The sequence below is a fragment of the Panthera tigris genome, chromosome C2 (assembly GCF_018350195.1).
Source record: "Panthera tigris isolate Pti1 chromosome C2, P.tigris_Pti1_mat1.1, whole genome shotgun sequence".
In the NCBI taxonomy this organism is placed as follows: domain Eukaryota; kingdom Metazoa; phylum Chordata; class Mammalia; order Carnivora; family Felidae; genus Panthera; species Panthera tigris.
This window is the reverse complement of record NC_056668.1, coordinates 71,117,907-71,189,799: the sequence shown is the minus strand read 5'-3', so window position 1 is coordinate 71,189,799 and position 71,893 is coordinate 71,117,907. Positions and strand designations below refer to the sequence as shown.

General features: G+C 41.4%; 1 protein-coding gene across 3 annotated transcripts; it reads left to right on the top strand.

Annotated features, from left to right (window-relative positions):
- The first annotated feature begins 16,616 nt into the window (after nucleotides 1-16,616).
- Nucleotides 16,617-69,223, top strand: TFRC (transferrin receptor). Of its 3 annotated transcripts, XM_042956881.1 has the most exons (20): nucleotides 16,617-16,657; nucleotides 35,438-35,457; nucleotides 46,264-46,322; nucleotides 46,893-47,103; nucleotides 48,311-48,524; nucleotides 49,675-49,824; nucleotides 50,000-50,102; nucleotides 51,882-51,995; nucleotides 52,926-53,024; nucleotides 53,421-53,560; nucleotides 56,156-56,313; nucleotides 57,228-57,347; nucleotides 58,443-58,528; nucleotides 59,112-59,175; nucleotides 60,797-60,864; nucleotides 62,241-62,299; nucleotides 62,512-62,593; nucleotides 64,091-64,312; nucleotides 65,428-65,568; nucleotides 66,193-69,223. In XM_042956881.1, exons 3-20 carry the CDS (start codon nucleotides 46,287-46,289, stop codon nucleotides 66,433-66,435), a joined length of 2,310 nt encoding a protein of 769 aa, XP_042812815.1. In that variant the 5' UTR covers nucleotides 16,617-16,657; nucleotides 35,438-35,457; nucleotides 46,264-46,286; the 3' UTR covers nucleotides 66,436-69,223. The 3 variants fall into 3 exon arrangements, with proteins under 3 accessions (XP_042812815.1, XP_007091004.1, XP_042812814.1); XM_007090942.3 differs by lacking the exons at nucleotides 16,617-16,657; nucleotides 35,438-35,457 and adding an exon at nucleotides 39,427-39,469; XM_042956880.1 differs by lacking the exons at nucleotides 16,617-16,657; nucleotides 35,438-35,457 and adding an exon at nucleotides 41,458-41,534.
- Nucleotides 69,224-71,893: the final 2,670 nt, after the last annotated feature.

The following is a 71,893-nucleotide window of genomic DNA, read 5'->3' as shown; positions in this document are numbered from 1 at the left end:
CGGCCTACAAGTTAAAAATTGTTCTAAAAATGCAGTGCAGCTGCCTAAACACACAGTCCTAGAGGAGGAGGCCAGGGGGCAGAGGCCACAGTCATCAGAAGGATGTGTTTTCCATGGTGACATTGGGACCAAGCGCTTTGACCTGAAGGGAAACATCACACTCAGGGACCAGTGGCACACGCCTGTTCCCCAGAAACAGGTTCTGTGGCCTCATATCCTCCGAGCTCTTTTCTCTAGACCTACTCTGTCTCCCTCTGATTCCCCCCAACTTCCAGCCCCCCTGTCCTCCACTCACCCCCCCATGAGAAAGTGGCTCTGGCCCCACCTCTTCATAATCCTGTCTGGTCTCCATCTGTCCCTGCATCAGAGTCTTGCTTTTCTGTTTTTTGTTTTGTTTTGTTATGTTTTTGATGTCTTGTTCCATTTCTATATCTTCAGGGCTCCTCTAACCTTCCCCTGCTGCTTCTTTGCTGGTCCCTTCTCTTCTTTTTTTTCCTCTTTTCCCCCCTTGCCTCTGCTCCCCGGGATCAGACTTCCTTTCTCCTCTCCCTAAAATGTGCTCCTCACCCTAAGTCTCTGGTCCCTCCATCTGTGACCTTGGGGAAGTCCCTTCACCTCTCAGTCTCTGAGAAACAGGGACAATCCACTGTGTTGCCTGCCTCACAAAGTGGTTGTGAAAATCCAAACAGGTGGCGCTGACTTCTGTGCACATGTACAAAGACTTTAAAACACTTGTTCTTCAGTGCCTTTGTTATGTATTTATTAAGCACGTACAATTTGCCAGGCAACGTGGTACGTTCTGGGTATGTAATGAGGAATGAAAGACACCAATGGGGTGGTCCCTAAACCTGCTCATTAGAATTATGTGGAGGGCTTTGGTTCGTGGGTTCTAGCCCCATGTCAGGCTCTGCACTAACAGTGTGGAGTCTGTTTGGGATTCTCTCTCTCTCCCTCTCTCTCTCCATTTCTCTCTGGTCCTCCTGTGTACACGATCTCTCTTTCCCTCTTTCTTTCCCTTTTCTGTCTGCTCCTCTCGCATGTGCTCTCTCTCTCTCTCTCTCTCAAAAATAAATAAATGAACTAAGTGATGACATTTATTTTAATACTGTTTCTCAGATTTTCTACCATGAGCGTGTATTGCTTTTATAATTTTATTAAAAACGTAATTTTAAAAGAGAAAAGATTACAGACTGGAGAAAAAGTTTGCAGCAAATAAGAAAAAGATTAGGTTCATAAATAGCTAATCAAGACTGATTATGAGCAAAAAATATGAATTAATTTCATTCAAGGGGAACTCCAATAGTAAATAAATACCACGCCATACCAGATTAAGCTAACAAGATTCAGTCGTATTAACCCAACCACAAAAGCTCTCTGCAGAGTTGGTGAGAACATGCTTACATACTGCTAACAAAGTGTAAATTGTTTCACTGGGGAGCAATATAGCCATAAAGCATTAAAAGGCTATAAACACGGGCGCCTGAGTGGCTCAGTTGGTTGAGCTTCTGACTTTTGAATTCAGCTTGGGTCATGATCTCAGGGTGGTGGAATCGAGCCCCACGTCGGGCTCTGTGCTGACCATGAAGCCTGCTTAAGATTCTCTCTCTCCCTGTCCTGCTGCCCCTCTCCCCCACTAGCTCTCTCTCTAAAAAAAAAAAAAAAAAAAAAAAAAAAAAAAAAAAAAAAATCTATAAACAAATATCTATTTATTTTTAACAGCAAAAAGAAGCAAACTAAGGGCACCTGGGTGGCTCAGTCAGTTAAGCTTCCAACTTCGGCTTAGGTCATGATCTCACAGTTTGTGGGTTCAAGCCCTGCATCAAGCTCTGTGCTGACAGCTGAGAGTCTGGAGTTGCTTCAGATTCTGTGTCTCCCTCTCTCTTTGCCACTCCCCCACTCACACTCTGTCTCTCTCTCTTAAAAAAAAAAAAAAAAAAATTTTTAAATTAAAAAAAAAAAAAAGAAGAAGCAAACTAAAGATCCAGCCTTAAGAAAATGAATAACAAGGGCCACCTGGCTGGCTCGGTCAGTGGCACTTATGACTCTTGATCTCAGGGGAGATCTCAGGGTTGTGAGTCCGAGCCCCACTCTGGGTGTAGAGATTACTTAAAAATAAAGTTAAACAAAAAGAAAGAAAAGAAAATGAAAAACTAAATATAGCTCCATCAACCTGATGGAAGATCGGGCTGCCATTAAAAATTCTGTGTATGAAGACTACAGTAGGATAATGAAGGAGCATTTATTTTAAAAATGTTAAGTGACTTGCAAAATATGACATAGATCACCAGAAGTGAGGCGATATCAGGTATGTGTGCATTTAGCCAAACAGGAAGAACTAGGCAGAAAGAAAATAACAATTTTAGGCTTAGAATGCTGAGATCATAGGTGTTTACTTTTCCTTTAAAATTTCCTTTAATGTCTCTATATTGTTTGTACAACAGTTCTTTTTAAAGAGAAGTCAGGATGTGGGTAAGAATGTGGAAAATATAGCCACATGCCATCTTCTCCCTCTCCTGCAGTCTTGCCCAAACCTCCACCTCCTGCCTGGCCCTCTGGCCCCACACTCTGGGAAAATCCTGATGGCGGGTGTAAATTCTGTTTCACCCAGTCATTGGTGCCTGGGGCTCCACAGGAACAGCCAGGCTGGCTGCTCCCCTTTGCTGAGCCTGCCTTCCTGTCAAGCTCTTATACGCTTTATCTCAACATAATCCTCATAAGTCAGTGAGGCCGGTGATATTATCTCCATTTTCTAGACTTAAAAACTGACTCATAGGGGCACCTGGATGGCTCATTCAGTTAAGTGTCTGACTCTTGATTTTGGCTCAGGTCACGATCTCATGGTTCATGAGTCTGAGACCCGCATCCGGCTCCATACTGACGGTGGGGAGCCTGCTTGGGATTCTCTCTCTCTCTCAATTTGCTCCTCCCCACCCCTCAAAATAAATAAATAAACTTAAAACAAACAAACAAACAAACCTGACTCATAGAGATTTGGATAACTTGCTCAAGGTTGCGGAGTGGGTAAATGCCAACTGCAAGCCTCTGTTCTTAACCTGTGTGCTGGGCTGCTGGGTGACACTGTTCTGTCCTGTGATAACAACACATGGTCTCCGGGGAGTGGCTGGGGTGTGGGGGTTCAAAAACAATACATGTTCTCCATTTAACAGAGGGAGGAAGACATATCAAGAGAGAAGTGTAGTGAACTATGCTCTTCATTCAAATGTCACCTCCTAAGCGAGGATGCACTGGGCCATGTTATCCAAAGCATCTCTCCACAGCCAGTCACTCTCTTATTACCCTGTTGTTTCTTCAGATAATTTAATCACTGTCTGATAGTCTTTAAGTATTTGTAAGTTCCATGAGGACAGACTTTCCTCATTCACCTCTGTATTTCCCAGGACTTAGCACAGAGTAAGTGCTTCATGAAGGTTTACTGTTTGCTGAATCACCTGGATGAATGAAAGTGTTGTAGGCACTGTGGGAGCAGACACTTACACAGCCGAGCAGAGCAGGGAGCCAAGGGAATTATTTCAAAAGGAGGAGAAGGGGGCAGAGAAATCGCATCTGGGACAGTTTGAGAAAGGGAGTGGAATGCACTTGTTTGGTAAAAGATCACAAACACTTTTAAGACCCTTCAAACCCAGAAGAGATGTGTCTAGGGCAATGGGACAACAGTCACAGGGTTTAGAGGCAGAGATCCTGGGCGCGGCCCTGACTGTGCAGAGAAACCAGACTCAGGGTCCCGGCTGGAGGGATCCTCTGAGCCAATGCTTAGGTTCTACCGGTTTTAAAGAGGCATACTTAAAGCGACTGCATTTCCTTCTGACTAGCAGTTTATCTTCTCTAATTTGGCCTAAGCTAATCATGACAAGTGAGAGCAAAGGTGAGTACAAGCATTGTTGTTAAGGACAAAAGCTAAGAAAGCCTGTCCATGCACAGGGGAATGGTTCATAACGACTGTGTACTCATTAAAATGCACGTGTAGATGTACATATTTATAGATTTGAAAAGATACTCAAGATATATATTTCATGAAAAAAACACATTTCCAAGCAGTACGTCTGGTATTATTACATTTTGATTATTTTTTTTAAGATTTTAAAAATAAAGTTTATTTATTCATTTTGAGAGTGGGAGAGAAAGAGAGAGAGAGAGAGAGAGAGAGAGAGAGAGAGAGAATGAGAACGAGAACTCCAGCAGTGGAGGGGCAGAGAGAAATGGAGAGAGAGAATCCCAACCAGGCTCTGCTCAGCACAGAGCCCCATGTGGGGCTCGGACCCACGAACCACAAGATCATGACCTGAGCTGAAATCAAGAGTCAGACGCTCAACCAACCGACTGAGCCATCCAGGCACCCCTCATTTTGACTATACTGGTTATCTCTGATCAGTGGGCCTGCAGATGATTTGTGTCCTTTTATTGCTTATTTTTGAAAAACATTCTACATTAAGTATAACTTTCTTGGATAATAAAAATGAGAAGAAAATGAGAATAAATAAGATCTGGACTGTCCTCCAGAGATGGGGGTTGGCAGTGTGACCAGACGGGTGTGAGTTGACTAAAGGGAAAAGCACATGGGATTCCCAGGGAACAATATCCCCAGGGAAGGAACCTCAGTCCCTGTGTGTCCACAGAGGAAATAGAATCTTCCCCAAACAGAGCAGGTATTGAAACCCAGTCAACTAACTCTAATCAGCTTAGCATTCGTTCAGTACACTCAAGGCATAGCCTGCCAGGTGTATGGATAATGGGATTAGAAATGCAAAATTGATTTCAGGACCACGGGGATGTCCGAGGGTGGCAGCGTGGAGTGGAGGTCAACAGCTCTGCCCCAGGCCTCCCAGCAAGTGGGAGGCACTTGGGGGGGGGGGGGGGTCTGACCCTCCCTGGGACAAAGGGGTGGCAGAGCCTCTTCCCTGACGACCCCATTCCTGTCAGTCCCCTTCCAGGGAATTCTTCCTTATATAGGTTAGGTTTTCTGCCACTATAATTACAAATCCAATATTTTCATTGTTTTTCTCTGATTATAAAATACTTGAAAGATACAAAAATGATTGGGGCGCCTGGCTGGCGCATGCGACTGTTGATCTTAAGAGTCATGAGTTCAAGCCTCATGTCGGGTGTAGAGATTATAAATAAATAAATAAATAAATAAATAAATAAATAAATGTAAAAAAGATAATAAAAGTTTTTCTTCCCTTAAAAAATAAATAAGTAAAAATAAAAATGTACATATGAGGAAGAAAAATATGACTGATAAACCTGCACCCCCGAAATATTTTTGTAGTTCATTTTTCTTCTATACTTCAGTTTGCATACATAGGCATAGGTGGCGTCATCCCATGTCCCGCCCCCGGGATCCTGATCTCTTCAGTTACCATCAAGAGTGTAGTGTCCCCAGAGACCCTAGAGGAAGTCTTCCCAGCCTCATTCCTTAGGCCCAGCTCCCCGGGCAGGGCTTGGCCCACACTGATGATGGCTGACTGGATTATCTGCCCAGGAGAGATGGAGACATCTCTTCCCCACGGTGCACTCTGTCCTGAGAACCCTCAAGGAGCAAGACTCTCTCAACAGTGGACTGGATTCTCTTGGGGACCAACATGTGGAGGGGCACAGAGTTGGGCTTAAGACCATAAAATCCCCCATGACCATGTTTTCTTGTGTCTTAACACAACCAAGACGGCACCCTGCACAAAGGAGCACCACTAACACCGCCATATCCTTCATTTCATATAACAGGCACCTCACCATTCCTACTGTCCGGGTCTGGTTCTGTGGGATCCCCCTCACGGTTTCAACAAGACAATTGTGATTTTAGCTTGGCTTTCTGGCTGGTAACCCACATGGGAAAAGCTAGAGGGCCCCCCCTCACACGGCTTGGCCGGTTGCTGATTCTCTGACTTCCCGGCCTGGATACTGGGCCATTTATGTGGCTCGCTCAGATTGTGAGACCCTGGAGAGTCTCCATCTCTGCCCTCTCCGTCCAGGCTGCTTGAGGTAATTGGGTACTGCCAGAACATGCAAGCTGACACAGGGCCCTAGGTGGGTCCCGCCAGCCAAGTCTACACAGACCCGGCAACCTATCCTCTTAGACCACTGAGCTAGCCTGAGGCCAGGGCTCACCTTCCTCCTCTTCCCTTTTCCCGAGGCTACACTATGCAAAGCATAAAACCTCTACTCTGGTCCAGCCATCTGTCTCCGGTTTATCATCACAGTCCCCACACGTTTACTCTCTCAATTTTTTTATTTAATGTGTATTTATTTTTGAAGAGAGAGAGCTAGCACAAGCAGGGGAGGGGCAGAGAGAGAGGGAGACAGAGGATCCGAAGCGGGTTCTGTGCTGACAGCAGAGAGTCCAATGCGGGACTCGAGCTCGTGAACTGAGATCATGACCTGAACCGAAACCAAATGCTTAACCGACTGAGCCACCCAAGCGCCCCCACAAACCTTTACTTTCTAACTGACTCCCTGCATCAGCACTCCATGAAAATGCAAACTCTTTTTACAAGACGTTCCATTGATCAGAAACCTCACAGTAGTTTCCTTCTTTACTCAAAGTTAAATCCATTCCTTACAAAGCCATCTTCCGGGGCTCCGCTGGGCTCTTTACTGTTCCTCCGATACATTTGGCATGCTTCTCCCTCAGGGCCTTTGCACATCGGTCCCCTCTACTTGGAATGCCCTCACCTCAGGTATCCATTTGGCCACCTCTCTCACCTAAAGTCTTTGTTCAAACCTCCCCTCATCGGTGAGGCCCACATTGTGCCTGTGTTTAATACTGCGGTCTGCATTCCCACCCATACCCGTCATTCTGCTCTATGCTCTTTTTCCAATAGCTCTATCACCTTCTAGCAGTCTAAATAATAGCTTATTTATTTTTTTAGTGTCCAGCCTCCACCACCCAGAGTGTAGGTTCCAGGAGAGCAGGGATCTCTGTCCGTTTTGTTCACCGGTATATCTTGTGTGTGTATAATGGTGCCTCGCACAAAGCAGGTACACAAGTATAGGCATTGAATGAATGAACAAAAGGTATTTAGAATTCTGTTTCTAGGAGGAAATTACTGATGGGGAAAAATAAATGTACTTTTACCTGGAGCCAGAGGCAGAAGTAGGGTGGAAAATGTTCACCACAGTCTGAGTTCCAGTTTGTTTTGGAATCTCCAGCTCACTCTCTCACTCTGCCCAGTCTGTAGTGGGGAGGAAGTGTCTTACGCGTGCACACTGCATGTCTATATGCGAGCCCGTCCAGGAGACTTCAAAGTAAATGGGCAGAGATGCCCTCGGCTTCTTCAGCCTCCATCTTGGACCAATTAGGTTTGATCTCAAGAACTTCCTGGACCATCCCAGGAAGGAGGGAGCTGGCAGAGTCCAGCAGGTGGAGGGCCCACAGAATCATTCTGTCTGGTGATACTTTCCTTTGTGGGCCCAGTTGGGTGTGAATTACCTGAAAGAAATGGGATGAATTAAATGATGCTCTAAAAGACCCTGAGGGGCGCTTGAATGACTCAGTTGATTGAGGGTTGAGCGGTTCAGGGTCCCACTTCGGTGCAGATAGTGATCTTTTGGTTCGTGAGTTCCAGCCCTGCATCGGGACTCTGTGCCTGCTTTCAATCTTCTGTCTTCCCCGCCACCCCCACCCCCGCACCTCCCCCGCTTGTGCTCTCTCTCAAAATAAATAAACATTTAAAAGTTCTTGAGACAGCTCAGATGTGGTGGGAAAAGTACATGTTTTGTAGATACAAGTTGTGAGTTCGGGTTCCACCTCTGCCAATGACTAGCTGAGTGATAGCTTTGGAAACTCCTGTAGTAGGAAGAGTAATGATCCCCAAGGACACCCATGCCCTAATCCCCAGAATTGTGAATGCATAACGTTACTTGGCAAGGTGATTTTGCTGATGTGATTAAGGTTGTAGGCCTTGAGATGGAGACATTGTCCTGGATCATCCTGGTGGGCCCAGTCTAATCAATGAGCCCTCAAAAGCAGGACACTTTCTCTGGCTGAAGAAAGAAGAAAAATGAGGTCCAAGGGAGGTCTGAGAGATTTGAAATGTGAAAAGAACCCAACCACCATTGCTGGCTTTGAAGATGGAGGAAGGGAGCCACAGACCAAGGGATGTAGGCAGCCTCCAGAAGCTGAGAATGACCCCCAGCTGACAGCCGGCAGGGACACTGGTACCTCATCCTACACTGCATTGAACTCAGTTCTGCCAACTACTGGCATGGGCTTGGATGCAGATTCATCTTCAAAGCCTCCAGAAAGGAACACGGCCCTGCGGGCAGCTGATTTCAGCATTGTGAAACCTGAAGCAGAGAACCACTGAGCCACGCTGTGCCCTGACATCTGACCTACAGAAAGTTGAGATAATGCATTTATGTGGTTTTGAGCTGCTAAATTTGTGCAACAACAGAAAATGAATATTCTCTTTGAGCCTTGATTTCCTCAGCTATAAAATGGAGACAGTGATGATAGTATCCATCTTACTGACTTGCTCAGGCACCTGAGAGATGTCCACTGTCCCCAGAATTTGCACGTGGTGCTCTTTCCCACCCTCCCTGCCTGCCCTGTCTTGGTTGAGGCTGGAAGGGGCGATCCCTAAGTTGAGAGCACAGAGCAGGAGTAGCAGGGATCTGTTGTTGAGCCTTCTGTTGAGAAGAGAACAGCCTCAAGACTAAGAACCCCATCCTTCTAAGACAGGCAGGGGGGCAGTGAACCCTCTTCCCAGCTCTTGGGGGAAGCCAAGGCCACGGTGGTTGACAGGAGAAGTGGTCAGGGACCCCATTGCCTGTTCCTACTACCCCCTAATGCATAGTTCCACCCCTCCAGGAAGTACTTCACATACATATAGATCAGCCAAGTTAGAAGGGCTTTTTGAGACCATCTGGCCCAAACTGCTGTCACACACTTGGGAAACTGAGGCTCAGAGAGAAGGATCCTTATATCACACACGCAGTTACTGTGAAGTCAGTGATGAGGCCTCAGACTTCATCTCTCCCCCAAATTCACATCATGCATCCAACAGGCTGCACCAAAAAGCAAGCTCAAGTCCCAAACAGCCCCCACCTCCACTCACCACTGGCCCTATCCCCTACATCAGCTGGCAGCTTTTAGCTTCTAGACAGGGGCCAAGCCATCCTGTTTACTCTTAGCTAGAGGGACTTATCGCAGAGATAACCACATTCTCCCAAGACTAAATAAAAACAGCCACACTTCCAGATATTCATTCATGTATTTATTATTTATACCACACCTACTTCCAAAACCTATTTGAGGTGGCTCACAGTAAAAGCCACACGTACAACAGAGCTATTCAAAAGGGAATAAATGTCCAGTCAAAACCTTTCATGATTTTCAGACTGTGGGAGTGATTTTTTTTTTTTTTAATGACAAAAGAGGTCTTTGAGCTGAGGTACTTGAAGGGGTCAGGTCTTGGTATAGATATTTAAGTGTGCCTGGTCAGGTTGAGTAGTTAAAACTGGAGCATCTGATGGAGTGCAAGAAGCAGGGGTAGGAAAGAACAACCATCGGGAGGCCAAGAGCAAGTGGAGGAGTAAAAGGCACATTTTATCCTACCCTCCCCCCCCCATTCTTCCTTCTTGGATGCTGAGGTGCGATGATGTGATGCCTGGAGCTACAGCCACTGTTTTGTGGCCATGAGGCAAGACATACCCAACATGCTGAAGACGACAGAATGGAAGGAGCCTAGATCCTGGAGGACAGAGTTGAGCTACTGAACCAATCCTGAAGAGTCCACCATCAGTTGTGTGAAATGATGAAATGTTTCTATTGTTGAAGTCACTATTAGTCAGATGTTCTGTTACTTGCAGCCAAATGCATACAAATAGATGAATTGAAAGCTCATTGTGGTCAGCATGAGATGCAGTGGAAACGGACTTGTTTTTCCCAAAGGATCATAAAAAGCTTCTTAGAAAACATCATTGAGGAGGATCTTCAAGGATAGGTAGGAGGGGCCCCTGGGTGGTTCAACTGGTTAAGTGTCTAATTCTTGATTTCAGCTCAGGTCATGATCTCACAGTTCTCTCTCTCTCTCCCTCAAAAAAAGAAAAGAAAAGAAAAAAAAAGAAAAGAAAAGAAAAAAGAAAAGGATGAGTAGGAGTTTGCTAGGCAGGCAGGGGAAGGCAGGGCATGCCATGCACGTGAAAAAGGCTTGGAGGTAAGAAGGAAGATGCAGGGTAAAGCGGTCACTCACAGAGGGCTGAGAGGTGAGAACACATCTGGAAGAACGTAAGCAGAACACAAGGGGCCCTAGACCCAGGATAAATGTGGATTTGGTTGAGCAGGCAATAGGGAGTCAGTGTGGGGCTTAGGCCAGGGCTAGAAGTGGGAACTGGAGGAAGTCAACAGGTTACCAAATATCCACAAGGAAGGATGAGTTTTGGGAATGAGTCAAAGGGACCCAGAATACAGAGAGGGAGCCAGGATCAGTACTGAGACTTAAAAAAAAAATTTTTTTTTTAACATTTATTTATTTTTTTTTGAGAGAGAGTGAGTATGCAGGGAAGGGGCAGAGAGAAGGAGAGAGAGAGAATCCCAAGCAGACCATCACCAGCATGGAGCCCGATGTGGAGCTCAAATTCAGAAACTGTGAGATCATGACCTGAGCCAAGGTCAGATGCTTAACCGACGGAGCCAGCCAGGTGCCCCTCAGTATTGAGACTTTTTTACCAAAGAATTTCTCACCTTTGTTTTGGGCCTTATCTAGGGACTGCTTGTTTTGTAGGAACTAGTCACCCTGATGGTAAGAACAGTTAGTCACACAGAAAATCTGTGTGATTCACAGCAGCTGCTGGGAAAGTCCTTACAAAGATTGGGAACCCTCAAAAAGAATATGCTGTGTGCTATAGCACTTCAGAGCCTGGCCAGTCCCCTTCACAGCACAAATGAGGAAACTGAGCCGAAGAAGGGGTGGGAGCCAATAGGCCACACAGCCACCTGGAGGCACAGCAGGACTGGAACCCAGTTAGCCTGGTCCTTGGACTAGCGCTCAGCCCCACCATCCTCACCTCCAGTCACAACTATAAATGGCCATGGATCAAACAAAGAACAAACGAGAAAACTGGGCCCAACAGGATGACACGGCCCAGCCTCCCCTCAAACAAAGAGAAGACAGATCCACGTTTGAAGCATATTAATAGGGCCTGTCTCCCAGAGTGAGGAAGTTAAAGATAAAATTCCTTAAGCCCATACTGATTACTTTTAGTACTCCTTCAGAATTCCTAAGAAACTAAACTTTTCTTTAAAAAACAAAACAAAACAACAAACAAGCTTTGAAGTTGTTTGAAGATAAAAAGTATTTTGTGGGCCAAGGCTGGTGAGGGGATGGCCTCCATGTATTTTGAAAGAAACTTGGGAGAGTTCCTCACTGTTTGAGAGGCTTCTGCTATGAGACCACAGACATATTTGGCACCCCTTTGCTGCCCACTTACAGCGGTCTCAGAGTCTTTTAAGCCTGCCGAGTTACATGGCCCTGATGTGCCGGGGCTGACCAGGCCGGCTGCCCTCAGATCCGTTTCATCACCTACCAGCTGCAGGCCTGTCCTCTGCTCTCTCTGTGCTTTGGTTTCCTCACCCATACATGAGGAATATAATAAGAGTCACCAGCTCAGAACGCTGTTGTGAGGGTTAAATGAGTCGGCGTAAGGGCCGAGGGCAGCGGTTGCACCTTGTTCCATAAATCTCGGAAGGGAGAAGGGGGCCAGCTGTATCCAGCCTGACTGGGCCGCCTGCAGGTAGGTGCGGTAGGCCTTTGCTGTTAAGTGTGGTCCCTGAACCAACAGTAACTGTCACCTGGGAGATGGTTAGGAAGGCTGGATTCAAGGCCCGACCCTTAGCCTACTGAGGCAGAATCTTCATTTTAGCAAAAGATCCTCAGGGGATTCAGGTGAGCATTGAAGTTTGAGGAGCCCCGAGACAGGCCCCTTGGAACGAGCACTGAAGGCATCTCTAAGTGGAGGGGTTTGGCCCCATTGCAACCAGAATCTTCTGGCCCTCCTGATCTTGAGACCAGATGCTCCTGGAGCTGCTGTTTTATGTCTCCCGCCTGCCTGCTAGGGAGGCCTGGCCCCAGAGCCTGTCCAGCCCGACTACTGCTTTCTGCAAGTCTGTCTGGATGTGACTTTTGTTTCCCTTTCTCTGGTTTGAGTCCAACAGGTGGGGGCACATGGGAGACCCTGGCCATGCCTTGAATTTGCCTGGAACAGGGAAGTGTGGTGCATCTTCTGTAGAACCTCTGGCTGTGACCAGGAATAACCTTCCAGAAATCCCTAGGTCCCGCAGAGCTCAAGGTACTTTCTCCTAACGGCCATCTAAAGGCCAGCCCACCCTGGCACTGAGACAGTCATGGGACTGGCTGTGGGGGTGACTAATTCTGAGAAGTTGGGGTCAACTAAAACCCTCAGCAAAGCAGAGAGGGGCCCATTCATTCATTAATTCTATCCAGTAGCATTTTTAAATAAATGACTGTATTTAATTGGTTCAGGTAGTTCCACTTACTCCAGGAGTCAGGAAATTTTTGGTGTTGCCACCAAATATTTGTGTGACCTCAAGCAGGTCAGTTTCCATGTCTGGGCTGAAAAGGGATTAGTTGTAAAAGGAGGGAAGTTCTCTAAGATGCCTTTTCTCTGTTCAGAAGTAACATAAATACACCTGATTCAGTAAGTGGGGATCCAGTTAGAAAGGGCCTAGGAGGCTAAGCTGTAAAATTCAGATTTGATGTTTTAAACTTGTACTGCCCAATACAGTTACCACTAGCCACCTGAGGCTGTGAACACTTGAGACATGGCTGCTCTGAATGAGATATGCTCCAGGTGTAAAATATATACAAGATTTTGAAACTTTGTATGACAAGAAGAATGTAAGATATCTCATTAATATTATGTGGATACGTGTTGAAATTATAATGTTTTGGATATGTTGGGTGAAATGGTAGACTTTATTACAATCAATTTAGCCTGTTTCTTGTTTTTTATTTTATATGTGGCTACTAGATGATTTAAAATTACACATTGAAGGGCGCTTGGGTGGCTCGCTCAGTCAGTTAAGTGTCGGACTCTTCTGCTCAGGTCGTGATCTCACAGTTCATGGGATCCATCTCTGTGTCTGGCTCTGCCCTGGTGGTGCGGACCTCCTTGGGATTCTCTCTCCCTCTCTCTCTGCCTCTGATGAAAGTTCAGGTTTTGCTTATACCTCCCCAAAATGTCCATTTGAATGTATAACCTATTGTTCTGTCTTTGGGGCATGACTTGGTGCTCAGTTGGTTATAAACCAGGAACAGGTCTCTGGAGTGTGAAGATAATTCTTCAGGTCATACTTTCATGACCTGGCAGGGAGATAAGTAAAGATCTAAAATAAAAAGACATGTTCACGCTGGGAATGGTATTGCAATGTAGTCTCCTGGTACAGTGAATTCTTCCTGGGCATAGAAGGCAATGCTTTGTGGTTTGGATAAAGACTGGAAGAGTAGCAAAACGTTAGCCGCGGCTTACAGGAAATAAGTTACCAAACCATGCCTCTGTGGATCAACTTCCTCTCGTGAAATCCCCTCAAAGCGGCCCTGTAAGTCATTTGCCATGTGGATTTTGAGAAACTGGCCCTCTCCTTTCTTCACCTTCTGGCCTCCTGAGCTTGCTGACTAGCTGCCATTCTGGGAGGCCTGGTCTGGAGGCCTCTTCTTCCTTGCACATGCTTGACCATGCTCTGTCCAGGGGTGCCTAGTTGGGGTCAATGTGGCAGTCAGAGTGAGGTTTGCAAGGGCACAAGAGAGGAAGAGCATTCACTTAAGTGTCAGCTCTGAGCCTCCCTTCGTTCCAGACAAAGCCTCCTGCCTAGCTACAGCCCAGCAGATCCAGAGTGGCTCCCACTCCCGGGTTCTGCTTACTCTACCCAATTCTCTGTGCCCTTGACTGTGGAGCATGGGACAGTGTGGATGGGGCCACTGTCCCCCCTAAGGACCGTGTCTTCTGGGGCACTAGGACTGCATGGCCTGTACCCTCTGGGCCAGTTGCTTGGGCTATTTACAATAAGCACATTTTTCTCTCAGTGATTTGGAGAGGAACCAAATTCCCTTGACCTAAGCTCTCATTGTACAAACAAATGATCCCTCAAAAAGCCCTAGAATGAAAGGGTCATAGTATCCTTTGGAATAAAAAATACACAGGATCAGATAAGAACGGGCTTGTTTATGGTGTGAACGGAGCTGGCCGCTCATTTCGTGGTCGTCACTTGCTCCAGCCTCCCCAGGGTACCCTCTCCATCCAATCCAGCCACCGAACACCCAGCTTTCTATTACAAGGGCCCAGAGGAGGGGACTCCTGGCTCCGCAGTCCCAGCAGGGAGGGGCATTTCTGATTCTGGAGCCCCGGGCTTTCTTGGCTGACCTGGCCCTGATTGTCTGTGGCATCAGGATTGAAACAAGCATCACTCACGCCATTCCTTCTTTCTTTCTTTTTTCCCTCGTTTTAGTCCTTTGTTTTTTTATGTTTGCATTATCTTACTTGACAGTTTGAAGTGTATAAACAAAACAGACAATTTAAGAATGGGCCGAGAGTTTGGGGGAATTTCCCTCAGAAGCTAAACCTGTTTAGAGTAAGAGTTCCTGGTTCCAGCGCAGCTGAGTCAGGGCCTTGTGAGCTTTATGTCGGATTCTTCTATTTTTTTTTTTTTTAATTTTTTTTTCAACGTTTTTTATTTATTTTTGGGACAGAGAGAGACAGAGCATGAACGGGGGAGGGGCAGAGAGAGAGGGAGACACAGAATCGGAAACAGGCTCCAGGCTCCGAGCCATCAGCCCAGAGCCTGACGCGGGGCTCGAACTCACGGACCGCGAGATCGTGACCTGGCTGAAGTCGGACGCTTAACCGACTGCGCCACCCAGGCGCCCGGATTCTTCTATTTAAAAATGTAAGGTGACCATCTACTCCAAGTATTCTTGCTGGTGCCCACCCTCAGAATCCAGCCCCCCCCCCCCCCCCCCCCCCCCCCCCCCCCCATCCAGGCCTGGCCCAGCTGACAGTTCTCTCCAGAGACTCATTGTGGGGAATGTCATCTGGACCACATGGCTCTGGCCTCAGAGTCAGTCAGCGGGAAGAACAGGAGATACAACTCGGGAGCGGACGTCATTGGCTACCTAAGAGGCAGCCTAGTGGACACGTTCCATCTGTCAGTACCTGCTTCCCCCTGCCCTCCACAGTCAAGGCCACTTAACCCCAGCCATGTGTTCTGGGGCCAATCCTGTTTTAGATCAGGAGCTGAATTTGATTCTGATCCTGCTCTGACTCTATTATTTATTTATAGTTGTAATCATTAACCATTTGTTGCACTCTTGCTGTGTGTCAGCTGCTGTATACATAGTGCCATTTAAAGCTCTAGGAAAATAAATAAATAAAACTGGGAGCCCTACAAGGAAGGGACTATTAAGGTCATGTAGAACATGACAAAACTGAGGTTGAGGAGATTCAGGAACTTAGTCCCAGAGTCAGGTTCACTCCAGCTCCAAGTCTGCATTATGTCTTTTGTGATTTTTTTTTTACTGTAAAATATGTTCTAAAAATAGTATCTATGACACATATAAATGATCTAATGCATTACAAATTATGACAGATCTTATATACAAATAAGTTCTTGGTTATGTATTTTAGCGATATGTTTACAGCTTGTTTTTTGCTTTATTTACGGAATCTTTTCATAAAAACAAATTCTTAATTTTAATGGAATAGGATTTATCATTATTTTCCTGTATGATTTTCCCTTTCCATAGAGTATTTAAAAAAATCATTTCCTATTCCAAAGTCATAAAGATGGTTTTCTATATTGTTTTATAGTTTGGCCTTTCATGTTTGTACCCTAAAGGTTTTTTTTTCAAAGTTTATTTATTTTTGAGACAGAGTGAGAGAGCATGAGCAGGGGAGGGGCAGAGAGAGAAGAAGACACAGAATCAGAAGCAGGCTCCAGGCTCTGAGCTGTCAGCACAAAGCCCGATGTGGAGCTTGAACTCATGAACTGAGATCATGACCTGAGTCAAAGTCAGAGAATCAACTGACTCAGCCACCCAGGCGCCCCTCATGCTTATGTCTTTAAACAAACTAGAGGTCTTTTGTGTGTGTGTGTGTGTGTGTGTGTGTGTGTGTGTGTTTTGTTTTGTTTTGTTTTTTGAGCGTAATGTAGCATATACGAAGTTACAGACATTGTGTGTGTGCTCTCTAAACTCACATAGGAACTACACAAACCGGGCTTACTTCTTTCAGTTGAATTTTTGCAAGATTTTATTGAATATTTACTGTGGGCCTATCTAGAAGTAGGTCTTGTATAGTAAAAAAAAAAAAATAATAAAGAAAGAAAGAAAGAAATTACAGATTGCTAAAGTCTTGAATCATTAATTAGGAATTTACTGTTAAGGAGAATACTGCATATTTGTTAGCTTCCTGATTGATTGTTTTCACATGAGTATATATATGTTTATATGGGTTCTGTGGGCCACTGGGGATTCCCAAACTCACTTCCTTTGAAATGAATCTGGTGTGGTGTGGTAAGCCTTGGGTTCTTGTTCACATTCTATTTTGTTACTTATCTTTCTCCACAGGGATATGCTATGGTCCAGAGATTTTCCTTAAGATCCTGCAATGATCCTCTACTTTTTCACGAGTAAGTGTTTGTGAACAACTAAATCCTTTATGTGGCTGTATGCTTCAAAGATTAGGTATAAGCATGGTTAAGATCAAATGGGCCACGATTGGGTCATTAGTTCCAAACAACTGGCTTACCATAAGCCTACCATTGCCACTCTAGATAAACTCAAAGCTGATAGTCCATTATATATGAATTTGTAGAACAGAGGTGGTTATGGGAGTTCTTTCTCATCCAATATGAAAAATTCCTTTTATTATAAAGTCACCTATTATAAAGGTTTCATCATGAAAAAAATAAAAAAGGCACTTGCATAGGGGAAGAAAATATCTCAAATACTACAGAAAGCTATAAAATGAAAAACTTCTCTTTCTCTCTTTCTTACCTTGGTCCACTCCCTAAAAGTTAATCATTATTGATAATATCCTATGTGTTCCATCCCCCAGGTTTCCTCATGCCCCTTTCCAGTCAGTTCCCACTGTCCCTACTTCCTGCCCTTCCAAAGGCAGCCACGTTGCAGCTTGCTTGTTTGACTGACTCTATCTTGGATGTGATTTGGTCTCAGTGCTTACAGCTCTACCTTGTTCTTTTAAATAGTTGTATAATAAATAGCTGTATAGTATGCATGAGATGGGTGCATCAGAATTCCTTATAGATAGACATTAAGAATGTTATCATACATGAAAAGATGCTCAACGTCACTCCTCATTAGGGAAATAAAAATCAAAACCACACTCAGATATCACCTCACGCCAGTCAGAGTGGCTAAAATGAACAGATCAGGAGACTATAGATGCTGGAGAGGATGTGGAGAAACGGGAACCCTCTTGGGGCGCCTGGGTGGCTCAGTCGGTTGGGCGTCCGACTTCAGCTCAGGTCACAATCTCGTGGTCCGTGAGTTCGAGCCCCGCGTCAGGCTCTGGGCTGATGGCTTAGAGCCTGGAGCCTGCTTCTGACTCTGTGTCTCCCTCTCCCTCTGCCCCTCCCCCGTTCATGCTCTTTCTCTGTCTCAAAAATAAATAAACGTTAAAAAAAAAAAAAAAGAAATGGGAACCCTCTTGCACTTTTGGTGGGGATGCAAACTGGTGCAGCCACTCTGGAAAACAGTGTGGAGGTTCCTCAAAAAATTAAAAATAGACCTACCCTATGACTCAGCAGTAGCACTGCTAGGAATTTACCCAGGGGATACAGGAGTGATGATGCATAGAGGCACTTGTACCCCAATGTTTATAGCAGCACTCTCAGCAATAGCCAAATTATGGAAAGAGCCTAAATGTCCATCAACTGACGAATGGATAAAGAAATTGTGGTTTATATACACAATGGAATACTACGTGGCAATGAGAAAGAATGAAATATGGCCTTTTGTAGCAACGTGGATGGAACTGGAGAGTGTTATGCTAAGTGAAATAAGTCATACAGGGAAAGACAGATACCATATGTTTTCACTTTTATATGGATCTTGAGAAACTTAACAGAAGTCTATGGGGGAGGGGAAGAAAAAAAGAGGTTAGAGAGGGAGAGAGCTAAAGTATAAGAAACTCTTAAAAACTGAGAACAAACTGAGGGGTTGATGGGGGGTGGGAGGGAGGGGAGGGTGGGTGATGGGTATTGAGGAGGGCACCTTTTGGGATGAGCACTGGGTGTTGTATGGAAACCAATTTGACAATAAATTTCATATTAAGAAAGAAAGAAAGAAAGAAAGAAAGAAAGAAAGAAAGAAAGAAAGAAAGTTACCATAGGGGTGCCTGGGTGGTTCAGTCGGTGGAGCATGTGACCCTTGGTCTTGGGGTTGTGAGTTCAAGCCCCACATTGGGTGTAGAGATTACTTAAAATTTTTGAAAAAAAAGGCTTTAAAAAGTTTTTAAGTTTTGATTAGTCTTGAAGATTTTTGTACTTTTTCTTACTTACTGCCAACAGTGGGTTCTTCCTTTTTGCTAAACTTGAGGCTTTAAGGGAAAAACAAAAACTCAGTTTTTACTATGGAGCCTTACAGACTGAAGCAACTTTAATACCACATACTTCTGAGAAGTATGATTTGGATTGTTCCTCTTCAGTGGTTTGTGGGACTTTGTTAAAATTTTTCTTTTTCATTTGGGTAGGAGTGGAGGAAACATTAGGACTTTTGTGTTTTTTTTTGCCAGTCTCCAACTCTGATCATTTTCTACAGATTACCAAGTCTGGAGGGGACAGTCCCCTGTCAGGGGAACTAGGACGGTACATGCCCATTGTGGAGACAGACGTACTAGACTGTCAGAGATGGGGCCCCTTAATAATCAAACCGTGTAACTGTCCCTGGTGGGGTGTCTGGGAAGAAGGCCAAGAGCAAGATTTGTACACAGGAGGTTATTAAAGATGACTTCCCATCTAACTCTTGGAGAGGAGGGAGGGCAGCAGGATTGGCAGAGGTTGGCCTGGGCTGCAGGTGGAGTGAAGGCCTCAGCTGATCCTACAGCAAGAAGCTTTGGAGCTGGGTGACCCTTTCCATGGGGAAGACATGAGGCAGGTCTCTCCAGCTTTGGGTAATTTCCAGAGAGAGACTTCTCTTGTCCTAAACCCATTCTACCAAGCACCCTTATGATTCCATTTCCATTTCCTCTGTGTTTTATCGATAGGAAAACAATGTTCCACGTAGCTGCATGGGAAAAGTCTGAACTTCGTAAGAGTTTTATCTTTATACTTGTTTTACCTCTGTATCATTCCAAAAGAGGGTTGGAGGTGGCTATGGAGGTAAATACAACTTTTAAATTACTGTATTAGCTATATTTTATTGAGTCCCACTCAAGGCCAGTATACTGGGCTAATTATTTTACATATTTTATTAATGCTCAGAACAACCCTGTGAGGCAGGTACTATTATCTTATAGATAAGGATGATCATTGAAGGTAGGGTGTCTGAGAAACAGATCAAGAGGGAGATTTGTACACAGGACGTTTATTAAAAATGCCTATGGGATTACTATCTGCAGAAGAGGGAGGGCAGCAGGATTGGGAGAGGCTGGCTCATAGGCGATTCAAAGAGGTCAGGTAGCTGGCCCAAGGCCACCCAGTTGGTCGACAGCAATGCAGAAGGTTGGACAGGCTCCAAGTCTGTTGTTTCAACCATTTGGTCCTATTGAGGATGACAGGAAGATAAGAGGAAACCAAAAGGGTAGGGCCCCTATCTAAAAAATGCACACCCTGAAGTTGTGCACGGTGCTGGAATGGTGCCCCAGAATTGATTCTAACTCCCTGGGGCTACAGCAGAGAAAGAAACACAATCAGGAACAAGATTCCCAGCAGAACCTCTGCAGGAAAAGCAAAGCCATGATGAAAGAAGTCAGAACAGCAGTTACCATTGTGGGCAGGGTATTGACTGAGAGGTGGCAAGTGGGAGGTTCCTGAGAGCTGGCATTGTTCCACGCTGTGAATCAGGAGCTGATTACTTGGGCTCAAGTACATAAGGACATTTTAAAAGTCATACACTCAAGGTTTACTCACTTTTGCATGTGTATATTGTAAGTAATGTGTATTTTGTACATTGTATGTGTGTATTGTGTATATTGTGTAAAAAAAAAAAGTAATTAAGGGACGCCTGGGTGGCTCAGTCAGTTGAGCGTCCAACTTCAGCTCAAGTCACAATCTCACGGTCTGTGAGTTCGAGCCCCACGTCGGGCTCTGGGCTGACGGCTCAGAGCCTGGAGCCTGCTTCAGATTCTGTGTCTCCCTCTCTCTCTGTCTACCCCTCCCCAACTCACACTCTGTCTCTGTCTCTCAAAAATGAATAACGTTAAAAAAAAAAAAGGTAATTAAAAACTGTGTCAAAAGTAAAACAACCCAGTTGATCAGAAGTTCAGCCTCTTCTGGTACTGAAGCCCTAGAAAAATTCCCAGAGCCCCCAAAGACAGACACTGTTTGTGATGTGGTGAAGGCCATCTTTCTTAATCACTCCTATGACAAGTTCAATCAATATTGAGATTCTTGGGACTTTTCATTATTGTCCCTCAATGAAGGCAGTGGTGTGATGCTAAAGAAGAATTTAGTGAAGACTTGAGATGTCCACAGTGCGGTCCCAAGGCAGAGCTCTGGGTAGTCTTTGTCATTATTGTCAACTTGGCCTTCCCAGGGCTTATGAGGGTGCCTGAATGGGATTGCTTTCTTAGCTCTCTCCAAGACCGTTGTAAGTCTCGGGCTGCTTTGGGTCATGGGCTTAGACCCATTGCCATAGGGAAGCTATTGCTGCACACATACTGGGGGCATGGGGTGATTCCATGGCTGGGGAGCTGGCGTCTACTTACCCTGTCCAAATCTAGGTTGCCGAGACCACAGTCCCTTCTCTTATCTCATAGACGGTGCTACCAGCCACCAGACCTCCGAGTCACACAGCTCCAGGGAGCACCAACCCACACACGTGAACATAGTGCAATGCAGAGACCCTGTCAGCAATGGCCTGGCCTCCCCGCACTCTCTGTCTTTGGAAGAAGGGGGCTTTCTGCTGAGGAGGCAAGGAAAGGCTCCACCCCAGCCCCATCGCTCCACCTTGGTTGTGCTGTGGTGGGGGGCTTGTGGGGGGGGGCACTGGGAAGCCCCAAGAGCACTGTGGCCTGTGTGGCTGCCAGGCAGAGATGCTCAGAACCTGCTAGCCTATCCTCCTGCCACTACTCTGAACCTTGAGTATTAGCCAACCAGACAACCAGCCAGCCCTCAGGCCTTGTGCTTCATACTAGCCCAGGCCATCATGGGTTCTGGAGTCAGTTGACCTGGGTTCAAATTCTAGCTGTACACCTTCCTAGTGGGGCAAATCCCTAACCACTCTAAGTTTTCTCAGCTGTAAAATGGGCACAATGCTTACATGAGTGCCCACCTCATTGGGTTGATAAGGAGAATTGATGTACGCACAATGCATGGCACATTGTATGTGCTCAGCATGAGTCAGCTTTTGGCACGAATCTCTTGTCTGCATCGTGATCAGCATAAGAGAAAGATATGCCTCTTATTATGTAATAGAAGTGGATATAATATAGAAGTGAGAAAGCTGGGGTTTGTTTTTAAATAATTACTTTCTTTTTCCATGGTTACAAAAATGTGGGAGAGGGAAACAGGAAGATGTTGGTCAAGGGGTACAGAATTTCAATTCTGCGAGATGAATACGCTCTGGAGATCTAATATACAACAATATGACTATGGTTAATGAGATTGTTTTAGGTACTTGAAATTCGCTGAGAGGGTAGATCTTAAGTATTCTCGCCACAAAAAGAAAAGGAAACGGTAACTATGGGAGGTGAGAGAGATGCTAAGTGGTTTAACTGTGGTAACTATTTCACAATGTATATGTATATTAAATAATCTCTTATAATATATACCATTTCGAATTATCAGCTATACCTCAGTAAAGCTGGAAAAAATGACAGGTTTTTTTTTTTTAATGTTCAAAGTAATACACATTCATTAAGAAACATTTAATGAAAAAGAAAAAAGTTTTAAAGCCTATCTGCTATTAACTTTCTGGGATTTTTTCTTTCTATTCCTTGCCAACAACTATGTGTATATGTATGTATATGTGTGTGTGTGCATGTTTTAGCAACTTTATGCAATATAGTATTATTAACCATAGTCACCATGCTGTACATTACATCCCCAGGACTTATTTATTTATAACTAGAAGTTTATACGTTTTGCTCACCTTCAACCATATTATTTTTTTTAAATAAACTTTCTACTTTAATTTTTTTTTATTTACAGAAAAGTTACAAGGATAATACAGAAAGTTATACTTCACACCCAGTTTCTCCTACTGTTATCTTACATTGCTACTATACACTATCATATTTATCATATGAACCAAAGTTGATACATTTTTTTTTTAAGTAAGCTCTACACCCTGTGTGGGGCTTGAACTCATAACCCTGAGATCAAGAATCTCATGCTGTACCAATGGAGCCAGCCAGACACCCTGATACATTATTCTTAACTGAAGTCCATACTTAAATTTGGATTTCTTGGTTTTTTGTATATTCCATTTCTGTTCCGGGATTTCATCCAGGATTCCACATACATATAGTTACCATGTCTCGTTAGGCTCCTCTAGAATGCAAGAGTTTCTCAGACTTTTCTTGTTTTTAGTGAACTTGACAGTTTTGAGGAGTTCTGGTTAAGTATTTTGTAGAATGCCCTTCAGTTGGAATTTATCTGATGTTTTCCTCATGATTAGACTGGGGTTATGGGTTTTGGGGAGGAAAACCATAGGAATAAAGTGCCATTTGATCACATCATATCAATGGTACTATCAACATGACTTTTCACTGTAGATGTTGACCTTGATCACCTAGTTGAGGTATTATATGTAAAGTTTTCTTTTTTCTCCCCCTTTCATATGGTATCCTTTGGAAGAAAGTCACTATGCACACCCTATCCTTTAGGGGTAGGAAGTTATTCTCTATGTCCTTAATGAAATAGTATCTACATATATTGCTTGGAATTCTTCTGTCTTTTTTCTACTTATTTATTTAGTCAATCATTTATTGGTATCAGTAGGATCTTGTGGGTATTTATTTTATACTTTGAGTTATAAGCCAGTATTATTATGCTATTTATTTTGTTGCTGGACATTGTTCCAGTTTTGGCTATTGGGAGCTCTTTCTGTTGCCATGGACATACCCTTGTATGTTTTTCTTTGAGTACTTCCTTACTTTCTGGCACTAACAGATGTTTCATATTTATGTTGTATATTCCATGCCCCAGCCATTTCTCCAAGGAGCTTAGTTTCTTTTTATTGAGGAATGGTATTGGAAACCAAGATCTGGGCACTGGGTGTCCTCACTGTACCTGGGTGTTGTTACTTCCAGGCTCTCTCAGTGGACAGAACTAAGAAATATATATGTATATGCTAATAGCTTTTTAGTGGATTCATTAGGATTTTCTATCTACAGAATCTTATTAATTACAAGTGGGAGATAGTTTCACTTCTTCCTTTTCAATCTGGATACTTTTTATTTATTTATTTTTTCTTGCCAAGTTCCATTAGCTAGAACCTCCAGCACATGTTGAATACAAGTAGTGACAGTAGGCATCTTTGTCTTGTTCCTGATCTTAGGGGAAGACATTCAGTGTTTCAGCACTAAGTATAATGTTAGCTGTGGTTTTTTAATAAGTGTTCTTTATCAGGTTGGGGTAGTTTCCTTTCATTTCTTGAGTGTTTTTTTTTTGGTCAATGTTTATTTATTTTGAGACAGAGACAGAGTGCGAGCAGGGGAGGGGCAGAAAGAGAGGGAGACAGAGAATCTGAAGCAGGTTTCAGGTTCTGAGCTGCCAGCACAGAGCCCAACATGGGGCTTGAACTCACAAACCGTGAGATCATAACCTGAGCTGATGTCAGACGCTTAACCCACTGAGCCATCCAGGCGCTCCTGTTGAGTGTTTTTACAATGAAAGGGTGTTGAATCTTGTCAAATCTTTCTGGATCTATTGAGATGATCATGTGGTTTTGGTCTTCTATTCTATTGTTATAGTATATTATATTAATTGATTTTCAGATATTAAACCAACCTTGTACTCCTGGGATAAATCCTGTTTGGTCATGGTGTATAATCCTTTTTATATGTTGCTCATTTCAGGTTTCAAGTATTTTGTTGAAAATTTTTACATCTATATTCATGGGAGATATTGCCCTGTTTTTTTCCTATAAAGTGTTTGGTTTTGGTTTGAGGGTAATACTAACCTCATAGAGTGAGTTCGAAAGTGTTCCCCCTGCCTTTATTTTTTGGAAGAGTTTGTGAAGAATTGTTACTCTTTCTTCCTTAAATATATGTTAGAATTCACCTGTGAAGCTATATGGGCCTGAGCTTTTATTTGTATGGAGTTATAAAATTTCTATTTCAATTTCTTGTTATAAGTTTATATAAATTTCTATTTCGTCTTCAGTCAGTATCCATAGTTTGTGTCTTTCTAGGAATTTGCCCATTTCATCTAAATTGTCTAATTTGTTGGCATACAGCTATTCCTAGTATTATTTTGTAATCTCTCTTATTTCTGTAATGTTGGTAGTGATGTTCTCTCACTCTTGATTTTCATATTTTGAGTGAGTTTTTTCTCTCTTTTAATTTGGTCAGTTTAGCTAAAATTTTGTCAATCTTGATTATCTTTTCAAAGGACAAATTGTGGTTTGATTAACTTTATTGTTTTTATATGTGTATACTAATCTGTGCATACACATACATCCATAACTGTTACTGTATTATATCCATCTGTGACTATATTAAGCTAAACACAGGTTCATACTGATATCTCCAACTCCAATCTAGTATCACATAATTCATTCTAGCCTTTCTCCTTGCTCATCTGTAACTTCATACATTCAAGAGTAGTAAATTTGGCTCCCATTATCTGCCACCCATTTACTTATTTGTTTAATCCCAGTATATGCGTATAGTGGTTTCAGGATTGTTAACCCATATCTGCATAGGAAATAACTTTATCAATTAAAGTATAGTGCTCAGGTACAGTTCCTTTTGCCTTTGGTCTTACAATCTCCACTCATTTCCAAAGTCATTTAGGTCAACATCCACTCTCTTCAGTTAAATTATTATCATATATTTTAATAACAGATTCTTTTATCATAGTCTACATTCTACTCTGGGATTTCCCTGACCTAATTTTTTTTACATTGAGGTTGATTCCTTGTGCTATAAAGTTCTGTGTGTTTGAAAAATGCAGTCTCATGTAACATACAGAACAGTTTTACTGCCCTAAAATGCAGTTCATCTATTCAGCCCTCTCCACTCCCCACACTCCTGTCAACCACTGATATGTTTTATATTTCTATAATTTTACCTTTTGCAGAATGTTATATAAATGGAATAACCTTTTAAGATTGGCTCTTTTCACTTAGCAATATATGTTTCATTTAGCAATGTTTTGTATGTTGCATGAATTAATAGCTCATTCCTTTTTATTTCGGAATAGTATTCCATTGTATGGGTGTACTGGAGTTTTTTTTTTTCATACCTTCACCTTTTGAGGACTATCTTGGTTGCTTCCAATTTTTGCAGATTATGAATAAAACTGCTGTAAACGTTCATGTGTGGATTTTTGTGTCCATAAGTTTTCAAATCTGTTAAGTAAATGCCTGTGATTGCCATATTGAATGGGAAAACTATATGTAACTTTATAAGAAATGGCCAGTCTGTCTTCCAGAGTGGCTCTACCATTTTGTATTTCCACCAGCAATGAATGAGAATTCTTACACACTATGACAGAGGACTTTTCAACTAAAATGACTCCAAATCTAAATTTACGGCCCTCTATTAATCTTGCTCTTTACTGCTCTGATGGATCTAAAGCCGTGAGAAACCACAGGAAAGTAAGGGTGTGCCTGGGAGGGAGATACAGACCCTTTGATTAATGTTATCAATCTCTTTGCCAATGGGTAAACTTATAAGCACCAGACGTCCAAGGACATCTCATTCTGCTAACCGTAAAGGACTATAGTTGCAGAGAGGAAAGGTTCTTTCTTTGCTAAACTGATAATCCCAACCTCTCATGTGAGATTTCCTCCAGGCCATGTATATTTTGCACCCCTTTCCAATAATCCAGATGGTACCATGCTATAGGGAACTACAGATATTATATTTCTAAAACCAATACTTTCGTTAGCCTTTTTTATTTTGTTGTTGATAGTAGGAAAAGTATAATTTGGGTTGAATATCTTAGGATAAGATGGTCCCTTTCTTATTATCTTTGAATTCTGACTGGAGATGAATCTTAAGATACAACTGTGATAGGAGCAAATAACTATAGCATCAGGAGTCCTGGCTTTAATGAGACTCAGTAGGACTGACAGGTACTAGGACACATTTGGGGAAAGGGGGTCAGGATGATCAGTGAACAGGAAAGACAAAAAGAATAATAATTTATTGGGGTGCCTGGGTGGCTCAGTTGGTTAAGTGTCCAACTCTTGATTTTGGCTTGGGTCATGATCCCAGGTTGTGGGATCGAGCCCCGTGTCAGGCTCTACACTGAGCGTGGAGCCTGCTTAACATTCTCTCTCTTTCTCCCTCTGCCTCTCTCCCCTGCTTGCATTCTCTCTCTCTCTCTCTCTCTCTCTCTCTGTCTCAAATTAAAAAGAAAAAGAATATGAATAAGAAATTATCTGGGGAAGAGGGAAGGAGCCCATGGCAGAAGTGGATGAAGGGCCCCCTGGGCCTGAAATAGAGAAAGATGAAGGAAGTCGGTCTAGAAAGTCAGGAGGGGAGAACAATTGGGGTCTGATCTGAATGGAAGCTGAGAGTGAGAAGTTTGGGGAGAAGAATCTGGGCTTCCGTGAGTTTAGGAGTCATTCTGACCTAAAGTTTTGACAATAGCATCAGCAACAGCTAATACAGTTGATGCCCCTCTAAGGTGTCCACACCATTCTAAACACTTCACTGCATTATCTCACTCAAACCTGTGAGATGAGCACTATTTTATAGCATTTTAGAGAGAAGAGATATGATTGGGGTTTGGAGAACTTAAGATACCTGGAGATAAGTACGTATCTCTAAGACACTTATCTTAAGATGAGATTTCAGTGTGAGTTTTTTGGTTCCAAAGGTGCCTTCTTTTTGTCTGCGGGCTCTTGAATACCTTCTGTGCTTTATCTGTGGGGTATCAAAATGCTCACGGCCTGCCCAGATGGAACCTTCCGGATACCCCAGGCCTTGTTACCTCCAGGAGGCCCCCTACTTCCTCCTGGCCAGTCTTCCCTCCTCTGAACCCTCAGAAGTCCTTGTCTAACAGGTCCCTGGCAAGCACATGTTGCCTTGAGTTTCAGCTTTTGCATTTATTATGCAATTCCTGAATTTTTCACAATCTGCTTTTTCATTTGTTTTTTCCCCCCTGAACTTTTTTTCTTTTCAAACAGACTTTGTTTTTTAGAAAAGTTTTGGATTTATAACAACACTATGAAGACAGTACAGAGTTTCTGCCTAGCCCCCACACTCAGTTTCCCCCATTATTACCTGTTAGTGTGGTGCATCTCCCTCTTGACCATTTTCTACACACTTATGTACATATCAAACAACTTCCAGAAACACAGTTTTATTTGGAGTGTCTCAGCCTCCTCCTCACAGCTTAGAAACCATCACTCGACACAGGCCAAATATCATGGAGCCGGGCCAAGGTGAAGTCCTTGCTCTTCTTCCAGGACAGTGATTTGGGGTGACATGCTGAGGTTTCAAAGCAGGACGTGTCAATATCTCTTTTCCTTCCTTGTGGAAACTTGAAACTCTCCCAAGAGTGAGCTCTGACAACAAACAAAAACAAAGATGGAGGTGCTGGAATCTCTTCTATGATTTTCACCAGCAACACCCATTTTGTGATTATCTCTAATTCAGGGCAACTTGTTTGGAGAAGTCATCCAATGAACAGGCTGGTTTTGTCTGAGCCCAGGAACAAACCGATGCCAAAGGAGTGCCCTTCAATAAACACTTATTGAGCACCCACCAGGTGGCTCTGGGGAGAGTCCCCAGAACTGCCCTAAATCTGTAAAACACAGTGTTCTGGAGCAGGGAAGACAGGAGGCAGAAGCCCCAGCTTTGGGGAGGAGGATGTTGGGTTCTCTCTGGGACAGGTTGGATTTGAGTGGGTTATCCAGGTGGAGGTGTCCACAGGCACCTGGGAATAAAGATCTGGCACTTAGAGAGAATAAGGACACAAATTGGTATTTGTACAGTGAGCAGAAGGAATCTCATTGTAGAGGTCCAGATGTGAGCATATGGGTAGCTAACCTTCAACTCATCACGTACCTTCTCTCAGATAATTCATGACATTTGCATATCTGTTGCCCCCCTTGTTTTATAAATCTTCTTAGAAATTAGATAATGATGAAGCACTTCTATAGATCCACTGTGCTGACCATTTTTCTGTTTTAAGTGATACGCAAATATGAAACAAGGATGCTCCTCTTAATGTTTCAAAGGCTTTTGATGCTGCAGAAGTAGAATAATAGGCTGGTGGAAGATAGATGAGTGATCAAAGAGAACTCAAGGGAAGCCTTCTTTTTTTCTTTCTTTCTTTTAAATGTTTATTTATTTTTGCGGGGGGTGGGGGGGGGACAGAGAATCTGAAACAGACTCTGTGCTGACAGTAGAGAGCCTAATGTGGGGCTCGAACCCATGAACCGTGAGATCATGACCTGAGTTGAAGTCAGAGCTACCCAGGTGCCCCTCAAGGGAAGCATTCTTGAAGCAGCTGTTTATTGGCACAGTGCCTGACACACAGTAGATCCTCCATAAACATTAAATACACCATAAATAAGATAAGATGAATGGGAATGTGAACCCATAAAGGCCTACCCATTCACAGACTGACTCTCTCTATTCTGTGTACACAGGGAAAATCAGAGGTATGCCTCAGACAAGCAGTAGGGACTTGACAGATGGCCCCAAAGCAGCTCAGGCTTACAAACAGGACGATGTTATATAGTCTCTCTTGCAGAGGGATCTTGCACACAAGCCCAGATTGGTGCCCGCTGCCACTCAGACAGGATGCTGGTTTAGGGCTATTCATGACCCAGCCCAGTGCTAAGCAGCCAGAGAGAAATGGGTCAGGGCAAGGGCGGGCCTTCCAGGAGCTAATTGCACAGATATCCAGACAGGCTGAAGCAGCGGCTGCGGCTCAGTGTCTGAGGTCCTCAGGGGCAGAATCAGAGACTCACCCAAGGCTCGGTCTCTAGGGAAGGGCCTTGGTGGGCCAGGGACACCTCAGGTCTAGGCTACCCTGGGGCAGAAAGGATAGTCTTGAGAGCCCATTCCCAGGCAAGGCCCAACAATGCCACCTGCACTATGCCCGTACCAGTCCTCCACAGCTACAAGTGTGAGAGTCCTGACACAGAGGCCACCTCCCTCTTGCTAAATCGGGTGAATAAAAGGAAGCAGGTCAAGGCTGGTGCCCCCACTACAGCCAACCTTTAACTAGACTCCAAAATTAGATTCCCAAATGCGCACGCTGTGGTTTGTTTCATCTCTTGTGAGTGTGTGATTGGGCTGGCAGGGCGGGCAGGGAGGAGTGATATAGTAAAGCTAAGAGTTTTTGTTTGTCTGTTTGAAAGATGGGGGTGGGGTATTTGTGGTGGTGTTTGATCATTTTCGAAAAATCCTACCCTTGTTCCAGCCCTGGCTGGGTCTGCAGGAGAGGGTGGTGTTCCTGGGCAGAGTCTGCAGGGACTGGCTATCCAGCTGCTCTTTCCTGGAGTAACTCCGTGAAGTTCACAATAGGTCATTCCTCTAATTCAGTTTCAGAAACTCAATTTTTATCAGTTCCCCTATGGTCATTAAGAAATCTGCTACCCAACGGCACAAAACACTGATTCATCAGCCGTCTTCATTACTCTGTGTGGAGCAAGAGGGCTGCTGGCAAGGCTGAATCTTCATACTGGAGTCTAACATCCTCTCAGGAGGGAAAAGCCTCAAGAATTAGGATGAGTGGGTTGTTTGGCAATTGTGGAGTTCTAGCAAAGGAGCTGAATGGTCTTAAGGGCTGTTTTATTTAAGCTGTGATCGCCCCAGGAATTGCCCTTGTCCACGGAAAAGCTTGGTAGAATAGAAGCTGCTACAGTTACAGAAAACAGCTGCCAAGCAGAAACCACTTTCAAGTCAGCTGGCCACACAGTGTGCCCTCCTTGTGGGGCGTGCTGGAGAAGCAGGCTAATGAAAACCTCTTTCCTCTACAATCTACTCAAATGGGCTCTGAAGCAACCTGGGCATCACCAGGGAGCTTGTTAGAAATGCGGAGTCAAGTCACAGGCCCCCACTGGGAACTTCTGAGTCAGAATCTGCATTTTAACAGACCCCCAGGAGACTCGCATGCACAGTATAGCTTAAGAAGCCCCAGGCTAGCGTCCAGGCTCCATGTGGATCTCAAAATCCACTTCAGTTTGATCCAACCTCAACACCTGCAGGGAACCTGCCTTTTCCTTAGTAAAGTTAAGGGTGGACCTGGGATCTCCCTCCGTTAATGTGGACAGCACTGGGCTCAGCAGGAATGCCTCCTGTTCCCTGGATTCTCTTTCCCTTTGGAGCTGCCACTGCTTACATTTGAGTCCTGTGTTGGACTTCATTACACAAGCCAGTGGGTCCCTTCAGATGCTTCTTTGTTTGAATCCAGTCTCAGAAGGGTAATCTTATGAGGTTTAGAAGTGGTTTATCAAGGGGCGTCTGGGTGGCTCAGTTGGTTGGGTGTCTGACTTCGGCTCAGGTCATAATCTCGCCGTTCGTGAGTTTGAGCCCCTCATAGGGCTCTGTGCGGACAGCTCAGAGCCTGGAGCCTGCTTCCGATTCTGAGTGTCCTTCTCTCTCTGCCCCTCCCTGCTCAGGCTCTGTCCTTCTCTGTCTCTCAAAATAAAGGTAAAAAAAAAAAAAAAAAGTGGTTTATCATGACTACATTTTAGCTTGGCTGCTTTTTGCTTACCTGGTTGTGGGCTGTGGACCTTCATGTCATCAGTTAAGCAAATTCAAAATCTCACTGTAGCATAGGCTACTTCTGGGAAATGTTCTGAGAGATTGTTATTCCAGGCACACTGCACCTAGTGAGCTTGTCTTTATATCTTAGGGTCTTTTATTTTGTGCCGGTGACATCAAATTCCGTTACAAATTGGACTCAAACCTTCCTAAGATGAGTATGGTTATAAGGTCCAGGCTGGAGTAAGTTACTCTACTCTGGGCACAGAGCTTCAACCATCTGCCTGTTGGACAGTGTTTCAAAATTCCAACTTAAGATGTAGTGAAAGGTGGTTTTCAGATAGAAGATCTCAAAGATCTGAAGCTAGGCTATACCACTGAAAAAGCATGGCACTTGAAGTCAATTGTTTTGTATTCTTTGCGCTTCCATTGGTTCACCTATAAAATGGGTATGGTGCCTATTTCACGGGATCGTTGGGAGGCTAAGATACTGTGTGTGACACAGTAGAAGCACCCCACCCAGCACCTGGATGGGGTCTGGGCTCAGTGAATGTTAGTCGCTCTAGAACCCTGGCTCTGGGACACAGCTTCCCTACCATTTAAGAGACTGTGTGACATGAACCGGGGCAAACCGGGCCAGCCCTCACAGATGTAGCCACCAAAAAGTTGCCTCCTTGACCACATTTCCATGTATGAGAAATAAAAATTTCATCACAATCATTTTCCAAACCAAGGGAACACTTGTCTGCTTGTCTATATTAAGCTGAAGAAACCAAAAAGTTTCTGATGATACGGTATTTTTCCCGAACACTGGATGTGCTGACTTGGGAGTTAGATTTAATCATCTGTTTGCAAGTGTCTTCTGGACACATATGTTCATTTTCCCTGTTCACATCAGCAGCCACCAAGCACGTCACAGTGTTCTTTCAAAGGCCTCTTTAGGCAATGTTTGGCCACATGGCATACAGTTTACCATAAGTGTTCTTGTTTAAGATGCCAGATGTCCGCCATGGAGGAAGAGAAACTCCCAACAGGAGTGAAAGAATTGCAAAGTACAGATGTCCAAAGGAGGAAGATGAAAATAAGAAACACTAAACAGATGTGCTGATATTTTGGAAACAAAGTTAATATGATTCTTTTCATTCAGTAACTCTCCTTATCAAAGGTAGCATACATTGGGAGAATTTAAGGAAATCAGGATCTTGCAAGGACAAATATGAGCGCACTGCAATTCTGTTAAACATTTCTGGAGCATCAGTTATACTACAAGATCTTGTGTTTAGAGTGATCTGAGATTTCCTCCTCAACATGAATACGAATCCAAATTTTGAAATGCAATTAAAGCTGAAATGAAAACTAAATGGATTCCCCAGACCCCCAAATATTGGATCTTCTCAAATTGTCCTACTTGGACAGTCTGTGAACCTCTTTAGTAAAGATTCTGCCTTGGGGAGAAGACTGTATGTATACAGTCAGCTGTGCCATGATTAGATTCGTAAAGAGATAGTAAAGTGGAGTTGTTTAGAGCTGGGTTCAGAAGCTAGTTTGCCTAGGTTTGAATTCTGCTTATCACCACTTATTAGCCATTACGACCTGGGGCAAATTCTTTAACTTCTGTAGAATCCTAGTTTTTACACCTAGAAAACAGGGATAATGTTAATTGTTATTTCTAAGGATCATTATGAGGATCACATGAACTAATCCTAATACTGTAAAAAGATTAGAGTTGTTCCCAGCACCCAGTAGATGCTCAGTAAATCCTAGCAGCGATTGTTCTGTTATCATTCGGTGCTGATGGCGAGGACACTCCCCAATGCAAGCAGGCTACACTCCTTTCCATCATGAGCTGACTAGACTGGTGATATACTGGGACAGACAGTCTGTGTACAGTGTATCAGACTGCAACAATGTATGGATATCACATTATCCATGGAAATGAGAGAAATGTGGGCTACTCGTACAATCAGCAAGTACATGGCAAAACTAGATTTTCAACTCAGGTCTCTCTGCTCCAGTGGCCAATCTGTTCCCGTTAAACCCTGTTGAAAGGTCAACATGAGTTGACAGTGTGCAGTGATTGGTAAGGTAGTGAATGGGGTGGCAGACAGATGGCATTTGTAAAGGCTGTAGCCTCTAGGACAGAGGAACGTGACACTGTTCCACCTAGACTGGTCAAACCACGCTTTCAGAAGTGACCAGTGGGTGGGGGAGATGTGGAATTGTGTCCTGTGTTAGTCCTGGGAAGGGATTAGGATATTTAATCTGAAGAAGAGAAGACAGCTGTGGACATGAGAGCACTCTTCAAGCAATAGCAAATGGAGAAAGTAGAGGGAGCGACAATTCAGTTTAATACAAGTAAAAGCTTTCTAACCATCTGAACTATCCAAAGCTCTCTGCTTTGGGAAGTGACAGATTTGCTCTCATTGGAAAGGTTAAGGAGAAGCTGGGTAATCACTTGATGGTATGAAGCAGAGGGATTTTGTTCAATTAATTCAATATACATTTATCAAACATCTGTTATAGGCCAGGGATGGTACAGGAGTTAAAGTTCCCTCCAAGCTCGAAGTTCTATTTTGCCCAGATGAAACTAAATAGAACCTTATACCTTGCTCAAAACTCCAGCCAAGAACACTGGCAAATGGGCATAAATATCCTTATAATCAATTTAAAAATTAATCATTCTGAATTCTTAATTAATTCTTATTAATTCTTCTTTCCTTGCCCTGAGTAACTTTTGCCACTTGCTATAAAACAGGAGCAAACTTTTCCATAGTAACCTGGCTATTGCTCTTACTCTATGTTCTCCTGTGTAAGCTTCCTTTTAGTACAGGGGAAACAAAAAATGATTTAGTCAGCAGAATTAGGACAGGAAACTGAAGGTTCCCAAGTACATTTTTAAAGAAAAAAAAATGAAAAATAAAATGGAAAATAGTACCAGCCTCAAATATGTGAGCTGACAATCTACCTCCATTCTCTGGAATGCATCCTGTTCCAATGTGCAGAGCTCCACATTTTTATTTTATGACTCTGGTCCTAAAGTGATTGCCCTAGGCTTAGGATTCCAAGGTAAAGAAAATGGATACAGTTTGTCAAATAGGAGATGTGGTCGGGGCTGAATGTGGGTTAGGGTGGCTTCTGTGGTGGTTGCTATGAACACCTACTGTGGGATAGGCAGAGCTCTGCTGTGATTGGCCAAAGTGCGTGCCAGGATTTGAAAGCATTTGAAAATAGTTTATGGGTGTTTTCTAACTCATAAAACCTCAATCAATATTTGCAGAAGTATGGGGTGGTAGAAAGTTGAAACAGTGGGCAAAGTAACAGGGAAAAACCTTGGGAGTTGAAATTTAACTTTGAGCAAGTCATTTGTCCTGTTCACTAACAAGACTTGTGCTCTGAGACAGGAGATGGCCTCCGACTATGGTTTTCAAACACAGGTCACAGCCCATTGAGATATCAATTTCATGGGTTGAAATCAACATTTCAAAAATTAAACGGAAAGCTCCATAGTGTTTTGTACATAGCAAAGGTATTATTTCATAAAACTCTTGTTTCTTGTGAACACACACACATAAACACACATACACACACAAACATATACACACACATGTGTACGGAGTTGTGAAATAAAATTTTACCCAAAGTTTTAGCATCGAGTGCCATCAAAAATATTTGATCCTGGGGTGCCTGGGTGGCTCAGTCAGTTGGGTGTCTGCCTCTTAATTTTGGCTCAAGTCATGATCCCAGGGTCGTGGGATGGACCCCACACTGGGCTCTGCACGGAGCATGGGGCCTGCTTAAGATTCTCTGTCTCCTTCCCTCTGCCCCTCTCCCCCACTTTCTCTCTCTCTCTCTCTCAAATAAAATAAATAAATAAATAAATTGAATCTAAAAAAACTAAAAATTTTTTTGACTCTAAGATGGTCATTTGGTCCATTTGGTCCATATGGTCATTTGGACCATAGATACGACACCAGAAGGAACTCTGTTAGTGAGTTGGCATATTAATGTGTTTTTTAAATTTTGATAAAATATACATAACATAATCAGATTAATTAATTAGTTAATTAATTAATTTTTGAGAAAGAGTGAGTGGGAGAGGGCAGAGACAGAGCCAGGCACAGGATCCAAAGCAGGCTCTGTGCTGATAGCAGCAAGACTGATGCGGGCTTGAGCTCACAAGCTGTGAGATCGTGATCTGAGCCAAAGTCCAACACTCAACTGACTGAGCCACCCAGGTTCCCCCAAAAAGATTAATGTTTTTAAATGTAAGGAACAAAGTACTAAAATGAAGAACCTCCCACCTCCAATTTGCATCCTCTTGTACCTTTGGGTTTATGATGCCTTTCCCCCTCCTCTACTCACCTTTTTTTTTTTTTTTTCTTCCTAGGTTCCTGGTCTATAACTAAGGTAAGAGGTGTACATTTTGACTTTGATCTTATGGGACAAGCAGCCAAAGTTCCCTCTTGCTGCATCTGTGCCTGAGTTAGAGAGGAGAATGTGTCTACATGCAATTGTACATTTCTATTAAAAATAGGTTATTAAAAACAGTTAAACAGAAAGATTAACTAGAATCTACATAGGCATATAATTTGGAGCAGGATTTAGAGAACTACAGGTATGTCCTAGTGGGCACATCAGAGCCTTATGTATCTTTTCGGATCTGGACATTTTGCTGTCATAGACCCCAGCTTGCTTTTATTTTTGCTTGTATTTAACATTTGCATCCTTGTTATCTGTCTTTTAAGTATAAATTCTGTTTCCCCATTTGTCTTCTGTGTCCCCTGTCTTTTCAGAGGTATAGATTTGTTTCATATCTGCTTGTGAGTCTTTGTCTGACGCACTACACTACTACAGTAAATGTTAATAATAATGGCAATTAATTACCTTTTCTTCTCAGCCATTACCAATGAGTCTTTTTTTTTTTCTGTAATCAGGACATTGAAAGCCGTTAAAGACAACTTTCCTTTTCTTAAGTAATAGTTGCTTAGAACTTTCCCATTTCCAGGCTTTTCCCCACTCTGGCCACATTTACTCAAGTGGCTTGGGCTCTGAACTAGCTGCACATTATATCTGTATAACCGTGTGGTTTAAGGAACTTTCCTACTTTTTAATTCACTGGCGAAGGAAATAAAAGGGTGTTATCTCCATGTGGCCAATGGGGAAACTGATACATGGAGCCATTAAACCCATGTTTCTACACCACAATCGGTAACAGCTCTGAGACCAGTTGCTGACTTCTAGGCTGGGATGCCTTTTCACTATGTTAGTGGCTCTTCTGGCTTGGTTTTTTCCTGCAATCTCTCCTTCACCAAATAGCAAGACTTCTGCTTTCATCTCCAGGTGAAGAAAAAAGGGAGAGGGAGAGAATTTTATAGCTGATGACTCCTGTACCCTTTTCTCCACCAGTAATTCCCCTGATGTAGCTATCAGGTATTTCTGTAGACTAGGGTCTTTTAACATTGGCATGCCACAGGCTCGTTGTCACTTCAGAATCTTTGCGCAAATCATTCTCCTAGGCTGAAAGCCTCGTTTCTTCCTCTTCATTGACCTAAAATCCTACACTAGTCTGCAGACATCGTCCATGTTACTTTTCTGCCTGACTCTGCTCCATCCCACCCAGGCTGACTCCACCAACGCTGACCAAAGTCTATTATGTGCCAGTTTACTGTGTGTTTTTAGGAGCTTGCGCCTGTCGTATCTCATTTAAACACACAGAAAATCTGCAAGGCAGGTATTTTAATCCCATTTTCAGTAAGCATTACTAAGAGAGATGAATTTTGTCTGAATGACCCATCTGTATGGCAGGGCAAACATTTAATTACCTAACACCTGCTCTTCTTATAGTCCTGTGAAATATCCTCTTCCCATTTAAAGCCCCAGGCCCGTCTCCCATTCCTTAGCTCAGCATGGCATATAAGCCGCAATTGTCCAGGATGGAGGAAAAAATTTTCCTTTCCCCAAACTGCAAGAATTTCAGTTCTAAGGTCTCTTACGTCTGAAGAAGATTGGACCTTGAATAATAGGCATTTCAGTTAGGCCAGATAGTTTAAATAAAGATGATGAAAAGCTGATGTCATTGCAAGCATCCAAATTATTGGGTCTCCAGAAGTGGGAGCTAATGTTGTGTAATAATGGCAACCTCAATGACAACAGTGAAAACCAGATTAAAAAAATAAGATGTCGGACCATTTGTATGGAATACCAAACAAAGCAAACTTGCCTCTCAGTGGGTATAGATTCTGCAACAAAGCAAGACAAATTTATGTTCATCTACTTGAAATTGCAGAGGAGGGAGAGCCTGCAAAACTTCTAGGGAGAAAGGGGTAGTAAAGGGAATTTAATTCCATAGTGTCCATTATTGCTAATAAAAGATATGAAATTAAAAATATAATTGACATACTGTTTAAAGTGGTGTCCTCTTGGTTGTTTCATTTTAGTGACTGTAAATTTTTTCAGGTTACCTTTAAAAAATTTTTTTTTTCATTATGGTAAGTGTACTTTTTAATTCCCATTTCCTACTTCTCCCATCCCCCCTCTGACTCCCCTTTGGTCACCATTAGTTTGTTCTCTATAGTTAAGAGTCTGTTTCTTGGTTTGTCTTTTTTTTTCTTTTCTCATTCATTTTATTTCTTAAATTCCACATATGAGTGAGGTCAGATGGTATTTGTCTTTCTTTGACTTATTTTGCTTAGCATTATCATCTCTAGCTCTATCCATGTCATTGCAAATAGCAAGATTTTATTATTTTTTATGGCCAAATAATATTCCATTTTATCTGTACACCACGTCTTCTTTATCCATTCATCTATGGATGGACGCTTGGATTCCTTGCATAGTTTGGCTATATAAAATAGAGGTGCATGTACCCTTTGATTTTGTGTGTGTGTGTGTGTGTGTGTGTGTGTGTGTGTGTGTGTCTTTTGGTAACCACCAGCAGTGCTATTACTGGCCCCAGGGTAGTTCTATTTTTAAATTTTGAGGAAACTCCATACTGTTTTCCCCAGTTGCTGTACCAGTGAATGTAAAATTTTTAATTTGGATTTTCTTAGGTTCCTCCTAACCTTGGTATCCTTAGCCCGTTTGTCCATGTGGCTGTAAGATTTTCACCTCGATTCTAGCCATGTTTGTTAAGATCCCACAGGGCAAGGAAAGGGAGAAGGGACTCAGCCGGCCCATTGTCGGAATTTCAAGGCGGCCCCTCCACAGCTAATCCCTATCCGTCCCATTCCTCGATTTCACTTTTTCCTGCGTAGACCCTCTAAAATGCAGCTATGTTTCTGCTTATAAGATTTAAAAATATTCCTCTCTGGGGCGAGATTTTAAAGAACGGGGGGCAAAGGGAAGGGGGCGGTGCGCAAACCTCGTGGTACTTCCTGAAATTTAGCGCAGAATTGGGGGAAGAGCCGGAGCCCAAGCCAGGAAACGGATTTGCATTTTAAAGGATTGTTCATTGTCCCTCAGGGCTCGGACCTGGAAAGCGCTTTACCTATGACTCTTTTATGGCCCTGCCCGTTTTCTCGCTTTGTACCTGTTTGTAAACTTGTCCAATCTTCTTGCCTGGACCGACTAGAGGCGGGGAGCGGGTGTGATTGTTGGAAAGAGTTTAAAAAGTGACAAGAATCCTATTTTGTTATGCATTACACAACCTTATAATAACAATAATGGCAATGAACATTAAAGTTCATCTACAATTATGCCCCCCTAATAAATCACTTGTTTCTGCTTTCCTTTTCATTCCCTCATGCATTAAACATTATGCAAAGCACTGTGCCCGTCTTGGTCCACGTGCATTTTTTACACATCCTAAATACAAACTTGCATTCTGCTTTTAATTCTTTTTCCTTTTTGCTTATCCTAAGCACTTCTGAGGCTGCAAAATATATACTCACAATATGTCTTTATTGGCTACCTAATATTCCAACTAGGGCATACACTTTAAGGAATTATTTCAGTGTTAAGTATCCAAGATGTGAAAGTAAACGCCAACACCATCACCCTTTGTACTGCAAGGCCTGGAGGTCGGTCAAGGTTAGACGGAGAGCTCCGGGTATCAAGGCTGCGGCCCGGGACGCGGCGGAAGGCGGCGAGGAGGAAGCCAGTGCGGGTTCCACGGCTCCTCCCGGCACCTGCAGGCTTGGCGCCTTTTCCCTCCGACCACGCCCCAACCCGCTCCTCCCCGCCCCTCCGCGCACACTAGTCGAGCGCCCTTGTCCCAGTGCGTGCTCACGGCTCGCCCAAGGCAGTCCATTTCCAGGGCACCTCTGGGGTGTACGTGAGGCAGGAAGTGACGCAAAGCCTGGGGGGGTCGGAAGAGGGCGGGGTCAGGTTATAAACAGCCGGTTGGGGGCGTACATCCCCCACAGAGCCTCAGCTTCGGCCTGTAGCGGCTCGGGCGGTAGCGGCCGGAGGGGGAGACTGTGTGAGTGACGCGCCGAAGCTAGAATCTCGCCGACCCTCCTGGCCTCCCCTCAGCCTGCTGGGCGGGTGCGAGCGGTCTCCGGTGCGGGCCCCCTTGGTGCTGTCCAGCTGCATTGGGGGACCGCAGGGGGCGCGGGGAGGCGCAGGGGGGGCGGGAGGAGAGGGCGGGATGGAGCGGGGCCCGCGTGCGGTACTGGAAGGGGCCGCCGCGGCGCGGGGAGCGGGCTGCAGGTGCAGCAAGGTGGAGCCGCGGCGCGGAGAAGGGCTGCCCTTCTCTGCCTTTCTGCGCCCTTCTCGTCTCGCCGGGCGGCGAATGGTTTCTCCGTTAAGGCACTGAAGGCGGGATGAGGGGTACCCGGCTGTCGCTCTGCGCCTCGCCATTCTGCTTCCGGCCGTTCCTCAGGCCACCCCGATCCCTTGTCCTCACTAGCTCGTCCTTAAAAGATACAGGACCTCGTGGGACAGCCATAGGCCGCGGGCGCGGGAGTGCGAGCCACGCTGCCGCAGCGTAGACTGGCTCTGCTGGGAGCACGTGGCTACTCCGGGAAGTTTCCCCAAAGAACTGCTGTCGGGGTGCGCGGGTGACCTTGAGCTTGTAGCCCTACGCTCTCTCGGCGCCTACCCTGATCGTGGTCTCACTGCTCAAAGTGACAGAGCTGTCCTCCACTCGGTTACGAGTGTGCCCTGGGAATTTGATGTGAGCTTCTGTAAGCCGTGCGTTTGAACTCCGGCACAACCTGATCTTTCAGCGATGCCGTTGGCTTTGTGTGTGGGTTCTCAGTTTTCCCTAGGCAGAAGCTGTTTGAATGCCGCAGGTGCTGACTCGAAGAATATTCTGATTGCTTTCCTTGTTATAAGATGGGAGATTCAGAAATAAGACTTCTACTTTATGAAAGCTATGGTCTAGAGGCCAAGTGAAAGCTGTTTAGATTAGAATTGGCTTTCCCTTTCAGGAAATTAGCAGTATGGTTAAAGGGCTTGCTATATTGACAAATGTCTTAGACGCCCATTGTGTCACTTTCTAGTGGATAGCTTTCTAATGTAGTGGGTAGGGTAAGAAAATATTTTGTGACTTGACTTTTTTCGGTCAACGTTTTTTCCTCTGTTTTGTAGCGACCTTGGGTAAAGCAGGGAACTTAATTGTTTCTGCTTTCTCCCTTTTTTGGGGGGTGCGGTGAGAGGATTGAAGTAGGAAGTAGTTGTCCTCTTACAAAAGTACATGGATACCTGATATCTTTATTCCAGGCTTAGATAGGAGTTGGAATACTAGATGCTGATTCAGTTGCCTCTGAGCTAGGGAGTTTGACCTTACTGACAAAGACGTTTAAGGTGATTTCCAGAAGTTGTTGTCTACTGCAAAATTCAAGTTTAGTCTATTTAAAGTACTTCTTGGCTCTTCTTTTTTCTGTTTTGGATTATCATAAATTTAGTATACTTCACAAGATCTAGAACTTAAAACGTTTTGTCATCGATATGAAATATTTTCCAAAAATCGACTTACAGCATAGCACCTTTTAACTTTTCTTTGATAGAATATGGAATGTTTTTGTGAAGTAATGGTTGTGAACTTAGCCTGTACTGAAGATTGTTGGGTAGAGACAACAACTCCGCTAACTCTGCCCTAGGTTGTGGCAGTTATTTGCCTCTGATAACGTACTTAACTATAGTGGAGCAAGGTGCCCGGCGAAACTTGAATCAGACAACAACGAAAGCTAGTTAAAAATGATCCTCTGAGGCCTTTTGGAACCCTTCTCTGGATGTGCCATTTGTCTGCTGTCTCAGATGAGCACTGTACAGGTAGACTGAATTGGACAATCTTTTTACAGAAAGCTGAATAGAAATGAAGATTCTCCTTGTTTTCCTCTATGGGGTTTCATTTTAGACCCTTAAAACTAGGAAAGAGCTTGACCATCCTGGGTAGACACAATTATTATATGTGTCCTGGGGGCCCTGAAGAAGTTTTGTGGGTTCATGTCATCTTTTCATTTCTCCTGCAAATGCATAGGGAAGCAATTTGCAAAACAGGTATCCATAACCAATTGCTTAAGATCTTGGAGCCCCACCAGGTAACCTTTTAAGTTTTTCTACCTTTTTTTTAAATTTGTTTGTTTACTTATTTTGAGAGAGAGAGCAGGGGAGGGGCAGAGAGAGAGGGAGAGAGAGAGAATTCCATGCTGTCATCACAGAGCCCAGTGCAGGACTCGAACTCATGAACCATAAGATCAGGACCTGAACCAAAACTGAGTTGGATGCTAAACCGACTGAGCCACCCAGGTGCCCGTGAAGTTTTTCTACTTAAAAAAAAATTTTTTTTTAATGTTTATTTTTGAGAGAGACAGAGACAGAATGCGAGTGGGTTAGGGGCAGAGAGAGAGGGAGACACAGAATCCGAAGCAGGCTCCAGGCTCCACGCTGTCAGCACAGGGCCCCACGCGGGGCTCAAACTCACGATCTGTGAGATCATGACCTGAGCTGAAGTCGGACGCTCAACCGACTGAGCCACGCAGGCCCCCCTGAAGTTTTTCTCCTTTTTAAAATCTCCCTACTATCCATGCTTTGTCCTGTGATTCCAGAATAAACCAGAGTAGTGGCAGAGATGGGAGATGATTCCAGTTCCAAGTGCAAGGTTTTCATTGTATTCTTTTTTATGTAATTTCCAAATGATATGAGAAATGAACTTTACATACATTTAAGTATGTCCCCATACTGTTAAGAAATAAAATATCTTTCTTTGTTAATTATTCTTTGTAAATTCCCTATCAAGTGTAGGGTAGCGAAATCAATCAGAGAACATAAAGATGTTCCCTGAGCTGAGTCAAGAAGAAAGGAAGGATGTTAGTAGAGGCAGGGACTGAATTCTGTCTCATTTTGGAGATAGTAGAGGGCAGCACTTAGTAGGTAGTGAAGTTCTTTAGAACAAAGAGCCTTAAAAGCAAGTAGAGGAACTTTGTTTCATGTGTGCTGCAAGGACTTGAGGCTGTGGCGCATTTTCCAAATGGAAGTAGGCTTGTCAATAATAAACAAGTGACTCATTCTTATTTCAGGTAAAATGGAGTAGCAGTTTTGGGTATGTTATACATAGATGACCATGTATTTTGGTGCAAAGATCCCTCCATCCTCAGCTGTATGTATTGTGTACAGACTCCTGGTCTTGAGACACCCCAAAGTAGCTTAAGACCTCAAGGCATTTACTGTATTTAAAAAAATTAAATAGAAATTAATGCCACATTTGAAGAAAGTAGGAATGAGATGATACGAATTATAAAGAAGTTTAGGACTGTAGTCTAGCTTGTACCTTCGCCTGCCTCCTGTCTTCCATCCCATGGCTCAATTAAAAGACATTTCAGAAAGAAAAAAAAAAGACTCAGTTACTCCTTCCATTTCATGTTCAAAACATACACGGCTCTGTTTTGCTTACTTTAATTTTCATTATTAATGTGAGAAACTGAATAGGTTTTCAAGTTACCATTGAGAGCACCAAAGATACACAAAGTGCTAATATGTACAAAAATCCAGTTGGTGTTTGGTTTGTCTCTTGTTATGGATTATCAGCAATGGTGGTGACATCGTGAAATAAGCTGTAATAAAAGATGTTTGGCTTTTAGATGCCATCTTTTAACAGAACTATGTAACTATAAACAGAACTGTTTATAGACAGTGATTATAACTGGTAGGAAAAGTTTCTCTGATGCTTCTAGAGTACATAGAGTGATTTCAGTTCAAAGAAAATTCAGTAAGGGGTTCTTTTCAATACAAAGCTTTATCATGTATGAAGTCATTTTGAAAGAATGACTCAATTTTTTTGTATATGAAACTTAAGGAGTAACTTTTGTAGATATCCTAGAATTATCGTGTTATTCATAGATGCGGGGTTAAATTATGAAGTTAAAATGGGAATTGCCTAAGTCACAGTTTTTTCCTCTGACTTGATTTCTTTTATGTTATAGTCTTCATTTTGTGTCTGGATATTGAAATAGAAATAACATACTGGTGTTCTCAGTTAAAACTGTACTTAGATTTTAATTATACAAAATCATAATTACATGTTCTATTAATATCTGTTTATGCAGAATTGCAATCAACTCAATCTCATCATTTATTTAAATCCTTTATTTAGATCATTTATTTAAAAGTGTTGTCACTTTAATCTCAAAATTAATTTAAAACTGGAAACCTTGAGGAATGGCTGGTTCAGATCAGCATTAAACTTGTAAACTGGTTTTTCCTAGAAAAGGGTGATTAAAATTGGTTCAGGGTGGGGTCTTCTAGTTCTGGTTCTAGTGATTGGGTTTGTAGGGTTCTGGTGCAGTGATAATGGTAAACTTTTTGTACCAGATAGGGCAAGAGACTTTGCTTCTAAGAATATGATCTTGCTTCTTGGCTCTGGTCGTTAAAGCTTGGGGATTAAATTTTTGTTGTTGTTAATAGGTTTTGATAGGAGACTTTTCTAATGCCAGTTTATATAACGTCTTTTATTTTATAGTCTGTGTATATCTCAGTTTGCTTTGTGACATGTGCGTGTTAAATGCTCTGTTAAGTGTACTTGTAATGTAGGAAAAGCCTTAAAATAGTATGAAATAAATGACCATTTTATATATCTCAACATAATATCGCTTTAAAACATTTAGATGCACTCAAATCAAATTAATTAGAAAATCTGGATTTCACTAAATACCAGTGCTTTAACTTAACATAGAACTCTGTTGGTTATAGAGGTGTTTTTCACCTTTAAAATGGGTGTTAAGTTGCCTGGCTGGCTCAGTTGGTAGAACATGTGACTCTTGATCTCTGGGTTGTAAGTTCAAGCCCCATGTTGGGTGTAGAGATTATTTGAAAATAAAAAAATCTTTTAGCAGTGCCTGGGTGGCGCAGTCGGTTGAGCATCCAACTCTTGATTTCGGCTCAGGCCTTGATCCCAGGGTCGTGGGATTGAGCCCTGTGTCTCTGTGCTGAGTGTGGAGCCTGCTTGGGATTCTCTCTGTCTTCCCTCTGCACCTTCCCCTGTTTGGGATTCTCTCTCTCCCTCTCTTCCCTGTATCCCTCCCCCACTCTCTTTCTTTTCTCTTTCTCTCAAATAAAAAAAATTTTAAATCTTTAAAAAATAATAAAATGGCTGTCATTTATTTATTTTTAAATTTATTTTATTTATGGATAGTTGACATACAATATATAGTTTTAGGTACACAACATAGTGATTTGAAGGTTAAGATTAATTTCTTAAATTTCTGGAGATGAGAACAGAATTTTTATAACTCAGTAACCCATTGAACTTCAGTTTTTGGATTATCAGTTTTCAGCCTTGAATAAGACACTGAACATCTCAGATGGTTGGCTTCTTTGTGTGTAAAACAGCATGGTGTGTTTTTCTTTTGTCTATTCGTTTTGCATCAAAGATCTATCAAATCATTTGTAAGAACTGTTCCTTTAATCAGAAGGATCATGTTTTCTCTCCTTTTATATTGAAGATGGTTTGTTACAGGTCTTTTTAGCATGACCAGTCTTGACTTAATTCTACTTTGGGTTTTTTTTCCCCCCAGGTGCTAGTCTATTGTATTTGGTCCCTTTGACTACTAAATTCAGTTACTTAAATTTACCTACCATGGTAAATAGACATGGTAGAACCATGGTAGGAGAACTTGAAATAATAGTACAGTATATATCCATATTCATGTACCCTTTATTCTGATTCATCAATTATTAACAGTTACCACATTTGCTTTACTTCTTATACACTTTTTAAAAAAATTTTTTTAACGTTTATTCATTTTTTGAGATACAGAGACAGAGCATGAGCAGGGGAGGGGCGGAGAGAGAAGGAGACACAGAATCCGAAGCAGGCTTCAGGCTCTGAGCTGTCAGCACAGAGCCCAATGTGGGACTCGAACTCGCAAACTGTGAGATCATGACCTGAGCCGATGCCGGACGTTTAACCGACTGAGCCACCCAGGCGCCCCAATTTCTTATATGCTTTTAAAGTAATTTATTAATTTATTTTTAGTCTATTTTGAGAGAGGAAGTGAGCAGGGGAGGGACAGAGAGAGAGAATCCCAAGCAGGCTTGCACCATGACTGCAGAACCCAGTGTGGGGCTCAAACTCATGAAATCCAGAATGGGATGTTTAACCGACTGAGCCACCTACGTGCCTCTAGGTGCCCCTCTTAGACCCCTTTTTTTTTAGACCCTTTTTTTTAAACTAAACTATTTGAAAGTAAGTTATAAGTGTTAGGATACTTCATCCTTTCTTTTTTTTTTTTTAAGTTTTCCAATTTTTTTTTTTTAGTAATCTCTACACCCAACATATGGCTTGAACTCATGACCCTGAGATCAAGAGTTACATGGTCTTCCAATGGAGCCAGACAGGTGCCCCAATACTAAATTCTTAAATTCTTCAGCATTAATCTCCTAAGAACAAGGGCATTCTTTTCCAAAAACAGAATAAATCATCACACTCTCCAAATCTAATATAATCAAATCGAATATGTCACACTCTCCAGATCTAATCTGATACAATACTGTTATCCACTATGTAGTCTGTATTCAGATTTCTTATTTTTCCCAATGATATCCTTTGTAGTTGTTCTCACCTCCACCCCACCTCAACTCAGGATCTAATCAAGGATTATATTAAATTTAGTTTTCCTATGAACTAAATGTCTTTATTAAAGACCCTTTCTGGGAATGTGATAATATATTTAAAAGTAAACTTGATATATAATAATTTAGCGTGGTAATGAAAACCTCTTATAACTGGTACAATGGTATCTATTTTGTATTAAATTTCTGTTTTAATACTAGGTTCTTTTGTGTGGCAGCTCAGAATGATGGATCAAGCCAGATCAGCATTCTCTACCTTGGTAAGATATTTTAAGTTTTATTATTCCTTGTCACCAGTTTGTGAGAATATGAAATATGGAAGAATGGCTCTCACCCAATAAGCATGAAGTAATATTCAAAGCTATCATAAAGTATTTTTTTATGTTGAAGTGGTGGCTTGGCGATGTAACTCCTCCCACAAAGGGTATCTTCAGTCTTGTGTGGAGTTAACTATGGGAAATCTTGTAAGAACATACAGGGTATTTCAAGTATGGTAGGAGGGGGCAGCCACATTGATAAGATGAACAAAGAAAGCTGATCAAAATGTATACCTATGTTAGTAGACATATGTAACAGAAACCCTGAATGAAAAGGCTGAATGAGATGAAAAAGGCCAGTGTGTGATCTAGCCCCCATCTACCATTGACAGAACTAGGTATCAGGAAGAATGTTGCTTTGAAAGAGGAACTTCTTTTTCCTTAAGAATATATAGCAAGTCATAGTAATGGTCCACTACTAAGTATAGTACCTAACCAAACTTTTGGTAAATGTTCCTCTTCCCTTTCTTCTCTTTCATGATGCTTTCTTTCTCTCTTTTCTTCAAATCTCAGTTTGGTGGAGAACCATTGTCCTATACCCGGTTTAGTCTGGCTCGGCAAGTAGATGGTGACAACAGTCATGTGGAGATGAAACTAGCTGCAGACGAAGAAGAAAATGTTGACAATAACATGAGGGATAATGGTGCCAGTGTCACAAAACCAAAAAGGCTTAATGGATTTATCTGCTATGGGACTATCGCTATAATCCTCTTTTTCTTGATTGGTAAGAGTGGCTATTCAAAACTTAAATGTTCCTTGGGAGTGACTCCAGGAAATCTGTTAATTCAGCCAAGCAAACATTTATTTTGTGCCTTTTTATGTGCCATTATGCTAGGCACTAGGAATACAACAACAATGACTAAGATTCTATGCCTGCCTTTGAGTTTGGCCTGGTGGAAGAAGAGAGACACATGAATCATTTCATTGTAATGTGCAAATGTTATACTAGAAATACACACAGGATATCTGTAGCATAGAAGCTTGGCCTAAGGATTTAAAGAAGGCTTCTGGGAAGAAAAGTTACCTATATTTTAAAAAGGTAACTATTTAGGGGCACCTCGCTGGCTCAGTCAGTAGAGCATGTGACTCTTGATCTCGGGGCCAAGAGTTCAAGCCCCAGGTTGGGTATAGAGATTACTTAAATAAATAAATAAACTTAAACACAATTAAAAGGCAAGTATTTAGAGTTACTATAAAGTTGACTCTTGAACAACATGGACTTGAACTGTGTGGGTCCACTTATATGCAGATTTTTAAAAATACGTATGTATATATTTATTTAATTTATTTTGAGAGAGAGCGAGAGTGAGTGGGGGGGCAGGGCAGAGAGAGGAGAGAGAGAATCCCAAGCAGGCTCTGCACTGCCAGCGCAGAGCCAGATGGAGGGCTTGAACCCACGAACCATGAGATCATGACCTGAGATGAAACCAAGAGTCGGACGCTTGACTGACTGAGCCACCCAGGTGCCCCTCAATAAATATATTGGAAAAGTTTTTGGAGATTTGTGACAATTTGAAAAACTTGCACACCAACTGTGTAGTGTAGAAATACTGAAAAAGATAAGAAAAAGATATTGTAAGAATGTGGCACATAACATATATAACATACAAATATGTGTTAATCAACTCTTTATGTTACCATAAGGCTTCCAGTCAACTGTAGGTTATTAGTAGTTAACGTTTTTGGAGAGTCAAAAGTTACATGCAGATTTTCTACTGTGTGGGGGTATACACCCCTAATCCCTGCATCGTTCAAGAGTCAACTGTATGATTTATTACATTGAATGGTTTAAAATATAAAAAAATTGACATTCATTACTTACTTTCCAACTGCTTACAATTTGATTAAAGCCAGTATTTTCAAGGCTTAGCTGAAAATATTAACAGTTCCTATAGGAATATATTGTCAGTTCTGAAACTTTTTATCCATAGGATTTATGATTGGCTACTTGGGCTATTGTAAACGTGTAGAAGCAAAGTCTGAATGTGAGAGACCAGCAGGAACAGAGTCTCTGGAGGTAGAGGGAACCGAACCTTCAGAAACAGAAGAGTACTTTCCTGAAGCACCTTCTCACTTATTTTGGTCGGACCTCAAAACAATGCTGTCAGAGAAACTGAGTAACACAGAGTTCACCAGCACCATCAGGTAAACTTGAGCTACTTCACAAATTTAATCTCAGTCCCTAACAAATACTGATTATTCAGAGCAGTGAAACAAAACAAACATGACAGTCTGGAGGAAAGACTTCTTACAGTAGGGGAGACTTCCCATGTTTAGCTGGAGGGTAAAGAATTAGTAAAGAATTCAAACTTGTTGGATGGGGAAAAAATTTTTGTGAGGACACTCCTTTTTCTTTAAAAAATTCAGAGGTCTTTGATCTTTTTGTCATCTGGTCTTTTAAGCTTGTTGCCTGCTGTCAGACTTTCTTTGCTTTGATTTTCATCTCAACCCCTTGTAAGGCACACTGAGCTTTGCTACCATCAACAAGGGCATCAGTAGCCTTTTTTATTCTTTAGATCAGGACTAACTTGACTGCCCGACTTGATATAGAGACGTATCATGCCTCTAGTATTCGTGATTTCTTCTGGTTCTCATTAATCCATATAGCCTTAGAAGTGTCCTTAAGGTTTCTGTCCTTCGATTTTGAAGACCTTCCTTAGACACATACATAACGCTGTGTAAAGAACGTATTCATCGTTTACTTATTAGCTGGCTTCCAGTAGTTATAGTGGTACAATGATTCTCTTAGTCTTAGATGAGGAATTTTGGCATTTTTACTTCATCTAATGAATACTTTTGTATATACTGTATACCAGGCATTACGGATAACGTAAGAGTGTAGTCTACCAAACAAAAATCAAATAACTAATATGATGTATATATATTTACAGTGAGACATAGGAGATCAGAACAAGGAGTAGTTTTGCTTCAAAGGTGAAAATTAAAGCTGTACATCTTGAGTTCACCAACAGTAATACTTTGATTTTGCTTACTCATTTCCCCTAAAATTACCCTAAGCACATATATGTGTTAAGATGGGGCTCTTGATGGAGTACTATACATTGGATTCAGAGGTTGGATAAAGCTAAAGTCATAAATTCCTTTAGACATTGGGCATAATTTTTTTTCTTCTAAGTTTGTCTCTAGTCAACCTTGAAATTTGGGGTCATAGTTAACTTATCTTAGCTATGATGAATAGTATTGAGTTATTTTAAAACAATTTTCTTGATATTTCAGTTCATTGTTTATTTTAAATTAAATTTTAGTTCATGTAACAGTGACTTTTTTCCTCTAGGCAGCTGAATGAAAATTCATATTTCCCTCGTGAGGCTGGATCTCAAAAAGATGAAAGCCTTGCCTTTTTCATTGAGAACCGATTCCGTGAGCTTCAACTTAGCAAAGCCTGGCATGATGAACATTTTGTTAAGGTTCAGGTCAAAGGCAGGTATGTTGAAAGATGGTAAACTTATTTTCTGGAAGTAGCTATTTTCAGGTGTGCTAATACAGCAAAGACTTTCAGAATAAATAATGCAAATCAGATGCTAAATGTACTAAAGCCATTTTTTCCCCAAGGCTGTCCTTAGCTTCAGCTTCATTTTAACTTAATCTTTTTTTGCCAGTGCTTCAAACTCAGTGACCATAGTGGGCACAAACAGTGGCATGGTATACCTGGTGGAGAGTCCAGAGGGCTATGTGGCATACAGTAAAGCAGCGACAGTTACTGTAAGTAAGGCGAAACGGTGCATGAGATGGTCTCCCCTGTTGAAGAGCTCAGAAACTCATTGTCGTTACCTTTCTTAGGAATTTTGGTATAAATTTATTTTTTAAAATGTAACTGATCGTGAGATATTCTTATTCTCAGCCATCCTATGCCACAGTGAAAGTAAAATCCTAGGTCTTCTTTCAGGATGGCAAGGCTCTAAGTAATCCTACTGCTCTCTTCCTCTTGCACTCTGCCAGCCACTCCAGCCTCCCCAGTGTTCCTAAACCACTCAAATGCAGGCATGCTTCCACCTCAAGGCTTTTATAAAACTCCCTTTCCTTCTGCGGGCCCATCTTCCCCTGAATACCAATATGGCCTGTTCCCTCCTTTTGTGCAAGTGTCTTTTCCAGTGTTACCTCCTTAGGGAAGTCTTCCTTGATTATCTTGTTAAAAATGGCCCTCCTCCAATCACTTCCCTTTATCCGCTTTATTTTTCTTACTGGTACTTACACCCCTGACATTACTCATTTGTTTCCACACTAGAATGAAAGCTACATGCAGGGCTAGAGGTTGGCTTCATTTACTGCTGTGTCATAGAGCCTTGGACAGTGCCTGACAGATGGTGTTTGTTGAGTGAATGTGTGTATCAAGATTCCACTTTATGGGGGCGCCTGGGTGGCTCAGTCAGTTAAGCGGCCGACTTCGGCTCAGGTCATGATCTCATGGTCCGTGAGTTCGAGCCCCGCATCGGGCTCTGTGCTGACAGCTCAGAGCCTGGAGCCTGTTTCAGATTCTGTGTCTCCCTCTCTCTGACCCTCCCCTGTTCATGCTGTGTCTCTCCCTGTCTCAAAAATAAATAATAAAAATGTTAAAAAAAAAAAAGATTCCACTTTATGTGGGGACAGATATAAGTAACGATCTTGGCTGGAGTCCAGTCTTAGCTTGAATCTTTAATTTAGGCAAATATGGCCAAACTACTGCAGAAATTTAAAAAACAGTTGATAGATCTACCTAGGTTTTTCAGGTTTTAAAAAACAAATGTTTGTATGTCAGGGGTCTATTTACTGGATGCCTTTCAAGCCAGATGAAGTTTTACCTGTGCTATATCACTTTCCCTGACTACCTATAACCTGGGGGTTTGGAGGTGGGTACACTGTTCTGTCAGAAACATTGAAGGTTTTAGTTCACCTGCAAGCTTTCTATATTTAGGTTATTTGGTTGTCAGGATCAGTTTATATAGCTCTATTAATAGTTTAGGAATATTATGAGACAGCTTTTATAAACATCTAAAAATTGATCTATGCAAGGCACTTTATTGTGATAGATAGTGTTTAACAATTTTCATAGAGATTTCTTATCAGAACTTTCCGTTAAGACCTATTTTTATGTATGTCCTCAATTATCTAGCATTCATGTGTTAGGAACTTTATGTAATTGGTGCAGCCAGGGCTAGCCTACAGTATTTATATTGGTATATGTCTCTTTGTTTATCATATTCTGTTAGCCTTTCTCTCCCCACACAATATTGGAAGCAATGTAAAAGAGATTAAATGTCAAGAGCAATGCAAATTAGATTCAAGGCAGCATGTGATGATGCAAGATGTGACTATAGGAGGCCAGAGTTTTGATTCACTCCTAATAACTGACTAGTTTGACTAGAATTCTTACATCCTTTTAGGCTTTGGCCTCCTTTTATCTCTGTTTTCTCTATTGGGTTTGATCTGTAAAACTATCCTCTCTCAGACTCTACGGCTGTTCTAATACCGTAATGCTCATTAAATCTCATGTTTTTATTCTAGGGTAGACTGGTCCATGCTAATTTTGGCACTAAAAAAGACTTTGAGAATTTAAACTCTCCTGTGAATGGATCTTTAGTGATTGTTAGAGCAGGGAAAATCACTTTTGCTGAAAAGGTGAGTATAAGTTATTAAATACACTGGTATCATACTATTCTTCCTTTAAGTGGTATCATTGATTATTTTTTTTCACATTCTGGAAACCATCAGTCTTAAACTCTCATACCTAATAATATACTTGAATTTATTTTATATTTACTTATTTTTTAATGTTTATTTAATTTTGAGAGAAAGAGAGACAGAGCTCAAGCAGGGAGGAGCAGAGAGAGAGAGGGAGACACAGAATCAGAAGCAGGCTCCAGGCTCTAAGCTGTCAGCACAGAGCCCAGTGCGGGGCTCGAACTCACGGACTAGGAGATTATGACCTGAGCCGAAGTCGGACCCTTAACTTACTGAGCCACCTAGGCACCCCTAAACTTGAATTTATTAAAGTATTCAACAAACCAAATAAGTTCTAATTATCTAAACTGTAGGATACTTCCAGAACTATGGCATAGCCACTTGGAGTATTCTGTAGTCATTGTCTTTCGGTGACAATGAGGTAATCAGAAATGCTTCAGTGAAAGCAGTTTAAATTTAAAATAACAATATTCTGTTGTTACATAGAATTGCTAAATTATTGTTAAATTAAGGTGCTTTGTTAAGTTCTATATAACCAAATTTTATGTATATATGGAATATATACGTATAACTATGTTTTTTGAAGAAGAAAATTGAAAGTCAAACCTACGTAATAAGGGCCTAGAATGGAACATACTAAAAGACAGTGGTTGTGTTAGATGGGTTTTTATTATTTCTCTTATCTTTGAAACTCTCTTAATGAGTTAGTTAAGGGAAGTATTTTTTCTCAACATGTAAGCTATTTGCAACATTTGGGAGTTTCAGTGCAGTCCTCTGTAACCTTTTGTCTTAGCATAAAGCCCAACACTATTCTTCTAACTTTGTGATTACATCTTCACCTTCTGACCTTTACATGTTTTTCTTTAGGTTGCAAATGCTGAAAGCTTCAATGCAATTGGTGTCTTGATATACATGGACCAGGCTAAATTTCCCATTACTAATGCAGAGATTCCATTCTTTGGACATGTGAGTTCTTATTTCTTACGTAAATGAGTTTTTGGGTTCTACAAATTGTTGCTGGATTCCATCTGCATTAGTAGAAGTGTAACATGCCTTCCTTATTAAATACCCCCTTTTTTTTTTTTTTCTGGGAGGGTCTTAGCAGTAACAAGAAAATGGATTATGGGACTTTGAGACTTAGTTATTATTGCTAACATTACCTTTTCAATAGTGTCTTGAATTGAGATTTGGCATATGCCATTGCCATATAAAAACAATAGTCACATATTTTAGAGCCACTCAGACCTTCATGGTTTGAGTTGCTAAACTAAATTTAGGCTATACCCTCATACTGAGTCTGAATCTTCTAAGGATTTCTTGAATAAATGTCTGACAGAGCACATTACTTTTTTGTTTAACTAGGCCCATCTGGGAACAGGTGACCCATATACACCTGGATTCCCTTCTTTCAATCATACTCAGTTTCCACCATCGCAGTCATCAGGATTGCCGAATATACCTGTCCAAACAATCTCCAGAGCCACTGCAGAAAAGTTGTTTGGGTAAGTTCTTATTTGAAAATTGTCTTTTTTGAGAACTGGTTTTATGAGTAGAAAGGAATAATAATCTCCTTAAGTTACTTTGATAACATTTTATTATTTATTTATTTTTAAAGTTATTTTGTTGGGCGCCTGGGTGGCTCAGTTAGTTGAGCATCCGACTTCGGCTCAGGTTATGATCTCCGGGTCTGTGAGTTGGAGCCCTGCGTTGGGCTCTGTGCTGACAGCTCAGAGCCTGGAGCCTGCTTCCGATTCTGTGTCTCCCCCTCTCTCTGCCCCTCCACCACTCATACTCTGTCTGTCTCTCTCAAAAACTAAATAAACATTAAAAAAAAAAAAAAAAAAAAAAGGGTTACTTTGTTTTTGAGAGAGAGAGAGAGTGCGCATGAGCAGGGGAGGGGCAGAAAGAGGGAGAGATAGAGAATCCCAAGCAGGCTCCACCCTGTCAGCACAAAACATGATGTAAGGTTTGAACTCACAAACCATGAGATCATAACCTGAGCCAAAATCAAGAGTCAGACGCTTAAAAGTCGCCTCAATTTGATAGCATTTTAGATAATTGGCTGTAGTTTTCCATATTTGGCATCTCGTGGGGTGGATAGCTCTTATGCTGGTGTAGATAAACATGAAGTTTTTCCTCCATAAAGTGATATTAATAATTAGACATTGGATTTACAAACTCTGCAAGTCCTTGTTCAATTTACCCAGTGAATTCCTTGTGTACTATTCCTGGCATAGCTTCTCCTTGAGGACTTCCTGAGGTAAAGCACTTTGTTGCCCTTGGCAACCTATTCAGTTATTGGAAAAGAGCTGTTAGAATTCATGTTGAACTGAAATCTTATTCCCTGTAACACCGATTAGTTCTAGATTTTCTTCTTAGCAACAACAGTTCAAGTTTTCTTGTCTATAATGGAATATCTTCAGTTCTCATGACAGTTTCCAGATGCTTTACAGTCATGATTAGTCCTGGATATCCTCCCTAATGTATTAGTATCTGTCTTTAAAAATAGAACCCCGTCTGATTAGAGTACATGTCATTAGTTTTTATCTTGATCTAGACATACTTCCCACCTGGTATTGGTATAGAATGTAGATCTGGTCTCAGACACTTAGATTTTCTGTGTGATGTAGAACAAGTTACTCTAACCCCACTGATCTTGTTTCTTTCACTTAATTGGATAGCTAAAATATAATCTACTTAGCAGGGTGACTGATTTCAAATGAAGAGCATTTACATGTAAGGACACATGTGTAACACCATGTGACTATTAACCATGCTATCTACGAACATTTTTTTTTTTTTTAACGTTTATTTATTTTTGAGACAGAGAGAGACAAAGCATGAACGGGGGAGGGTCAGAGAGAGAGGGAGACACAGAATCTGAAACAGGCTCCAGGCTCTGAGCGGTCAGCACAAAGCCCGACGGGGGGCTTGAACTCATGGACTGCGAGATCATGACCTGAGCCGAAGTCGGCCACTTAACCGACTGAGCCACCCAGGTGCCCCCGAACATTTTTTTTTAAATTTATTTATTTAGAGAGAGTAGTGCTCATGCGCGGGGAGGGGCAGAGAGAGAGGGAGAGAGAGAGAGAGGGAGAGAGAGAATCCCAAGTGGGCTCTATGCTATTAGCGTAGAGGCTGACATAGGGCTCCATCCCATAAACAATGAGATGACCTGAGCAGAGATCAAGAGTCGGACGCTTAATCGACTGAGCCACCCAGGCATCCCATGAAGCATTTTAAAAATGGTGATTTTTTATTGACTTATACCAAACTTCGAATCAGATCATTCTTACCTCCACCTACAGGTCTTCCCTAACCTGTGAAGCCAGCTCCCTTCCCTGTCTTATCCTTGTGTAGTGTGGGGTAATCATGTTTTGACATTTATGTAAATAGAGCAGTCATTGGGTAACATGAGGAATTAGACAGGGGAAGATACGTAACTATCAGCAGCATGAAAATATACTTTTATAATTATGATAAGAATGTATAGGGGCACCTGGGTGGCTCAGTCAGTTAAGTTCCGGCTTCAGCTCAGGTTATGATCTCGCGGTTCGTGAGCTCGAGCCCCACGTTGGGCTCTGTGCTGACAGCTCAGAGCCTGGAGCCTGCTTCGGATTCTGCATCTCCTCCTCTCTCTCTGCCCCTCCCCTGCTCATGCTCTGTCTCTATCTCTCAAGAATAAATTAAAAAAAAAAAAAAAAAGAATGTATACTAGTTAGTGTAGAGAGTCAGGAAACATGGGAATATACTCATGGGTTTTTATGTCAGAACTTCATTCTGAGTCCATCTTGGTATCTACTTCACATGTAAATGATAGCTGTGTCTCTGGCAGAAAGGCACATTTCAGATGAGGATAGGTACAGAAATTTTTTTAAAACATTGTTTAAACCAGGAGATAACTGATGATTTTCAGATGATTGCCTACAGATCGGAGTAAGACACAAATGGTTAGCCACCAGGGAGTAAATTTTGTATATGTTTTCTTTATATGTCCTCTTAGCCTAAAACTTCACTGGAGAGTAAGGAAGATTGATTTTGTAAACCTAAGGGAAGCCATAATAATCAGAACTCTAATGTCTGTTTTCTACTTCTAGAAATATGGAAGGAGACTGTCCTTCTGCTTGGGAAACAGACTCCTCCTGTAGGCTGGAAACCTCACAGAACTGGAATGTGAAGCTCACTGTGAACAACGTGCTGAAAGAGATAAGAATTTTTAACGTGTTTGGAGTTATTAAAGGTTTTGAAGAACCTGGTAAAGACCCTTGGTTTTTTGTTTTGTTTTTTTTCTTTTGTTTGTTAGTTTGTTTCTGTTTTCCTAGTTCATAAAGAATGTGGCCAGAAGAGAGTGCAGGAAGGCTGGCTTTGGCTTGGTTTTGTGGAGTGTTCTGGTCTGTCCTACAGTGAACTGTTTAGGTGTCAGTTTTATTGGGAGGTAATAAGGCCCTAGGAAATTAATTTGTCAAAATTTGACCACTGTGACTAGAGAATCTCTTTCAAGTTATTGAATATGTCATCAGTAAGCAAACTACTTCTTAAGGGGGCAGATAAACACTTTGCAGGACATACAGTCTCTGTTGCAGCTACTTACTTAACTCTGACTAGCTGACTATGCTGACGCTGACGTTGTAGCATGAAAACAGCTGTAACCAATACATAATGAATGGGCATGTGGGCTGTGGTTTATTGATTGGTCCTTGAAATACGCAGTCTATCTATTTAAGTAGAATCTAATAGTCATGTAATTTAGTAAGGAAAGCCCTTGGACTTTGGTTGCTTATTAACCAATTAAGTAGAAGTAGTCAATACAATCTATCTATTTAAGTAGAATCTAAGAGTCATGTCATTTAGTAAGGAAAGCCCTTGGACTTGGTCGCTGATTAAACAATTAAGTAGTACAAATTAGTAGTCGATAAGTAAACTTAACTGGTAATGTGGAAAAGAGTAATAATACTAACAAGGAAAAAGAGATTAGTATTGTCATGTAAATTTTTAATTCCTAGAATCCTAAGTCAGCTATGAAGAAAGGTTCTCTTATCCTTAATGCATATATTGCATTTTTATCCTTCTTACAAACATGCTTATTCTAGAGTTTAAAGCTCAGTATTAAAAACAGTTTAAAAGCTGATTGTGTAATTTATCTTTTTTTTTTTTTTTTTTTTTTTAAAGATCGCTATGTTGTAGTAGGGGCTCAGAGGGATGCCTGGGGTCCTGGAGCTGCAAAGTCTAGCGTAGGAACAGCTCTCCTCTTGGAACTTGCACGGATACTCTCTGATATGGTCTTAAAAGGTAGAGTACAAATTGTGAGGACCCTTGAATATCTATTTGCTATATATAGTTCTAAATACTATATGCTTTCTCACTTTGGCCCATATTATTGTGGTTCACTTGTGCTGGACTCTGAGTTTGAGCACAAAAGCAGATCATCTTTTGTTGGATCTGTCTTTGACTTTGAAACAGCTTTCCATGCAGTGTCTTTGCACTGGGAATCAACTTTGATGAGACACTCAAAAAGTGTTGTACTGGACCCTAGCTCTTAGTCTGACATATTCAGAATGACATGGCTAATCTAGCGTGGTCCCTAAGAAATCTATTTTAAAGCAAGCAGTGGCAGACCTCTGTACTAAGTTTCTATAATTTTGGTATAAAATTATAATATGTAACTTGATGTGTTATGTTTATAGGCATAATACTGGATATGTTTTTATATATTTATAATATATAAACACTTTCAAGCCTTTCTCCCTTGGTATTTGCCGCTCCTCTACACACACCCACACACACATACAAACCCCTATCACATTCTTGAATCCTTGGGCCATGGGTAAGTTGCAGTGCTTATTAACTTTTGTGGAAAAGTACATAATACAGAAAAATGCATACCCAGGAAAAGGGGAGGTTTGGAGGGGAGCTGTCATTAATGTAATTTCTCTGTAAACTTTTTCATAACTTAAATTTGTAAGTATTTACTCTGTTTGGTAATAATTGTAAAGTAACCCTATGTTTTCAGTGACTGACTTCTATGCAGATTCTTTTCAGAGAAGAGACACATTGTAGTTACACTGCGATTTCAAGTATCTCTTGGTGCAGAATTTTAGGGGGGCTCAAAGAATGGAGTTGAAACAAAAGTGACTTCCTGTAAAAACTGGTCTCTACTATGTGTTTGAAATCTTATTTGCAAATGTTCTCTTCTTTTTTTGTAGATTACCTTTAAAATTTATTCTTATTTTTTTTTTTTTTTTGTTCTTTCACCTGGGGCCTCAAAAGGGAAAGAAATATTTTTGAATCTGCTGTCTTGAGTTAGAAATTTCTGATTTCATCTGAAGTCAGTTGCCTACCTATAACCTTTCCCAAGATAAAATTAACTTTTTTGCTATCTTTTAGGTGGCTTTAAACCCAGCAGAAGCATTGTCTTTGCCAGCTGGAGTGCTGGAGACTTCGGAGCTGTTGGTGCCACTGAATGGCTAGAGGTATTATTTGTATAACACTCATACCCAGAATGGGCACCTGAACTTGCCCTTGGCTTCATTTGTCCTCCAGAAACCAGACTCTTTTAGATTTGATTACAGTTGATCCTGAACAAGACAGGTTTGAACTGTGCAGGTCCACTTATAGTGGATTTTTTTTTTTTTTTTAATAAATGCAGACTAGTCCTTTAAAAAAGTATAGTAATGGCCCTCTAAATGCATTTTCTCTTATGATTTTTTTAACATTTTCTTTTCTCTAGGTTACTTTATTGTAAGTACAATATGTAATACATATACAAAATATGTGTTATCTATTTATGTTATTGGTAAGGCTTATGGTCAACAGTAAGCTATTAGTAGGACAGTTTTCAGGAGGTCAGAAGTTACATGTGGATTTTCAAGTGCATAGTGGGGGTGGTCATCATCCCTAACCTCCCACGTTAGGGAAGTCAACTGTATATCATTTTTGCCTTTGTATATTTAGCATTAATAGACTCTAAATTTAAAAAGAAGTCCCTAATAATAGCTACTCTATGTGACAGGTTAATACATATTAGTACATTTAGTATTTTTCCATCTCTTCTAGGGATATCTTTCCTCCTTGCATTTAAAGGCTTTCACTTACATTAATCTGGACAAAGCTGTTCTTGGTAAGTATCCTTTTCATCAGCTGTTAATGAATTCAGATAAACTACTTACAAAACAGAAGAAAGCTGGGGCAAGCGGGTGGCTCAGTTGGTTAAGCGTCCAACTTTTGATTTCGGCTCAGGTCATGATCTTATGGTTTCTGAGTTTAAGCCCCAAGTCATGCTCCACACTGGCTGTGCAGAGCCTGCTTGAGATTCTCTTACCCTCTGCCCTTCTGCTGCTTGTGAGCTTGCGCTCTCTCTGTCTCAAAGAAAAAAATAAAACTCCAAGAAACAAACCAGAAGAAAGCTTTTTTTTTTTTTTAATGTTCATTTATTTTTGAGACAGAGACAGAGCATGGATGGGGAGGGTTAGAGAGGGGGAGACACAGAATGTGAAGCAGGCTCCAGGCTCCAAGCTGTCAGCACAGAGCCCAATGCGGGGCTCGAACTCCCGGACTGTGAGATCATGACCTGAGCCGAGGTCAGATGCTCAACCGACTGAGCCACCCAGGTGCCTCCAGGAGAAGGCTTTCTAAAGCAACACTTGTCTTTTTTTTTTTTTTTTTTTTACAATTCACATTGTCCATTCCCTGATCAAAAGACTAACTTTGCTTTCTGTTAGTAGTCCATTAAATTATAAAATAGGTGCAGATTGCCTTGTCTAATGCAGTCATTCTCATTGTGGTCCTCAATCAGCAGCATTAAGATCACCTGGGAACTGTTAGCAGTGTAAAATTTCAGGCCCTACCCAGACTTTTCCACTTAGAAACTGGAACATAAATCCAGCAGGCTATGTTTTAACAAGCACTCCAGGTGATTCTGATAAGCTAAAGTCTGAGAACCACTAGTCTGGACTATATTTTAGACCAGAAGGAACTCAACTGTACAATATAGAGTGATACTTCTATAGACTAATTCACATCTTGCTAGATTGTGGTATCACAAATAGAAATACCAGATAAACTAGTTCTGAAAGAGTTTGAATGTTAGTAAAGGTACAGATGTAGTCAGTGGATGAACTGACAATAGTAGAATATCTCATTTGAAAGAAAAAGGAAGGAATTTGATCTAAACCTTGGGGCACCTGGGTAGCTCAGTCAGTTGGGTGTCTGACTCTTGACTTCAGTTCAGGTCATGGTCTCCTGGTTCATGGGATTGAGCCCTGTGTCAGGCTGTCAGTGCTGTCAGCTTGGAGCCTGCTTGGAATTCTGTCTCCCTCTCTCTCTGTCCCTCCCCTACTTGTGCACGCATATGCATTCAATCTCTCAAAATATTTTTTAAAAATTGAACTAAACCTTTATTAGATGAGTTGTCATTGCCATCTTACCTATACAGCAGAATGTATGGAATATAGCAAGAGTAGCTAGCAGGTAATTGCCCTTAGATAGGTAAACTGAAAAAGTACCAAGAAACAGATCGTTAACATATGCAAACTCAGGAGAAAGATCTTCAATTAGAGTTAGCATTTACTAAAGAACTTGACTCTTAAATCACTTTGTCTACTTCTTGAAGAGTATAGTCCTATTTGCCACTGATCTAGGTTAATGTCTTCCTTTTTTGTCAAGTACTTTTAGTTGTTGAAGTAGCCATGTAAAAATCACTTGACTAGAGAAGAAGCAATGTTTAAATAATCTCTTTGCAGGTACCAGCAACTTCAAGGTTTCTGCCAGTCCACTGTTGTATTCGCTTATTGAGAAGATGATGAAAGATGTGAGTGTATACCTAATTACAAAATCTATAACTTAATTTTCTCATCTAATTTACGTAAAGTGAAAAGCATTGATGTTTAAACAATCATCATAAATAACCAAGTACAGGAATTTAGAATAAATTCTATAGTAGCATTATTTAGGTCATGCTCTTAGCTTATTTGCTCTCAGTCTATTGAACTGTGTGAGGTGAGGGTAAACTGCCCACTGGGGGTTGTCTACAGAGTCCTAATGCTAAGGAAGCTTTAAAAAAAATTTTTTTTTTAATGTTTATTTATTTTTGAGACAGAGAGAGATGGAGCATGAACGGGGGAGGGCCAGAGAGAGAGGGAGACACAGAATCTGAAGCAGGCTCCAGGCTCTGAGCTGCCAGCACAGAGCCTGACGCGGGGCTCGAACTCACGGACGTGAGATCATGACCTGAGCCAAAGTCGGACGCTCAACCGACTGAGCCACCCAGGTGCAAGGAAGCTTTAAATGAACTTGAGAATGCCTAGCTGGCTCAGTTGGTAGAGCATGTGACCCTTGATCTCGGGATTGTGAGTTCAAGCCCCATGTTGGGTATGGCTTTAATTTTAAAAAATTAAAAATATGGGGCACCTGGGTGGCTCAGTTGGTTAAGCGACTGATTTCAGCTCAGGTCATGATCTAACAGTTTGTGAATTTGAGCCCCACGTCAGACTCTGTGCTGACAGCTCAGAGCTTAGAGCCTGCTTCAGATTCTGTGTCTCCCTCTCTCTGCCCCTCCCCCCACTCAAGCTCTGCGTCTCTCTCAAAAATAAATATTTAAAAAAATTAATGAACTATACCTAATACTTAAATAAGAAGGCCAGATGAAATATTCACTGGGTAAAAACAGACATGCAAATGACCGTGGTTTTGCAATAGGAAGGAATAAGATTTGGCTAATGGGCTTAGAGGCCATATATTGGAATCATTAAAGATGGAGGAAACAAGGGTCAGAGAACTTGGCCTTGATCCTATGGGAAACTAGGAATTGCTATCGAGTTTCCAGCAAGGCAGTAGTAATGTGCAGATTAGGCTGTAGTAGTATAAAATGTGCTAGAAGGAAAAAGCCAGAAATACGGTAGGCATCGTGAAGGCTAGAAAGGGCTTTTAAAACTGTGCCACCTTTAAAATGGTTAAAGGAGGAAAACATTTTTTCTCTTGCTGTAACTAAAGGAACTGGCAGCATGAGCGTAGGAGGAATAACTTTAGAAATTGGAGATTGTTTTAGCTGTCTTAAATTTTTTTCAAGAAGAAACAATAAAATTTTTTTTTATAACTGTTTACAGATCGAAGTATGTTTGTGACTAGCCTGAATGACTGTGTGCAGAAAGATTCATTTTAGTGACAAATTAATTTTTCCTTTTATAGGTGAAACACCCAGTTACTGGGCAGTCTCTTTATCGGGACAGCAATTGGATCAACAAAGTGTAAGTTGAGAAAAGTGAATGAACAACTAGTAGAAAAGCAGAATCATCCAGTAGCCCCTGCTATGTTAGGTAGAGATCTAAACTTATCCTTGCAGTGAGCTTACCACCTATACAGTCATTTTAAGAATTTATTTGGGGATAGGGGTAGGGTTGCATGATAGCACAGGCTGTTCTTCAGAAAACCTAGAGACACATTCTTGCTTTCCTTGCAGTGAGAAATTTTCTTTGGATAATGCTGCTTTCCCTTTCCTTGCGTATTCTGGAATCCCAGCAGTTTCTTTCTGTTTTTGTGAGGTAAGTATGAAGACCTCTCAAGTTATATCTTAGCCCTTTCATCAGTTTTGAGACCAAATTTCCTAAAGTACTTGAAATGTTGTCAGAAGTTATACACCTGCAGTTATTACATGCTCCCTTATTATCAGTCTTAACGTGGAATTATTCTCAGCTTAATTAGCATTGGAATTTATTTGCTAAGCCATCTTCACTTAGGTGTGATGAGTTTTAATAACAAGGCTACCTACTGGACAGTGTGGGTATAGACTATTTCCACCAAATAGAAAGTTCAGCTGGACATTGCTATTCTTGATACCTGTCGAAATACGGTTCTAGATGTTTGTCCAAAGATGTTAATCTCCTAAACCAGGTACAAGGTTGTTATGACACAGAACTTTGAACTGACCAAACTGTAGGAAAGCAAGATTGGCCTGTTTCAGGAGTCGTCAGAAGGCCCTGAAAGCCACAATGAGTAAACAAAATGATGAAGGCTTCTGTGCTGAAGCTGGAAAGCCAGCCCCGTAGTGGGCTTTCCCAGGGCTGAAGAGATCCTGGAGTTAATGTAGGAGGTCAGGGTGGAAGCTGTTGACTTTGGCATCAAATTATTGATGCTCTGGAGGCCAGGTCCTCACAAGACTTCTTATCACTGAGTGTTTTGGCCTGGAACTAGGAGGGGAAAGGTTTGGAGCTAGGGAGTGATGTAAGATCTGGATTCAGAGATTAACATAGGTGGAACTCCCTTGACCTTCTGCTAGAACAGCAGTATGGATGGCATTGAAATAGCTGGTCACGGTATCTATTTAGTACATTAGGAAGAACTGGATGTCAGGTGCTACCGTTGTGGTTTATGGATGATTTCTTTTGACCTCCAGAAGGTTTCTTAAAAACTTCTTAGATGTCAAAAACCTAGCAGGTAATACAGAAGTGTATAGTCTGAAAGTAAATAATTGAGGTCAGATCAAAGGATTGGCAGTGAAATTGTCACCAAGGACAAAGATAGGGAATAGAGTTGAAAAAGTAGTTACTTAAATTGTCTAATCAAGGTGGGGAGAAGTTGTGAGCATCAGACATGTTTGTTAGAAAGGTAACATGTATGAATGGATCGAGTGCTGAATCATTAGGAAGAAGGTAAATTCACATCTAAGCGTGATGCTTTATATCAAAAGCACACTTCATACATGCTCTCTTCTTTCCTTATTTAATGAACCAAACTTCCCAGAGAAGAAAACAAGGATACAACCTCAAGAAATTCGGCTAGAAATCTTTTCAGGGTCTATGATGTGATGGGACAAAGATTCTATAGAATCTAGAAGAAAGTAGTCATTCAAGGAGTAGGTCAGATTCAGAGGAAATAACAAGAGTGATATTAAAGTAGTGGATGTGAGATAAAATTGGAGTAGGTATGTATTAGAAGCAAGGGATGAATTGCAACTGTTATCACCTTGAAGGGAAAATGAATGTGAGGCTCCTACTCTTATGACCCTCCTGTGAGTACATTAACCTAGCTTTGTTTTTCAGGACACAGATTATCCTTATTTGGGTACTACCATGGATGTCTATGAGAAACTCATTCAGAAAGTTCCTCAGTTGAACAAAATGGCACGTGCAGCAGCAGAAGTAGCTGGTCAGCTCATAATGAAACTTACCTATGATCTTGAATTGAACCTGAACTATGAGATGTATAATGACAAAATACTTTCATTTGTGAGGGATGTGAGCCGATTCAGAGCAGACATAAAAGTAAGTACTAATTAAAACCAGGTTCTTGTTGCTGAAATATCAAGCAATTATGATGTTTAGCTATTCCTGAGAAAGGACATGATGGGTAGCCAAAGTACATTTTAAGGGAACTGATATATCATTTTTCTTAGATTTTTAACTCATTTGAAAGTTGAGAGGTTGTGGGTTATAAATCTAGGATATACCACACTAGGTATTTCAGAGTCTAGAACTAGGTTAACTTTTGTTAAGGTATGTTAAGTTTTTGTAATTCCAAGCAACCTGTGAAGAGAATCCAGAGAATACAAAGATCTCAACCATGACTTTGAAACTATGAGTTTGGGCCATATATCATATATGCCTTTCAGGGATGTCACAGCTAGAGAGATAACACAGTCAGTAATTACAGTCCTACTTAGTGTTCATCCTACGTGCCTAGTATTCAGATACTTGATAAAACCAAATTAATAATGGGGCACCTGGTTGACTCATTTGGTAGAGTGTGTGCCTTGATCTCAGGGTTGTAAGTTCGAGCCTCACGTTGGGTGTAGAGATTACTTAAAAATAGAATCTTTTAAAAAATCAAATTAGTATTAATATGTGGCTTCTAACTGCTTTTATGGTACTAGAAGTCAATTTAACAGAGATCCCTTAAATGAAGCAAATCACTGATAAACAAATCTTAATGATTATGGCTTTCTTGAAACTTGAAACTAATTGTAACTGATCAGAAAGTGGCAATTGTGAGACAAATCACTAGACTCTGAAGTTCACTGAACCAAAATGTTTTCAAATTTTCCCCCATAGGGAAATTGAACTGGAAACAATATACTACACAGGATTATATATTAAGTTAATTATGTTAGATTTCTCCAGGAGGACGGCTTCCTTATGAGACTAAGAGTGGAAAATTGTGCCATCTCTTGGGCTCAGATATGAGCATACTACTCTATAGAGCTTGGGGCCTCCTGGGCAAGGTGCCTAAGTCTACCATTCTCTGCATCTTGAGCTTGTCCACGAGCCACCCCCTTTTACCAGAACCAACTCCCTTGCTATCACTAAATTAGAAAGGTATATAGTATAACATCCTTAGAAATACAACATCTACTAAAGAATGTAATGTCTCTCTGCTTCAGGAGATGGGTCTGAATCTACAGTGGCTGTATTCTGCTCGTGGAGACTTTTTCCGTGCCACCTCCAGACTGACAACAGATTATAGGAATGCTGAGAGAACAAACAGATTTATCATGAGGGACATCAATGACCGTATCATGAGAGTAAGTAAACTCCTAAAAATGGAAGAACTAAAGATTGTTAATTTTTAACTGGTGGGCCTTGCATTTCTAAAAAGCAGAGTAGTAACTCCAGGAGCCTAGCATCATTTGCTGCTTTAGAACTGAGCACAGATTTTTAACTCTTACTTATTAGCAAGATCTAGAACCAATATATCTAAACTGGAAGTCCAAGAGACATTTGTCCCAGTATTAACCTTTTTTAAGTTTTAAGAAACATTTTTAAGAAGGAATCATTAATGATTTTTAGCTATCATTTTCTCTGTATTCCTGTTCTCTAATTCAGCCCTTAACTGCTTCTATCTTAATCTGCCTGGAAGAGGCAGAAGACTCGATTACAGTAGAAGCTTGTAAATTTTCCATGTATATGCTTCAACTAAAAAAAACCAATATAATTAGAGTTCACTTTTACAAAAGGATTGACTATACAAAAGGATTGATTGATTATAGTTTTAATGTTAGAAGATAAGTAGCCTGGTTCTCCACATTGCTAAATTGGGGGAATTTTCACATTTCAAGTGAGAAAATGGCCGTTGTTTTACTGTGTCAGGCCCTTACACCAAAAGTCCCAGCACGGTGTAAGTTCTCATGTATGTTTTGTTTCCGTAGGTGGAATATCACTTCCTCTCACCCTATGTATCTCCGAGAGAGTCTCCTTTCCGACATATCTTTTGGGGCACTGGCTCTCACACTCTGTCAGCATTACTAGAGCATCTGAAGCTGCGCCAGGAAAAGATGAGTGCTTTTAATGAAACACTGTTTAGAAACCAGTTGGCTCTAACAACTTGGACTATTCAAGGGGCTGCAAATGCCCTCTCTGGTGACATTTGGGACATTGACAATGAGCTTTAAATGTGGTACCCATAACTTATATGAGAACAGCAGGGTAGTGTGATTTTTAGACTTGTGCTGGTTGTGCTAAATTTTTAGTAGGGCTACAAAACCTAATATTGTTAAAATTTTACCCAACCATCTTGGTACCACTAGATTTCTTTAGGCAGCAGCTTTTAATACAGGGTAGGTACCTGCACTTCAAGTTAAAGTGAATAACCACTTAAAAATGTTCATGATAGAATCTTTTCTCTGATTATCTCTAAAATTTTAAATGTGTTGTATGGTAACTGCCTCTTTCTTGTTAGAGTTATGACAGAGTCAGAACCAGTTACGTAAACTATTGCTCTAAATCCTAAGGACATGAACTGGTATCTTCTAAGTGGGAGGAGGGAGGTGGTGTCTCCTGGGGGCTGGAAGTGGTAGCTTAGTGGGATCCTCCACCTGCACTTGATGCTGGATAGGAGATACCAGGTTGTAAGACTTTATTCTCCAAATGAGATCTATGCCTTCCGTAAGGATTTAGCTGGTTTCCACATCCCTGAATGAAACAGTTAACTTTCAGAAGAGATGGGACTTGTTTTCTTGCCAGTGAGGTCTGAAACAGAGGTCCTTCCGCTGGATAAAGTGAGGTTCAACTGTTTATCACAGGAGTAAGGCCTTAATGTGTTAACCTCAAGATTATTTATGAAAAGAGGAGACCAGAAGCCAAAGACCTAGATTTTCTTTTCCTCTGCCCCTGCCCCATAAGCCTTTGTATTAGTTTTTTGTCGTCTTTGTGTTTCCCAAAGTATTTTGAAAGAAAACCAGCTTTAGGTGTTTAATTTCAAACTCAGTTTGTCAGACTTTAAAGAACACACTGCCAAATTTTGGCCAAAGTGTTAATTTTTTGGAAAAGCTTTCTATCATTTTGGCACTGAGATATTTATTGTTTATTTATCAGTGACAGAGTTCACTATAAATGGTGTTTTTTTTATAGAAGATAATTATCGGAAGCAGTGCCTTCCATAATTATGACAGTTATACTGTCGTTTTTTTTTTAATAAAAGCAGCATCTGCTAATAAAACCCAACAGATACTGGAAGTTTTGCATTTATGGTCAACACTTGAGGGTTTTAAAAAACGGCCACACGCCAAATAAAATTATAAAGCTAAATATTGGTGAAGAATTCAATTGAATTAGGAGTTGCTAATCAAGTTAGAATTTTAGTCAACCAGATAAAAATGGCAGTTCTTAAAGGGAAGGAATTGTGACCAAGTTATACATTAATGTCACTTAAAGGCTGTGATACTCATACATGTGAAATTTTACAGCTCAGTTTATCCAAGGTGTAACTTTAATTCGAATTTTGCAAAATTTCCAGTACCTTTGTCACAAACCTAACTCACATTATCGGGAGCAGTGTCTTCCATAATGTATAAAGAACAAGGTAGTTTTTGCCTACCACAGTGTCTATATCGGAGACAGTGATCTCCATATGTTACACTAAGGGTGTACGTAATTATCGGGAACAGTGTTTCCCATAATTTTCTTCATGCAATGACATCTTCAAAGCTTGAAGATCGTTAGTATCTAACATGTATTCCCAGCTCCCTATAATTCTCTTTTAGTTTTAGTTGCAGAAACATTTTATGGTCATTAAACATTTGGTGGGTGAATTCAACCACCATAAAATAAAATTACTTCATTCGAGAGTCTTTGTTTTTAAACCTAATGTAGTGTTTTATTATATTTGTGGTTTCTCCAGGTCTTCTGTTTAGTGGGATGGTAGTCCACATTTACAGTGTTTGCTGTTGACAAATGAATTTAACTTTATCCCCTTATTTGCATGTCATCTCCTGGAAACTTAGTTCACACAAGTTTGTATCCAGAATTGATCTTTTAGCTTAAATCAGGGGAAACTTGTATAGGAGACTCAGGGGGCTGGGGGAGTGAAATGTGTAGGGAAGCAAAGCTTGCAAAAGGATCCTTGATCATGTCTCCCTACCCGTTAGTATATGGTGGTTTTAAGTTAAACAGAGATGTGAACAAATAAGTTTGAAGCTACATGAGTAAAGACTTTATTTTCTAGTCCGCCATCATTATAAACCTGATAATCAGTTGTTTGTTATAGGGCAGTTCACCCTAAGAAACTGCCACCTAAGAAAAAGTCCATAGACTTAATGTCCCTTACCGAAGTTAACATAGGTCTAGATTATTACAGCCTCACTGAATTGTTTCACTGCTCACGGTCTGTTTAGTCTTCACGGTGTTTTATCTTGAACTGGTGTTTAGTGTAGCTAAGTGGAAAGGTCATAGCTGGGATTCCTGGTTTGGGTATCATGCTTTACCACACTTTAATGAAAGCTCAGTAACTTCAAGACATACTATGAATATGGGCATACATTTTACAGCAGTAGATCTCTTCAAATACCTCTTTTCTGTAGTGAGGATTGAGTTAGTTCTAATCAAAAAAGCCAGTAAGTGGTAAGAGGCGTAATATTCCTGAATGAAATGTGTATCTGACTAGTGACAACCTGCTGGACTTCAGATTTTGTCTGGTTATAGATATCAGGTGCATTTTGAAGGTAAAGGATAAATTAGCTCTATCATGATTCACTATTCTAGAACTTGCATGACCTTTACTGTGTTTCCTCTTTGAATGTTCTTGAAATTTTAGTTGGCTAAACATGGCTTATTAGACTTGCCAACCTACTGCTCATCGATATCTTTGTAAACAAATGATATGCCCTTATAATTGTGTCCAAACTGGTATGTGCAACAGTGTGGAAATTCTTTATCTGATTTAATAAAATGCTTGAACACGGAGTTGTCATTTTTTAAAAAATAGATTATATTGTTTTAGGGCATTTTTGGGTTCACAGCAAAATTGAGAGGAAAGTATAGAATTCCCATATACTCTCTGCCTGCTCACCCGTGGCCCAGCTTCCCCCACTATCAGCATCTCCCAGCAGAGTAGTACACATGTTACAATTGAACATATACATCGACATATCATTATCGCCGAAAGCCTATAGTTGACATTAAAGTCCACTCTCAGTGTTGTATATTTTGTGAGTTTGAACAAATCTATAATGAAACATATCCACCATTTATAATACAATACTGAATGGTTTTATTGTCTTGAAAGTCGTCTGTTCTGTGCCTCTTCATCTTCCTCTGCCTGATCTCTGGCAACCACTGATCTTTTTACAGTCCGTAGTTTTTGCCTTTTCCAGAATGTCACGTGGTTAGAATCATACAGTAGGCAGCCTCTTCAGATTGGCTTCTTTCACTTAGTAGTAATATGCACTTAAGGCTTGATAGCTCACTTTTTTAAAAGTTTATTTATTTTGAAAGAGTGTGCACGCAAGATAGAGAATGAGTGGGGGAGGGGAAGAGAGACGGAGGGACAGAATCCTAAGCAGAATCCTAACCAAGCTCAAACTCACCAACAGATCATAACCTGAGCCTAGCAAGATCGAGAGTCAGATGCTTAACTGACTGAGCTACCCAGGTGCCTGATAGCTCACTTCTTTCTAGTGCTCAATTTTATTCCATTGGATGTAACTTAGTTTATTTATCCATTTATCTACTGAAGGACCTCTTCATTGCTCCCAAATTTTGGCAACTATGAATAAAGCTGCTCTAAACAGTTTTTACGTGGGCAGGTTTTCAGTTCATTTGGGTAAAGACCAAGGAGTACAATTGCCGGATCATATGGAAATAGTATGCTTAGTTTTGTAAGAAATTTCCAAACTGTCTTCCAAAGTGGCTGTACGATGTGAATTCCTGTAGCAGTGAGTTCCTGTTGCTTCACATACTTGCCAGCATCTGGTGGTGTCCACTGTTTTGGATTTTGGCCATCCTAATAGGCGTGCGGTGATAATCTTGTTTTGATTTCCCTTTGTCCAATGACATGATGTTAAGCATCTTCGTATATGCTTATTTATCAGCGTATATCTTTGGTGGGGTGTCTGTTCAGATCTTTTGCCCCTTTTTCTATTGGGTTGTTCATTTTATTGTTGAGTTTTAAGAATTCCTTGTACATTTTGGATAACCATACCATCATTTGTCAGATACGTGTTTTGCAAATATTTTTTTCCCCAGTCTATGGTTTGTCTTCTCATTCTCTTGACAATGTCTTTTACAGAGCATGAGTTTATAAATTTTAATGAGGTCCAACTTAATTATTTCCTTTGTGAATCATGCTTTTGGCATTTTATCTAAGTCACTGCCAAACCCAATGTCATCTAGATACTCTCCTGTGCTGCCTTTTAGTAGTTTTACAGTTTGGCATATTACATTCAGGTCTGTGATCCATTTTGAATTCAGTTTTGTAAAGGGTATGTGGTCTGTGTCTAGATTCATTTTTTTTGCATGTGGATGTCCAATTGGTCACGAGTTTTTGTTAAGAATACTCTAGTAAGACTCTCCCCTCTGAAAACATGAGCTAAGTAATTTTAAATGTCCTTAAAAAAAAAAAATTAAAAAAAAAAAAAAGGGCGCCTGGGTGGCTCAGTCGGTTAATCGGCCGACCTCGGCTCAGGTCATGATCTCGCGGTCCGTGAGTTCGAGCCCCGCGTCGGGCTCTGGGCTGATGGCTCAGAGCCTGGAGCCTGCTTCCGATTCTGTGTCTCCCTCTCTCTGCCCCTCCCCCGTTCATGCTCTGTCTCTCTCTGTCTCAAAAATAAATAAAAACGTTAACAAAAATTTTTTTTAAAAATAAAAAATTAAATGTCCTTATAGCTACATTAGAAAACTAAAAAGAAATATGTGAAAATGTTCTATATTTAACTCCATATATCCAAAATACTGTCATTTCAACAGGTATGCATTAAAATTACTGCCAAGATATTTTATACTCCTTCAGAGTTAAGTCTTCAAAATCCATTGTACTTCTAGCACATCTCAATTTGGAATACCCGCATTTCAGGTGCTCAATAGCTACTTACGGCGAGTGGACACTGCTGCTGTATAGCAAAAGGCATAATTGGTAGGGCTTGCTTGCTTGCTTTTTTTTTTAATAGGCTTTCTGTGCAATTACCAAAACCATCATACGGTTTCATCTCATCACTACAAGTGCCAGCTGGGATCCTTCAGCATGATTGCAGGAATTGCAGCCCCTAGAATAGGGAGGCTTTTTAATTGCTTCACCTGTGTCCAAGCTTGCCCTTGTGAGAATTAGTAGCCACATGCATATCCTTGAGGAAGAAGCAAGACAGTAATGAAACTGCTTTGCTCTATAGAGGGGAAGTGCCTACATGAAAGATGGTGAGTGAGGAGACAGGCCTAAACAAATATATTTGAAGACATCTGTTTATTTATAAGATACACTTCCCTTGGAATATAATACATCAGAATGACTTCCTTACGGCTACCAATGGGTTTACTGTTTTAGGTTATTCAGTCAGAACCTTTACCATTTGCTACATCTAATGCATCTCACATGGATTTCTTTGACTAGTTAATACCTTTTTTGAAAATCTGTACATACTA

Excerpts from the sequence above, each read along its gene's own strand:
- TFRC (XM_042956881.1), top strand. The coding sequence starts at position 46,287 with ATGATGGATCAAGCCAGATCAGCATTCTCTACCTTG. Across the intron at positions 48,525-49,674 it reads GAGTTCACCAGCACCATCAG|GCAGCTGAATGAAAATTCAT; the intron begins GTAAACTTGAGC and ends TTTTTCCTCTAG. Across the intron at positions 60,865-62,240 it reads TTGAGAAGATGATGAAAGAT|GTGAAACACCCAGTTACTGG; the intron begins GTGAGTGTATAC and ends TTCCTTTTATAG.